This window comes from Cervus canadensis, chromosome 9 (assembly GCF_019320065.1).
Source record: "Cervus canadensis isolate Bull #8, Minnesota chromosome 9, ASM1932006v1, whole genome shotgun sequence".
NCBI classification, from domain to species: domain Eukaryota; kingdom Metazoa; phylum Chordata; class Mammalia; order Artiodactyla; family Cervidae; genus Cervus; species Cervus canadensis.
Window position 1 is genome coordinate 34,110,255 of NC_057394.1, and position 72,089 is coordinate 34,182,343.

General features: G+C 38.8%; 1 long non-coding RNA gene across 1 annotated transcript; it reads right to left on the bottom strand.

Annotated features, from left to right (window-relative positions):
• Window positions 1-14,962: 14,962 nt before the first annotated feature.
• On the bottom strand, window positions 14,963-34,878 carry LOC122447548. Its single transcript, XR_006271273.1, has 3 exons — window positions 34,865-34,878; window positions 20,248-20,258; window positions 14,963-15,108 (listed from the first exon to the last, which is right to left on the bottom strand). It is a non-coding gene; the product is annotated as an uncharacterized LOC122447548 (long non-coding RNA).
• Between the last annotated feature and the right edge of the window lie 37,211 nt (window positions 34,879-72,089).

The following is a 72,089-nucleotide window of genomic DNA, read 5'->3' on the forward strand; positions in this document are numbered from 1 at the left end:
TCAAAATTATCTTCTAAAATATGAATCTAGTTTTACTCTTTCCTTGCTTAAAAAATCCTTCAATGTCCCTCTATCATTAAGAGATGAACAAATCCCACAGCAGACAGACACCCTCATAATTGATTGGTGTCTTCTTTTTAAGCCTCATCTCTACTGTTCTCTACTATTAATAATTACATATTCAGGCCACACAGAACTACAATTCTTATACTTCATCAATCCCTACTACTTTTATACATACTACTCTTGTCATTTGGAATACCATCTCCCCACTCTTCCTTTTCTACATGGCAAACCCAGGTTTAAACATTTAGCTCAAAATGTTGAATATGTTTTCCTGCTCTATTCAGTAGCCTTTTCTCATATATCCTATATGACATATACACATCATATGATACATAGGTGGAAATTTAGATACAAGTTTTCTTACATTTGCTTTTCTGTTTTGAGTACTAAACAAGCAAACTTTTTGTAATAATAACTAAGTATAAACGTCCAAATAGTATACTTGAAGTCTGTGCATTAGAAAATATTTACATCTACAGAAACTAGATACCTGCAGCCAAGAATTAAGATTCTGTCAAATCTTCTCATTTACTCATCACTAGATTACTATTGCAGCCTATACAAATGTTGATGTACATTTAAGGCAGTACCACTCTTACTCCCAGGCAACCCTTGCCTGTGCTGCAGGCAGCCAGGTAGGAGGAAGCTGTCTTCCAGGAAAACATCTAAACCTCCTGCTGGGGCCTGGGAATTACCTATGCAGAAACACCAAGGGTCTCACGCCAGTTCTTACCTATTAGAAAGTCATACTCCAACTCTTTTTTTTTTTTCCATTTATTTTATTAGTTGGAGACTAATTACTTTACAATATTGTAGTGGTTTTTGTCATACATTGACATGAATCAGCCATGGATTTATATGTATTCCCCATCCCGATCCCCCCTCCCACCTCCCTCTCCACCCGATTCCTCTGGGTCTTCCCAGTGCACCAGGCCCGAGCACTTGTCTCATGCACCCAACCTGGGCTGGTGATCTGTTTTCACCCTAGATAATATACATGTTGATGCGTTCTCTCGAAACATCCCACCCTCGCCTTCTCCCACAGTTCCAAAAGTCTGTTCTGTACATCTGTGTCTCTTTTTCTGTTTTGCATATAGGGTTATCATTACCATCTTTCTAAATTCCATATATATGCATTAGTATGCTGTAATGTTCTTTATCTTTCTGGCTTACTTCACTCTGTATAATGGGCTCCAGTTTCATCCATTTCATTAGAACTGATTCAAATGAATTCCTTTTAATGGCTGAGTAATATTCCATGGTGTATATGTACCACAGCTTCCTTATCCATTCGTCTGCTGATGGGCATCTAGGTTGCTTCCATGTCCTGGCTATTATAAACAGTGCTGCGATGAACATTGGGGTGCACGTGTCTCTTTCAGATCTGGTTTCCTCAGTGTGTATGCCCAGAAGTGGGATTGCTGGGTCATATGGCAGTTCTATTTCCAGTTTTTTAAGGAATCTCCACACTGTTCTCCATAGCGGCTGTACTAGTTTGCATTCCCACCAACAGTGTAAGAGGGTTCCCTTTTCTCCACACCCTCTCCAGCATTTATTGCTTGTAGACTTTTTGGATAGCAGCCATCCTGACTGGTGTGTAATGGTACCTCATTGTGGTTTTGATTAGCATTTCTCTGATAATGAGTGATGTTGAGCATCTTTTCATGTGTTTGTTAGCCATCTGTATGTCTTCTTTGGAGAAATGTCTGTTTAGTTCTTTGGCCCATTTTTTATCAGTTTGGCAGATAGCAATCCAGATGTTAGGAGGAGTCCCAGTGGGGTCATTCAGAGACCCAGTGTTCTGGTCAGATTCCAGGAGGACGACCTAGCTAGGGGATTCTTTTTCTGACCAGTGTGGTATTTCCTTCAAGTTATTTATTGGGTTTGAGCCACCAGAATGATGCTGACATGCTCGTCTGGGGTCACTCAAAAATTGTCTGTAGAGAGACCCCCACCTTCCTACACACAATCACACACTTTCGGCCTCTACATTTAAAGATTGAATAAATTCATACATGCGGCTTCTCTGGTGGCTCAGATAGTAAAAGAATCTGTCTGTAAAGCAGGAGACCTGGGTTCCATCCCTGGGCAGGGAAGATCCCCTGGCGAAGGGAATGGCTACCCACTCCAATATTCTTGCCTGGAGAATTCCATGAACAGAGGAACCTGACGGGCTACAATCCATGGGTGTTGCAGAGTCAGACATACTCATATTACTGACCAGTCCCCTGGAAGATCCTAAAGCCCCAGTGCACACTCTCCTGCTTGCTGCCTGGGGTCCCAGTTGGACCACTCTGGGAAGATGAGGAGTCACGTGATATCCAGCTCACCAATAAGAAGCGAAGATGCAACCAGGGTCCGCCCACCTTCCTACCTCCCCTCACCTTGGCTCCATCTAAGAAGGCCTTTGCATCCGAGGGCCTCTGTTTCTAAGAACTTGGTGATATGATCACCTAGTCAGGCTAGGAGGAGAGAAGGAACAGCAGTCTGAATTCATGTGCGGGGAGGCAGCCAGCAGGACTAAGAACAAGGTTTCCCCTGCTGCTATGGATACCAGCAGTGTTAGCACCCCCTGGGCTTGGGTTCAGACTGCTGCCCAGAGGACCCTAGTCTTCCGGGACCACTGAGCTCCTCACAGCTTGAACGCTTCCTCTAGAACGTCCCTGGTGGTCCAGTGAGTAAGACTCCACCGCTCCCAATGCAGAGGGCCCGCCAATGCAAGGGGCCTTGGTCAGGGAACTAGATTCCAAATCATGACTAAGAGTTCAACTAGAGATCCCCTGTGTAGCAAGTAACTAAGACCCAAGATAAATAGATAAATTTACCCAAATAGATAAATTAACCCAAATAGGTAAATTAACTAATTAGATTAAATATTAGAAAAATAAAGCTTCCTCCATCGCAGCCTTCATTTTCATCATCTTTGGGGACCCTGACCTGCCCTCTGTAAACTGGGCAGGTTCTGACCCCGGAGAGAGAGGGAGTTCCTGCTGAGACCTCAGAGGATAGTGGTCCCTGAGGCCCAGAACTGATACTGTGCTCCCAGGAACAAGGCCACAAAGGGAAAACTCACAGGGGACCCTGGTCAGTAGACAAACTCAGACTGTGGTTCAGCGGAAAACGTGCCAACAAGCAGACCACCAGGAGGAGCCTGGCCAGACACAGAATCTTCCAGCGTCCCATCTGTTTCCTGGAGCTTCCAGGACTCAGGGGTCTGAGCTTTTGCTGATGTTTACTCCAGAGAGTGAGCCCAGCAGCAGACACCATGCTGAGACATCCCTCTGAACTGCAACATCCTGGCCAGGCTCTGCTTTTCACAGCCACGACCCCACACGGTGCCCAATCCTCCCCAGCAGCCACACAGGTAAGAAGGGTACTTCACTGCCGTCCTTTTTCATCCCTGGCTGCGGGCTGGCCTGAGTCGTGCTTCTCCCACTAGCCTGACCGTAGGAGGTCTTGTCTTGTGCTCTGCCCTGCCTTCCAGCCTGGTGGTAATGCCATCTTCCTTAGCGCCTCCTTATCTTTGTCTCTTGGCGCATTTTCCTTTCTGTGCAGTATGTTGAGAGCAACTCCTTTGTCACCTCTCTCGGCCTGAGCCTCTCACCTCTTCCACTGGGCTTTCTGTTCCAAGGGTCTCCCTCCTACCATGAGGATGATTATTTATTTTGCCATAATGTATATCTGCTAATCCCATCTCCTAATTTATTCCTCCCACCTTTCTCCATAAGTTTGTTTTCCATGATTGTGAGAATTTGTGAAAGAATATGTAATATAATAATATATATGAATTACTTCGCTGAACACCAGAAACTACCATGGGCACTGCAAATCAACTAGACTTCAATAAAATATAAAAAAATAATTTAAAAAATTTTAAATATAGCTCAATTTATTATATCCCTTTTCATTGAGGCGCTTTCCCCTGAATAGGGGTTCCCCCACCTCACTACCACCCCCCACTTTGTCTCATCCCCCCTAGCTCCCCATCTTTTTCCTCTCTTTGGTCCCCACGGATCTTTGCACATATCACTAATCATGACATTTATTTAATTTGATGTTGACTGTAGACTTCTCTGATCCTCTTCACTGTCATCACCACCATCAGTGGGTGACCTTCTGGCCCTTGAAGACTGTTTCTCATCTCTGCATTCTCATTGTCTAGTAGAGAGTCAAGCATATACAACAGTCCTGATTATTGTCGGTTGAATGAATTTAGGCTTCAAACATGCCTTTTTTTTTTTTTTTTGAAGAGAAGTTTCTCCTACAAACTGCTATTAAAACTCAGAGCAATTTTAAAGGTGTGTTAAGTTTAACTAACCACTGTGATGCCTATGATGATAGAAGCAACAAAACAATAACAGCAAACGTACTTATTCTAAGAACCTTGACAAATAATGGGCAGGTTCTATATAGGCCTGTTTTTAAATAATGACCATTTCTCAAACAAAAGTTTGTCAAAAAAATTCTTAAACCATGTTATGGCTTTGAAAAACAAAATATAAATTGAATGATAATAATATGCATAAGCTCCAGGAGTTGATGATGGACAGGGAAGCCTGGTGTGCTGCAGTCCATGGGGTCACAAAGAGTTGGACATGACTGAGTAACTGAACTGAACTGACTATGGATAATTAAATATCATAGCCACAATTGCTATTTTTATTGTGGTATAACTAATATGTAACACTTTAGTTTCAAGTGCTCAACATAATGATTTGATATTCATCTATTGTGACTAAATTTTTCTGTTAGTTTCAGCAGTTACTTAGACTTTAAAGAACAAGCTTGATATACTATTCTTATATAGCATCAACTTGTAGTCTCAAAAAAAAATCAAAACAAAAAGTTAATATCAGAATCGATTCTTTTTTCTGCAGAATAGTGAAATTCAGGAGCAGTCTTTTTAAAGACTGAAAGAGCTTATGAAGAAAATAAATTCAATTTTAACTGTTTGGCTGGTCATTTATAAAGTTTCATGAAAGCATATTTATTTGAAGTAACAATTCCTTAAATTTTTCAATACACTGCCTTGGTCTAGTCACATCAAAATTTGAGGCACATGATGCCTGAAATTTTTAGATGCTATACCTGGACAAAGGCTGAATTATATAGAGTTCAGAGGTGAAATACGCTCTAGTGTTTATTATGTGTCGCAAGTATTTTTATAGTGTCTTTACTGCACAGAAGACAAGATAACAGGACTCTTTTCCTCATAGATTTCCTAAAGCATAGAAACCCATCCTGCTGTGAGTGCAATCGTGTGGAACATCATATGGAAGCTCTTTGCCCCCATGGCCTGCCTGAGAGTACATTTACCCAGCCAAGGCTGCGGTCAGCAGTGAGATTTCTCTTCTTCCGAGTGCAGCTGTGGGAGTGATGGGCTCTTGATGTGGGAGCCAACTCCCGGCTCTGGCAGCATCCTTCGGCTTCCTTAAATCTCAGGAAAAGTGAAGTGAGGTCCATCAGCATTGACCTCAATCTTAACCTCACCTCTCAAACTTCTCTGCATCTGCGATGCACAAAATATTGTGTAGAATGAGGCAGTGGGGAACTGTATTCAGTTAAAAGGAATTATACCTTCTAGGCTATCATAATGAATGTGTCCTATTTGTGAAATGGGAAGTCTCACTATAGAGATGCTGTCCTGGTAGGTGACATACAAACAGGAAACCACAGGAATGCACGTTCGTATAACAAATGTAAATTAATCCCTTAGTTAATCCCCGTTCCTCATCTGAGATATGACAATATATTGTGCCTATGTGGACACTGCTGTTCTCTAGTCAGTGATTTATGTACTGGCCTTAAATCAAGTTAATTTTAGCCCAATTAAAGATTTTAACTATACATATGTATATATAGATATTCTCCTGGGAGAAAAAGAGATATTTCATGTTTTTCATGATGATATTGATATTAAAGAAAATATTTTTTCATGCAAAGTTAGTCATTTATTTTATTAACATTTTCTACATTGATTAAAATAGCTGCCTTGAGTCAAAGAAAATGCTTGAATTTCACAGACAGTTCAATTTCATAATCTTACAATGAGTGCATGCATGCTGTCCTTCAGTCATGTCTGACTTTCTGCCATCTATGAACTGTAGCCCACCAGGCTCCTCTGAACTTGGGATTCCGCAGGCAAAAAATACTGGAGTGAGTTGCTATGCCCTCCTCTTAACAGTGAGTCCCAGGACCCTATTAAAGTTCTCTTCGAGCAATCAAAATACAAATAACAGACATGGAGCTTGCTGTGGGTTGGGACTATGCGTTAAGTGCTTCTCTGACAGAACCGTCTTCTCTTTTAGTGTTTATTTAGGTAAGTGTTCTAGAAAATGTCTTTATTGAATGGGAACACAACCACTATCTACGTACACATAAATGTCTGCTTTGTACACAATTTACAAAATAAAATCTATTCATAGTCCTCAGATAAACAAGGTCTCTTCGTAAACAATTTTGTCAGCATTTCTTGGGACTCACAGTCTGTCAGCATCACAGTCCTCTATCTGTTCTGTGTCTCTTCCCTGTGTTTCCCTTCACCTTCCTGCTCTGATGGAGCCCTGGCTTTTCCCGAAAACCCTCTGCCCCTCATCCCTCTCCAGGGGAGTTTTTTTCTCCACAGCCTTCTTGTCTTCGGCTCTGGAGATAATTCTGTGTGCACCTTACTTCTCGTTGGCACCGCCAGATGCTTGCCCTTCCTGACTTCTTGTAAAAGCTTCATTTTTGAAGCTGCTGTCATCATATTAGAAAATTAGTCACTGTGCTTTTGTTAAACATATCTACAAATCCCTGAGCTATTCCTATAACTCCTTAAAAGCTGTGTGTGCATGCTTTAAAGCAGATCTCTGTCATTCTACTTTATACAATTGTCATCATTTCAAATGATTTCAACATCTATCATTTTAAGGAGCTGCCCATATGATTTCCAATACAGATGTGTTCCAATTTCTCCACATCCCTACAAATACTTCATATGGTCAATTTTTTTAGATTTTAGTCATTCTTATAGATGTGTAGTGGTATGTCATTGTGATTTTATTGCATTTTCTTAATGGTTACTGTTGAGCATCTTTGCATGTGTCTTTCTATCATTGGTGCATCTTTTTTTTGTGGAGTGGCTATTTGAATACTTTCCCCATTTTTTTTAAATGGGTAGTTTGGTTTTTTATTGAATTTTAGGAGTTCTATTGATATATTCTGTATGTAAGTCCATTATCAGATACATGAGTTGCAAATATTTTCTCCCAGTTTGTGGCTTGGCTTTTCATTATCTTAATGGTGTCTTTTAAAGAGTAAAAGGCCTTTAGTACTGATTAAGTCCAATTTATTCTTTTATAGATTGTGCTTTATAGTTTGTAGCTAAGAATTTTTTGCTTAACTAACAAAAGTTTTTCTTCTGTTTTCCTCTAATAGATTTATAGTTTTGTGCTTTATATTTAGTTTATGACTCATTTTGAGTTTTGTATTTGCCGTGAGGTATGAATCAAAGTTCTTCCTTTTCTTTTCTCCTTCATTCCCTCCTCCCTCCCTTACTTTCTATCTTAATTGCACATGGATATCCAGTTGTTATTGCACCACTTCCTAAGTATTGAAAAGACTGTTCTCTATCCACCAAGTTGCCTTTGCACCTGCATCAAAATCCATTTGCCATATATGTGTGCGTCTATTTCTGGACTCTGTATCATGTTTGATTGGCCTGTTTTTCTATCATGATACAATGCTGTCCTGATCTGAGTAGACTTATAACTCTTGAAATCAAGTATTGTTAGTTCCTCTTTTAAAAAATTATTTAGGTTTTTCTAGAGTCTTTGCATTCCCATATTAAGTTTTAAATAATTTTGTCATCTTTTACAAAATAGCCTGTTAGGAATTCTATTTGGATTATATTAAATCTAGAGGTCAGTTTAGGAAGAATTAACATTAAGAGTATTCAGTTTTGGACTCATGTACACGAGGAGAGTTGGACTATAAAGAAAGCTGAGTGCCGAAGAATTGATGCTTTTGAACTGTGATGTTGGAGAAGACTCTTGAGAGTCCCTTGAACTGCAGGGAGATCCAACCAGTCCCTCCTAAAGGAGATCAGTCCTGGGTGTTCATTGGAAGGACTGATGTTGAAGCTGAAACTCCATTACTTTGGCCACCTCATGTGAAGAGCTGACTCATTTGAAAAGACCCTGATGCTGGGGAAGATTGAGGGCAGGAGGAGAAGGGGACAACAGAGGATGAGATGGTTGGATGGCATCACCGACTCAATGGACATGGGTTTGGGTGGACTCCGGGAGTTGGTGATGGACAGGGAGGCCCGGCGTGCTGCGGTTCTTGGGGTCGCAAAGAGTCGGACACGACTGAGAGACTGAACTGAACTGAACACGAGGCAGAGGCATTTATTTAGTGACTGTCAATATGGTTAGCCTCAAATCTTTCTTCTTCCTAAGTGTTTTCTCTTTGTTCTAATCTGTTCTTTGTTCTCTTTTCTTTTTTCTATCTTCTTTTAGATTAATTAAATATTTTAAAGTAATTTTATTTTTTCTTGGTTTTTGTTTTTTTAGTGTTTCTTTAGAGTTGGTATAACATACATTTTTTAGTCTCTGGTTTACTTGTAAGTAATATTATGCTACTGAACATATAAGAAACACACGATAGTATTTTTAATTTTTTTCCCCTTACTGACCTCTGTGCTTTTTACATATGATGCAAAGCTTATACAACATTGTCATCATCTTGTCTAATCTGTCAATTATCTTTTAAAGATATTTAAATAATAAGACAGATTTGGATTTATGTTTAACTTTGCAGTTCCCGTTTCCTGTAGTCTTCACTCCTGTGTGCAACTCTATAGATCCTTGTGGTATCATTTTCCTTTTGTCTTAAGAACTCTTCTTAATAGCTCTTATAGTGAGACTCTGTTGGCAGTGAGTTCTCTCAGCTTTTTATATTGGAAAAAAAATTTAATCTTCCTATTTGAAAGATATGTTGATTTGGTGTAGAAGTCTAGGGTGACAGGCTTTTTTTTTTCTTTAAGTATTTAAAATATTTCTCCACTGTCTTCTGATTTGCAATGTTTCTAACTACACTCTAGTTATCTTTGTTTCTCTACACGTAATATGTTTTTCTTTTTGCCTACTTAGCAGACTTTTCTTAATGGCTAATTTTGAGCACTTTTATTATGATGTGCATTGATGTAGTGTTTTTATATTTCTTACGCTGGGCTTTATTGTGGTCCTTGGATCTATAAATTTATAATAACCATCAAGTTTGGGAAACTTTTGGCTATTACTTCTGTAAATATTCTTTCTGTCTCCTGCGCTACACTCTTCTTAAGAGTTTCCAGTTATATGTATATTAAGTCATTTGAAGTTGTCCTACACCTAGTAAGGCTCTGTTTGTGGTTTTTTGTTTTGTTGTAATTCTTTCTTCTCCCTGGGTTTCATTTTGGATAGTTTATGTTGCTGTGTCTTCAAGTTTACTCATATTTTTTTACAGTGTCCAATAGCTATTAATTCTGTCTGATTTATTTTTTGTTTAACACTGTAAGTTTCATCTCTGGAAGTTTGATGTAGGTCCTTTTTATGCCTCTACTTTTTAAACATATGAAGCACAGTTATAATAATTGTTTTTAAGTTTTTTCTTTGCTAACTCAAATATCTGTGTCATTTCTGGGTTGGTTTCAAATGATTGATTTGTCTCCTCATTGTGAGTGGAATTTTCCTGCTTATTTGCATGCCTGGTAAATTTTTATTTGATTCAGGGCACTTTGACTTTTGCTTTATTTAATGTTGAGTAACTTGTGTTCCTGAAAATATTTATGAGTTCTCTCTGGGCTGTAATTAGGTTACTTGGAAACAGTTTGATCATTTTGGTCTCATTTTTAAAAATTGTTGGGTAAAACTGAAACACTGTCAGTCTCAGGCTCTTTATTCCACATTACTGAGGCAAGATTCTTGTCTATACTTTGCCAAATGTGCTTTAAATTTTGAGACTTTTCAGTTAGCTTAGTGAGACAGACACTATTCTCAGTCCTCTATAAGTATCAGGCACTGTTACTTATCCTTCTGAGTGATTCAAGAGCTCCAGACTCCAGGATTTTCCCCACATGCATAGGCAGAACTCTGCTAAATACCTGAGGGCCCCTCTTCAGAATTCCAGAGTTCTGTCTATGCATCTCTCTCCAGTGACTAGCCACCTTGGTCTCCCAGAACTATCAGTTCTACCTTCTGAACTCAAGGAGCCCGCCAGGTTCTGCCTGGGTTCCTCCACCTTGCACCATGGTTTGGAAACTCTCTCTAGATGGTAATCTCAGGAAATTGTAGGATTCACCTTACTTGTTTCTTATCGCATATATATCAATGTCCCCTGATATCTGGTACCTAGTGTCTTGAAAACCATTGTTTCTCATATTGTTTTTCATTTTTAAAAGTTAGTTCAGGTGGAATGTTATATATATATATATTCCCTGTTATTCCATCTTGGCTGAAAGTGGAAGTCTAATAGTCTCACTAAGTTTTTCATTCCAATTATGACTCTTTTTTCCCCCTTAAGTATCTACTGGCTAATTTTCAAATAGTCATGATTCTTTTCTTTCTTCAAATTTTCTTATTTCTTGATCATTTTAATATTTGCTCATTAAACATTTCAAACACTCTAATTTTATTTTCCAATAAATCACTTTTTTGATGTTACCAAAGTGCCATTTCTCTTTTAGCCATTCCAGTTGATAGTATGGTAGCTTCTTTCCTTATGTACATTGTGATTTTTCTAAAAAATTAATTAACTTTATTTTTTAGAAAAGTTTTAGACTTATAAAAAAAATAAGTACAGTGAAGTCCCGTATCCCTCCTCCCCCCACATATACACAGAGTTTTCTCTGTTGTTCACATTTTACATCAGTGTGGTGCTTTTGCTATAATTGATTAAAAAAACAATGTAGATACATTGTTGTTCAGTCACCAAGTCGTGTCCAACTCTTTGCCACCCCATGAACTGCATTACGCCTGGCTCCCCTCACCATCTCTCAGAGTTTGCCCAAGTTCATGTCAATTGAATTGGTAATGCCACCCAACCATCTCATCCTCTGTTGCCCTCTTCTCTTTCTGCCTTCAATCTTTCCCAGCATTAGAGTCTTTTCCAATGAGTCAGCTGTTTGCATCAGGTGACCAAAGTATTGGAATTTCAGCTTCAGCACCAGTCCTTCCAAAGAGTATTCAGGGTTGATTTCCATTAAGATTGACTGGTTTGACCTCCTTGCTTTCCAAGGGACTGTCACGAGTCTTCTCCAGCACCACAGTCCAAAAGCATCGATTCTCCAGAGCTCTGCCTTCTTTATTGTCCAGCTCTCACATCCATATATGACTACTGAAAAGACCATAGCCTTGACTATTTGGACCTTTGTTGGCAAAGTAATGTCTTTGCTTTTTAACACAACTGTCTAGGTTTGTCATAGCTTTCCTGCCAAGAAGCAATCAATCGTCCTCTAACTTCACGGCTGCAGTCACTATCTGCAGTGATTTTAGAGCCCAAGAAGAGGAAATCTGTCACTGCTTCCACCTTTTTGCCTTCTCTTTGCCATGAAGTGATGGGACCAGATGTCATGATCTTAGTTTTTTCAATATTGAGTTTTAAATAGGTTTTTCCACTCTCCTCCTTCACCCTCATTAACAAGCTCTTTAGTTCCTCCTCATTTCCAGTATACTAGCTGTGAGAACCCATTAACTGTATAAAAACACTATTCATATGTCTGAGTGTAAATATACCCTTAAAACAAGGTTTATTTCTAAGCTGAGAGGTTGAGTTTTTTTGTAGTAATTAAAAGTGCAGCCTTCCAATACATTTGATCATTTCTATTTGGGGAAGAGCTTGTGAGGCTGAGGAACAATGTTATATATTAATTCTCTGGGAAGGCTCAGTATACAACTACTATACAGGTGTTTCCTGTTGAGATTCCAAGTTCCCATACAAGAACTCAGAGGCCAGCTGAGAACAAAACTTAGCCCACTTAATTATATTTGCCCAGTATGCTGCATAAAAAGTCATTGACCAAAAATAACATGTTTAAGTAATGTTCAAGTTGAGATACAAACCAGCAGCCGTCCGGAAATTCAAAATTAAATCTGATCTCCACCCTTCACTTGTCTCATTGTGCCCGGGCAGCGCCAAGGTCAGAAATAAATTGGAGACACAACAAAACACACAGCCTGCAATATTTCAGCTGAGGTCATGAGAAAAACTTAGTTAAGGCCTTATTAGAGGAGTTTACAGGACCACATGACTGTGAATATGAAATTAGAATCTTGCCGTGATGGATGTATCACTTACTCACAGTAATTTGTTGGGAATATTTTAAAAATGTAAGTGATCATAATTAAGCTTCTGTTTTATGAGAGTCTGGTCATTTGTCTCCAGGTGCACTTGTCTCTGTAGATTTGACACTGCAAATGCCCAGAATATAATGAGACACATTTCAGTCACTCAGTTTTAAGTTCCTATTTGGACATTTGTAAATTAAAACAGGCCCTTAGAATTGACAGAACAGATGCAATTAACATTTTTATCCATACTTTTTCTTCTGCAGAACTTTAGATATAAGATAAAATTTCAAGGATAGTATCACCATGAAAATTAGTTGCATACTGCATGTTCCATATTCTATCCTGCAGTGAAACCCTTGGACACCACACACCCCGCCCCCGCAAAAGAAGCCAGACTCAGCTAGGATAATAAATGCCTACTTGATTGCTAAAAATAAGTGGAGGGAAGTATTTTCTTGATTTTAGACTATTCTTTGTTGTTTTGTTGCTAAGTCACATCCAACTCTTTTGCAACCCCATGGACTATAGCCCACCTGGCTCCTCTGTCCATGGGATTCTCCAGGCAAGAATGCTGAAATAGGTAGCCATTTCCTTCCCCAGGGGGAGCTTCCCTACCCAGGGATTGAACCCATGTCTCTGACATTGGCAGGTAGATTCTTTACCACTGAGCCACCAGGGAAGCCTAGACTTTTCTGGAGGTGTTTGTATTTGCACTCTTTAGTTCCAGGACAAGCTCATTAATTTCTTACAGTTTTATTAGAGACACTGCTGCTTAATGTTAATTAAGCTATTTTCTTTAAATAAAAATATTTCATCATTTTAAAAGAGCTATTAAGGAAAACAGTAGAATAGAAATAGCTATAGAAAATCAGGTAGTACCAGGAATTTAAGTTTTCTTCATTTAATGCTTAGCCATCTATGGTGTTCTAATTGAAGAATATAATTTAATTTATACTAAAGATTCAAATCATATGTGCCAAGATTGGAGCCAAATGTAAGTATGTCATTAACTCAGGTTAATTACTATTTTCCCTACTGATTTGTTTTTTTATTATATAATTTACAGAAAATTATTTTGAATTTGGGCTATATTTATTTACATTTAATTACTATACCCCCACATTGTTCCAAAAATAGATTTATGGAACTTTTTAAAAAGTCATATTGACAGAGTTACAATGTCTCTTTCAAAGTGACATTAAACATTTCCATCCTATTCTGCTCTGATTTGCAACTATTCAAGGGTATTGTAGCTGCCTATATTTCTTGGTATAGAAGAGATAAAATAACCAGAAAAAAGTACAATAAGCCAAATGTTACACTAAGACTGACATGATGTAAAAAAAAATATGTTTTATCACTCCACAAAATTTAAAAACTAAACCTTAACATCCGTTAGCATCTGTAAATTTACTTTTTACACTGCATGTATGGGTTTCAATTTCTGGGTCACTGTGTTTGTTCTTTTCTCAAGAGATCTGGAAGAAGGACGCATTGTGAGGCTGCGCTGCGTTGCCAGGCACACGGGTTCAGTATTCAGACATTCCAGTTCAGTTCTCTGACTTTTCTATTTAATTTTTGTCAATTGCCTTCTAAGCATCCAAACAGCAGACAAGAACATAATGATAAACTCTGTGGAAATGGCTGGTTCCCTCACTACCAGGGAGTTGCCTAAGAACAATTCCGTATTCATCCTTTTCAGGCACAAAAGAAGAAAGAAACCCACCCGAAACGTGACCTGCTGCACAAAATACCTTTTGTTATCAATGTCAGTGCTCTTCTAAATCCTCAAACCACCCATTGATAGATATTTTTTCCCACATACATAATTTATGTCACCTAATTAATTTTTCATAAGTTAAACAACTGTTAATATTAGTTCCCAGCCATCATCAATGGCAAAAATTAACTTTTTTTTCCAAATCCACTTGAGAAGCATTCTTTCCTTTCTTCAATACTGTACAGAGCAGAGACTTAAAAAATATCTATCGCCTTCAGTGGAGGAGCAGTCGCCAGCGTCCTTGTTCAGACAAAAGCTTCCACACTGTGAGCAAGTCTTAGCCGAAGATTGCTTAAGGGGAAATCCTATACCACATGATATATCACTGACCTTTCTCCTCTGTCCTGTTGCATGGAGAACAGAACCCCTCCTCTGTCTCCATTTATAAAGTATCTGACAATGACTGATAGTTTTATTTTTTCATAGCTGTCATTGCTTGAAAATGTGGTTGCTGTTACAAGGAGTAATGGAGACTACAGAGTGAGTCTGAAAGGAGCGGGGAAAAAAATTTGCACAAATCCTCCATCTGTTAGGATACACTAAGATCTACTCTCTCCAATTATGAGCAACTTTTAAACTCCTAATACCTAACAAGAATGAAGGACAGTTATCCACTGGAACAGATAGATTTTTGAAACTCAAACTTGGACTGCTCTGGCGCCCAGATGGAAGGGGAAGGTTAAATGTAGGACAGCACCCAGAGGCTTGGGTGATTTTTCTCTTTACTTTTATGTAGCTCAGAGATGGGCTTCCCAGGTGGCACTAGTGGTAAAGAACCTGTCAGCCAATGCAGGAGACACCAGAGACGCAATTTTGATCCCTGGGTCAAGAAGATCCCCTGGAGGAGGGCATGGCGACCCACTCCAGTATTCTCGCCTGGAAAATCCCATGGACAGAGGAGCCTGGTGGGCTACAGCCCTTAGGATCACAAACAATCAGACACACCTGAAGCTTCTTAGCGTGCACTCCTGCACAGGTCAGAGATAGGACTAGAATTCCCAATTTGGGATTACGTAAGGGACTAGCCAGAGAAGGTAATGGCAACCCACTCCAGTACTCTTGCCTGGAAAATCCCATGGGCAGAGGAGCCTGGTAGGCTGCAGTCCATGGGGTCGCGAAGAGTCGGACATGACTGAGCGACTTAACTTTCACTTTTCACTTTCATGCATTGGAGAAGGGAATGGCAACCCACTCCAGTGTTCTTGCCTGCAGAATCCCAGGGATGACGTAGCCTGGTGGGCTGCCAGCTATGGGGTCACACAGAGTCGGACACGACTGAAGCGACTTAGCAGCAGCAGCAGCAAGGGACTAACATTAAAAATAAGGGCCTGATCTCAAGTGACATAGAAACCCACTCAGTCTTGAAATACGTGATTATAAAGTACAAAAAGACCTCCACTCCCACCTCTTTTTCTAAAGTCAAAAAATCCGATTGATACCGTTTATAAGTCTCTAGAACTTGTTCACTTCTTCCATATCCACAGCCGGTACCCTAGTTTCACCATCCTTATCTCTTCCTAGCTTCCTCCCACCACTTGTAATCAGACAGCCGACCTCCACTTTCCGTACTTCATCCTATCACACAGACAAAATGTGTTGCTTTCCTGCTTAAAATCCTTTCTTAGCTCCCCCATTATTCCTGGGCTGAAGTCTAAAGTTCTTAACAAGGCGTGTGAGGTCCACGGCTTATAAGGTCCTGTCTTCCTGCTTCCATCTCCAGCTCTGACGCCCTGCATTATACCTGGGACTTCTGCTGTACTCTCCTCTGGGAAACTTCCTGAACTCTGGCCAGCTCTTCATCAGTGCTTGGAGTTCCAACATAGGTTTTTGGGGATGTGTTCTCACCTCCTCTGTCTGACCTGACTGCCTCTGACATTTGTGTTTCCTTAGCATCCTTTTTGCTCTCTATCTTAGGGTGCAGCGTCCTGCATTATAATTGTCACTTTATTGCTACTTGTCTGTTTTATTCAGCAGACCTAATTAATGTTCTTTGTGGTCAGGGATCATGTTCACATTACAATGTCTGAGCTTCTAACAGTGCCTGACCCATAATGGATGCTCATTGAATATGGACAGAGGGGACGATATTATGAAGGAGGGAGTGTTTGGCAGGGCAGCCTAGAGAAATCAAAGTGAAATCTTGTTAAGGAGATACATATACTTTCAGAGAAGACTCAAATGAATCAGGAAATAAAACCCAAAGGAAAATCAAATAATAGTATAACATTATTATTATCAATCTTATCATTAACATACTTATCTAATAAAGTACATTTGAATTTATCAAACATCAAGCTTCACTTTTCCTAGCTCCTAATTCCTCTAACAATAAAAATATTATGCTATATTCAATATCCTGTAATAAATCATAGGGGAAACAAACATGAAAAAGAATGTATATATATTTATTCTTTATCTCTCTCTCTATATATATATATATTTGACTATAGCGTTTATGACTATACAGTGGAAGTGAGAAATAGATTTAAGGGACTAGATCTGATAGACAGAGTGCCTGATGAACTATGGACGGAGGTTCGTGACATTTTACAGGAGACAGGAATCAAGACCATCCCCAAGAAAAAGAAATGCAAAAAAAGCAAAATGGCTGTTTAAGGAGACCTTACAAATAGCTGTGAAAAAAAGGGAAGTGAAAAGCAAAGGAGAAAGGGAAAGATATACCCATTTGAATACACAGTTCCAAAGAACAGCAAGGAGAGATAAGAAAGCCTTCCTCAGCGATCAATGCAAAAAAATAGAGGAAAACAATGGAATGGGAAAGACTAGAGATCTCTTCAAGAAAATTAGACATACTGAAGGAGGAAACAGACAGAGCTGGACTCCATCTTAGGCCAGGCTGCGAACATTAGGCTACATGCATGGTCACCCTCCCAGTGGACTCTGAACTTTGTGCCTGGTGTCTATAGAAATGGCATACCGATGGGAAACCAGACCCCCGGATAAAAGAGCCTCAGGACTTGGACTTGGACTCTCCGTTGCCTAAAAGAATATGCTAATTATCTCTGTAACAGAACAAAGTTGTAAATTCCATTATGTTTATCGGGATATGACCACAGTCCTATTGATTTTCCACTGCTTATCTAGTCTTGTGACACATGAATCATGAGTTAACTTTGATCTTATCTCTCTTTTACCTTGTCCAGACTAGTTTCAAGGAATTTGGGGAGGTGGGTTTGAGCAAGTGCACTTAGGGTATATAAGGTTTTCACAAAAATAGGTCGGGGTCCTTGGCTAAGAGGAGACTCTGCCTTGGGCCCGCTGGTGTAATAAACTGCACTCCACTATCTGCACTGTCCTTCTGAGTGAGTTTGTTTCCCAGAACATGTGACTACAACAATACCAAGGGAACATTTCATGCAAAGATGGGTTCAATAAAGGACAGAAATGGTAGGGACCTAACAGAAGCAGAAGATATTAAGAAAAGCTGGCAAGAAAACACAGAAGAACTGTACAAAAAAGATCTTCATGACCCAGATAATCATGATGGTGTGATCACTCACCTAGAGGCAGACATCCTGGAATGTGAAGTCAAATGGGCCTTAGGAAGCATCACTACAAACAAAGCTAGTGGAGGTGATGGAATTCCAGTTGAGCTCTTTTAAATCCTGAAATATGATGCTGTGAAAGTGCTGCACTCAATATGCCAGCAAGTTTGGAAAACTCAGCAGTGGCCACAGGACTGGAAAAGGTCAGTTTTCATTCCCCTAAGGAAAGGCAATGCCAAAGAATGCTCAAACTACTGCACAACTGCATTCATCTCACACGCTAATAAAGTAATGCTCAAAATTCTCCAAGTCAAGCTTCAGCAATACGTGAACCGTGAACTTCCAAATGTTCAAGCTGGTTTTAGAAAAGGCAGAGGAAAAGAAAAAAAAGAAAAGACAGAGGAACCAGAGATCAAATTGCCAATATCTCCTGGATCAACGAAAAAGCAAGAGAGTTCCAGAAAAACATCTGTTTCTACTTTATTGACTATGCCAAAGCCTTCGACTGTGTGGATCACAATAAACTGGAAAATTCTGAAAGAGATGGGAATACCAGACCACCTGACCTGCCTCTTGAGAAACCTTTATGCAGGTCAGGAAGCAACAGCTAGAACTGGACATGGAACAACAGACTGGTTCCAAATCGGGAAGGGAGTATGTCAAGGCTGTATATTGTCACCCTGCTTATTTAACTTATATGCAAAGTATATCATGTGAAATGCTGGGCTGGAGGAAGCACAAGCTGGAATCAAGATTGCTGGGAGAAATATCAATAACCTCAGATATGCAAATGACACCACCCTAATGGCAGAAAGTGAAGAAGAACTAAAGATCCTCTTGATAAAAGTGAAAAAGGAGAGTGAAAAAGTTGGCTTAAAGCTCAACATTTAGAAAACTAAGATCGTGGCATCCGGTCCCATCACTTCATGGCAAATAGATGGGGAAACAGTGGCTGACTTTATTTTTCTGGGGTCCAAAATCACTGAAGATGGTGATTGCAGCCATGAAATTAAAAGACACTTACTCCTTGGAAGAAAAGTTATGACCAACCTAGACAGCATATTGAAAAGCAGAGACATTACATTGCCAACAAAGGTCTGTCTAGTTAAGGCTATGGTTTTTCCAGTGGTCAGGTATGGATGTGTGCGTTAGACTATAAAGAAAGCTAAGAGCCAAAGAATTGATGCTTTTGAACTATGGTGTTGGAAAAGACTCTAGAGAGTCCCTTGGACTGCAAGGAGATCCAACCAATCAATCCTAAAGGAAATCAGTCCTGAATTTTCATTGCAAGAACTGATGCTGAAGCTGAAACTCCGGTACTTTGGCCACCTGATGCGGAGAGCTGACTCATTTGAAAATACCCTGATGCTGGTAGAGATTGAGGGCAAGAGGAGGAAGAGATGACAGAGGATGAGATGGTTGGACGGCATCATCAACTCAATGGACATGGGTTTGGTTGGACTCCGGGAGTTGGTGATGGACAGGGAGACCTGGCGTGCTGTGGTTCATGGGGTTGCAAAGAGTCAGACATGACTGAGCGACTGAATTGAACTGATAACATTTATATGTTATATTGATGCTTTCTAACTGTAGTTTGAAACTTTTGAACTGTGGTTATATATTGATGCCTTCCAACTGAGATTTGAAAAATTAATGCTTTTGAGTGTGATGCTTGAGAAGATTCTTGAGAGTCCCTTGGACAACAAGAAGATGAAATTAGTCAGCCCTAAAGGAAATCAACCCTGAATACTCATTGGAAGGACTGATGCTGAAGCTCCAATACTTTGGCTGCCTGATGTGAATAGCCAACTCATTGGAAAATACCCTGATGCTGAGAAAAATTGAGGGCAGAAGAAGAAGAAGGCATAAGAAGATAAGATGGTTGGATGGCATCACTAATTTAATGGACATGAACTTGGGCAAACTCCAAGAGATGGTGAGGGACAGGGAAGCCTGGCAGGCTGCAGTTCATAGGGTAGCAAAGGGTTAGACATGATTTGGCAATGGAACATAACATTTATATATAAACATATTTGACATATTTGAATATATAATATTTATGTAATGTATAATTATATATCTACATATATATTTAAATATAGTAAATGCATTTATATATCTGAATGACTGTGCTATATATCTGAAACTAGGACAACATTGTAAATCAACTATACTTCAATAAAATAAATCTTAAAAACATATGTATATAATCTTGTGAATTCTCCTAAAAGTTTGTGTCCTTCAGTATTGTGCAAAATATGGGGAAGAGGTGGCATTTAGTAAGAAAATGTGTTTCATTTTAGGTTAATTTACTATTAAAGATTTATTTCAGGGTTTATTTTTAGCCTTTAATAGTATCCATTACTCTATAACTAAAGAAAATTATTTTTTACATTTAAGCAATGCTTGCTATTGATTTACTTTAAATTAATTATGCAAAGAGAAAATACTACCTGTTAACTACAGATTTTGTTTATACTTGCTACATCATATTTGTTTGGGGGGACCAAATACTTATTAAAGTAGATGGAAATTTAGCTGTTATGTGGTCAATATAAACAGCAGCAGCAGCATTCTTTACACATACACACTCACACACTCACAAACACACTTCTTCACTGTTGGCTCAGTGGTAAAGAATCTGCCCGCAAAGAGGAGACACAGGAGACATGGATTCGATTCCTGGGTCATGAAGATCCCCTGGAGAAGGAAGTGGCAACACACTCCGGCATTCTTGCCTGAGAAATCCCATGGACAGAGGAACCCGACGGGCAACAGTCCATGGGGTTACAAAGAGTCGGAAACTACTGAGCAGCTAAACAGCAGCAACAACATTCTTTACGCACACACACTAACACGCACACTTCTTAGTCTAACACAGTGAAATTTACCTGACACTTAATAGTCCACCGCAGGTGTCCTCATCAGCCTGCTACCTTCCATGTAGTGATACAGGGGCTCAGGTTGTTTCCACCTTGTGGCCCCACCATCTATTCATGTTCGTATTTGTACACAGAGAAGAGAATGCCAAAATACTATACCTGGATGATAGTGTACTTATTTTGTGCTTATAGTAGACTTTGAACTTTTTTAATAACAATTTTAAGCAAAGGTTAATATTGTTCATCTTACAACATTCCAGATTGAGTCAGTGATTCTGTATCAGTATAACAAAGTTTAAGTGCTGTATGTCAGTTCATTGTGTAACTTTCAAGTGTGTATTGTTTGAGTGTAGGGATGAGACGAAGAAGGAACAGGAGTTTGTGGTGTCTTGTTTTCACACAGAAGAGAAGATCTGGTTGAACTTTCAAGACACGATCTAGTTCCATCTCCTCTCTTTCCATATATAAATGACTGGACCATCCTAGGCCTGCACCCTAAAAGCATGGTTTATGCACAGTTTTAGCAGTCTATCACAGTGCCCAGCATAGCATAGGCATACTAGAGAGACTCTTGATGAGAGAGAAACAGGAGAGTGAAAAAAATGGTTTAAAAATGCAACATTCAATAAATGAAGATTATGGCATCCAGTTCCATCACTTCAGGGCGAATAGATGGGGCAAAAGAGGAGACAGTGACAGATTTTATTTTCTTTGGCTCCAAAATCACTGTGGATGGTAACTGCAGCCACAAATTAAAAGATGCTTGCTCCTTGGGAGAAAAGCTATGACCAATCTAGGCAGCATATTAAAAAGCAGAGACATTACTTTGCCAACAAAGGTCCATCTAGCCAAGGCTATGGTTTTTCTAGTAGTTATGTATGGATGTGAGAGTTGGACTATAAAGAAAGCTGAGCACCAAAGAATTGATGCTTTTGAACTGTGTCATTGGAGAAGACTCTTGATAGTCTCTTGAACAGCAAGGAGATCCAACCATTCCATCCTAAAAGAAATTAACCCTGAATATTCATTGGCAGGGCTGATGCTAAAGCTAAAGCTCCAATACTTTGGCCACCTGACGGGAAGAGCCAACTCATTGGAAAAGACCCTGATATTGGGAAGGATTGAGGGCAGGAGAAGAAGCGGGTGGCAGAGGATGAGATGGTTGGACAGCATCACTGACTCAATGGACATGAATTTGAGCAAACTCTGGGAGATAGTGAAGGACAGAGAAGCCTGATGTGCTGCAGTCCATGGGACTGCAGAAAGTCAGACACGACTTAGCATTTGAACAACAACACTGAGTAACAAATTACCACAAGTTTGGTGATTTGCAGCACTGTCCATCATCCACTCTACCTCACAGTTACAGAGGTCAGAAAGCCAGGTAGGCTCAACTGGATTCTATCCTTAGAGAAGCAAAAAAGCAAAATCAAGGTATCAACCCTGTTATCTGAAGGCTCTAGGGAACACACTTCCAGCCTCATTCAGACTCTTGGCAGAATTCAGTCTCTGTGATTGTCAAGTAGAGGTTTCTATTTCCTTGGGGGCTCATATTCCTTGCCATGTGGCCCCTTCCACCTTCAAGTCAGCAATACTTTCTCAAATCCTTCTCACGCTTAGAATCTCTCTCAGTTCTTTTCTGCCAGCAGGAGAAAACTCTCTGCTTTTAAAGGGTTCCTGTGATTAGGTTAGTCTCGCTCAGTAATCGCTCCACTGTAAGGTGAACAAGATTAGGAACCTAAATTATGTCTGCTGCTTGCCTTTCACCACATAGCATAATCACAGGTGTAATGTCAAGTGCAAAGGCCAGGGTGTCCATGTTAGAATTCTGCTTAGCACAATAGGATTGTGGTTTATAACTCCTCTCACTATAGTCCTTTCCAGTGGCTATTGCCTTGTGGACAAATAGATTCTTCTTGATGTCAAGTCTTAGGTGTATGCCACAAGGGCTTGTTCTGCCTTTTGTGGGTTAGTGCTCCCAAGTAAGCCTAAACTAGCATGCTTCCCCTCTGGGGCAAAGGGGACATCCTTTTATGCAGTTTATACAAGTGAACATGGAGAGACCTTCTGAGAGAGGTTGACTTTTCTCTTCAACTCTCAACATGGTTCTACTTAGGGATTAATTGCTCAGCATTTCTTAAGTCTTCAAAATTTTTTTTCTTCTTCTTCTATGTGCTTCCCCCATAGGTAATCATAATAGTCTTTAAGCAGCAGTGTAAAGTAAAACTATGCTATACAGTTCTGATCAGTTTTCTAAGCTCCAGACTGCCTTCCTTACACATACACTTCAATTTTCTTAAGGTATGGAATCCTTCACTTTTCATTCTTTCATACTCCAAACTTCTTCTCTCCACCTTCCCCAAGTCAGTAATTGGCAATACTGCCAAGCTAACTTTTCAAGCCAAAAGTCTATGGGTCATCCCCAATCCCTCTCTTCCTCTCCTTGTTATCAAAATTCCATCAAAAATCTTGTCCACATTATCTTCAATTTTTAAAACAATCTACTTCTGAATAATAAAATTATATTATCACCGTTTTGCACCACCTTAACTAAGGTGTCTGAACAAAGATTATCAGCAATTGCTAGCATCAAGAGACAAGCAGATATTATTTGCCTCCTGATGGAAATATAACTGCCTAAGAAAAGAAATCAAACTTTAATCCAGTTATCAAAATTCTCTGTATGCCAATTTTCAGAAGATCCAGGGGATAGAGGAACATGTTAATATAAAATGACACCATTATAATGCCGTTAGGAAAATCCAAACTGATGGATACTCTTCAGGAAGTGACTCAACAAATAAATTACAGGGAAAAGAAAAGATATTAGGTCTAGCCACCCTGAGGCTCTTTTTGTCCCTCAAATATGTCATGATTGTCCCCGTCTCATGGTCTTTGTCTCAGCAATTCTCTATGCATGAGAGGCTCTTTCTCTTGCCCTCTTTCAGACTGGCTTCATATTCTGGTTTTAAGAAGGGTTTCTCACTGTATGCTCAATCACTTCAGTTGTGTCTGACTCTGTCCTTGGGATTCTCCAGGTAAGAACAGTGGAGTGAGCTTCCATGCCCTCTTCCAGGGGTCCTCCTGACCCAGAGATGGAACCTGCTTATTCTGCACTGCAGGCAGATTCTTGACCTCTGAGCCACCAGGGAAGCCCCAGCCTTTCTCACTACCACTGAACAAAAGGAGCCATTCCACCCTTGCTTATTACAAGACCTTGTTTTTATCAGTGATATCTAGGTAGCTAGTTTGCTAATCTACTACCATTTTCATCCACTAAAAAGCTTTACTAGAAGAGGTTTCAATATTGTATCCCCTGTATCTAGAACAGTCATGCAAATTTTATTTGAATGAATGAATTAATTTACATGGGATCTAAGCTTCCACTCCAGTTCTACATTCCTATGAATCTTGTTTCAATGAGTTATGTGACCAGAAAGATTCAACATGAAAGAGTTAATCTCTCACACTGTAAGTGTGCAGCTTTGGAAATTAACATCTCCAAGCCTCTGTCTGCTCCTCTGTAAAATGAGGATCCTACTAGGTTGTGAGCATGGTGTGAATTATTATTCCCTGTCTTTCTCATGATGAGCCAAGCCACTGACCCCTTAACTAGTTTGTATATTTGTTCCAACCCATCCTTCACACTGGAGCCAGGGTTATCTCAAGAAAAATTAGATCATGTTCTATCAGTACTTGAAAGCCTTCAACAGCTTCCTGTTGCTTTTTAGCATACACTCTAGGCCCTGTGTGACCTGGCCTCGTTCCACATCCCCAGTCATCTTTGTGGAATTCTTCCAGATACCTCCCTGGCTCTCATATCCTCCAAACACCATTCTCTGTCCAGAGTTCCCATTCTCTTGTCTTTCTCCAGCTCTTTCTGCTCATCCTTCACATTGCAGCACCTTCTCAGAGCAGGTCAGGACACCAGATCTGCTAGTGTCCTTTTCTATTGTTAATAGTTCTTATCACATCTTTTAATTGTATGTATATTTATATTTGGACTTCCCAGGTGGCTCAGTGGTAGAGAATCTGTTTGCAGTGCACGAGACACAGGTTCAATCCCTGGGTCATTGGGAAGATCCCCAGAGAAGGAAATGGCAACTCACTCCAATATTCTTGCCTGGGAAATCCCATGGACAGAGAAGCCCGGTGGGCTACAGTTCATGGGGTTGCAAAGAGTCAGATAGGACTTAGTGACCAAACAACAATAACAACAGTTATATTTATTTAGGTTATATAGCATATGATTAATATCTGTCTTATCCTTGTTATGAGATCAAAGATCATGTGGTTTTATTCACAACTACATCCTAATACTATCACAATACCAGGCACATTCTAGGCTCAATATATATCTATAGAATAAAGGAATGAATGAACAAATGAATCCCTACCCTATGTCCCACCACATAGTAAGTCCCCAATAAAGGAAACTTTATTGTAAAGATAGAAATATGTAATGGTGGTAGTTCTCTTAACATTAACCAGAAGGGTCAGGTGAAGGAGGTCATACGACCAGATCTTTGGAATTATCTATGTCTCATACACCCCTGTTGCAGGCAGAGAACTGGACGGGGGTTTCCCACACACTCACTGTGAACCTGGTGCTCACACCTCTGGTTTGACAGCCTGATTCTTCATTTCCTCTCTGACCCTGCCATGGCCATCTAACTCAGCTTGCCTTAGGTTTCTTACTGGTCTCACTTCCTGTTTGCTTACTCAGTATTATACCACATCCTGATTTCTATGTTTGCACCTCAGCCTGGTAAACCTAAAAAAGACTTCTCTGGTGACCTCCTGGCTTTCTAGGGTTTAAAATTCTGCTCTAACCTCTGTCTAAATGAGAGTACCACAGCTCCCTGACGTGAAAAATGAGATGAAATCATAGAAATGAAATACAACATTCTCTTTTTGTAAAACAGAAATAGTAGGAACGCTTCCTGATGTCTAACACATTTACTAAATCATGATATCACATCAGCATATTTCATAAAAGTATTTTATTCATAAACTCTTATTTAACAAAATTTCTTGGGTTATTTCCCACCCCCTATCATATTTGTGTTTAAACTTTATTGTCTCCCATCCTCCTGAATGTCTTCCTTTGTAGATTAAACAGTTTCTCAAGGTCATCTTATATTGTATTCTGACTTCTGAAACAATAACTTAGTAATAATTGTTGCTTAGTTTAGTCTTACCTGAAAACATGATCAGGAAATTCTTGACTATACTTTCTATCAGATTTATTCATTGAAATCACCACAAGTCCAATCATTATATCTGTTTAAAGTTTTTAAAATATCAATTATGTGAAATATTTAAAATAGGATTGGAGAGTCTTCAGTAATATTAAAACATTCTTTCTCTAGAAGTATATTTGAATCTGCATTCCCCTCAGAGACAAATCTCCACTAGATAAAACATAAGAAATCCTGTTTAAGGATTATTCTTTTATCACCTATAAGATTAGGTAAACTGACATGTGATGTGCTTTTTTTTCTTACATTGTGATTTATTGATCCTTTATTTACAGAATCTTTAGGATTTTCAGTCTGAATACAATTCATTTTTTTGCATCCAAGTTATTTTCCTATTTGATACATAGCAGTTTCTGTCCTAATGTCGCCTCTTGATTTAACATTCTTTTTAAATATCATTTTAAAATCTTCAGTGTATGAAGGAAAATAGATGTCATATTTTAATGGTGGCTAGCTACAGCTTCCACTTGAAACTTATATGGAAAGCATAAGAAAAGAGCTCCTTTCACATCAGAATGGTCATGTCTTTCATAAGAAAACAAGAAATCAGACGGCATCTTGGGATGTTGTGTCTTGAAAACAGTCCACATTTTCATGCCAAGAGTCATTTGCAGAGACACAGAGGCAGCTGCAGACCCGTCCCACAGCTGAGAAGAGACTTCCCAAGAATCCTGATGAGGCTGCTGCCTGCAGTCCGTGGGGTCATGGCTGACCTCTGACCCCGCCTGACAGCCAGCACTCTCGTCATCCTGCTGGGCAACAAGTCAAATGAGGCTCTAATTACGCTGCAGACAACAGGCTGCAATTATACATTCAAGTCCAGGAGTCTGGAAGGAGGGTGATGACTGTGGCTGGAAAGGGATGAGGAGAAGTCAAAAAGTCACAAGACAAGCCGCTTTTTGATACTTTACTCTAAAAAAGCATGACTGTGATGTGTGCTCCCTGAAGAGGAGGATCAAACCGCAGCGCAGAGCAACTGTTCTCTGATTTAAAATGCCACAAAAACATGACTTTTTGCAGATGGAGACACACCAAAGGCCATGTGACTGTCTAATGAATCAAAGGAACAACCATGGTTCCCAGAAGTTCCTGTGCAAATGGTGCTTACTGATTCTAATTCATTTTAATGAAACAAACAAAAATAGATTAAGAGGAAGAATGGAGCAGAACAGGACTGGGAGACATGCGGCATACGACCATAGTTTCCTGTACTTTAAAGTTGTTTTAAAATTAAAGTATAGTTCATTTACAATGCTTTGTTAGTCACAAGTACACAGAAAAGTGATTCAGAGATAGTCTCTTTCAGATTCCTTTCCATTATAGGTTATTATAAGGTATTGAGTATAGTTCCCTGTGCAGTACTGTGTGTGTGTACGTGTGTGCTCAGCTGTGTCTCTTTGTGATCCCATGGACTGTAGCCTATCAGGCTCCTCTGCCCATGGAATTTTCCAGTCAAGAATACTAGAGCAGATTGACATTTCCTGCTCCAGAGAATCTTCCTGACCCAGGAATCAAACCCATGTCTCTTGTGTCTCCTGCACTGGGGGCAGGATTCTTTATCACTGCATCACTTGGGAAGCCCTGTGCTGTAGAGTAAGTCCTTGTTATTTATATATTTTGTATGTAATAGTGTTTGTATGTTAATCCCAAACCACCCCCATCCCCTTTGGTAACAAGTTTGTTTTCTATGTCTATTAGTCGGATCCATTTTGTAGATATGTATTTTAGATTCCACATGTCATATGATGTTACATATCATGTAAGTGATATATGATATATGGCACACGTATAGATTGACTAGTTTGTTTTTTCTATTACATTTCTAAAAATTCTTTCATGTCTGACTCTTTGCAACACCATGGACTATAGCCTGCCAGACTCCTCTGTCCATGGAATTCTCCAGGCAAGAATACTGGAGTGGGTTGCCATTTCCTCCTCCAGGGGATCTTCCCAACCCAGGAATTATATTTGGGTGTCCTATATTGCAGGCAGATTCTTTACCATCTGAACCACCAGAGAAGCCACTATAAAGTCTAGGAACTCTCTATTAGCACAAGCCACAGTTATTCTGGACAAATATTTCTAATGACCTATTTTTAAATATTTTGCACCAGAAAATTAAGTAGGTTGAACAGCATAGATATACCAATAGAAATAGGTCTGTCCTGGCTGCCTTTGAGACTATCTAAAACATTATTTGACATCTTCAATCCTTTGTATTCGAAGTTATAGATTTACCACATAATTTAGAGTTTTCTCAGGGAGGAGGTAATTTGTGTTTGTTGATCAGTTTTCTGATATTTGCTGTTCTGTGTGTGCTTGAATGTAGAGCTAAATATCTACCTCCTAATGGAAGCAGGCCCTGCCATTCTGAAATGGCATTATCAAAAATGTCTTCCTCCTGTTAAAACAAAAAGCTCTTATTTAATTATCATCCACAGGCCCACCCTTTCCTTTGTATACCAGTCTCTGGCCACATTCCACTTGGAAAATCTCTGAATATTTAAAGATAGCTATAATTCTATTCTCTCCCACCAAAATATTCATTTTCTCTTTGACAGGATTTCAACCCTTTTAGCAATTCATGTGGACATACATGGGCTTCCCAGGTGGTACTAGTGGTAAAGAACCCACCTGCCAATGCAGGAGATGCAGGTTCAATCCCTGGGTTGCGAAGATCCCCTGGAGGAGGGCATGGCAACCCACTACAGTATTCTTGTCTGGAGAATCCTATGGACAGAGGGGCCAGGCGGGCTACAGTCCATAGGGTCATAAAGAGTTGGACATGACTGAGTGACTTAGCACACATGCACACACGGACTTACATATCCATATGCTCCATAGCACCTAGAATTTAAAATTCCAAAGGCATTCAATGCAGTCAATGGAAAACACTGCATTAACCCCCTTCATTGTTCTAGTAATACTCTTATGATCACAGAAGTTCTCTGAGCTCCCACATCAAAGGGGTGCCTCTCTTGCAGCTGACTATAAACCAAATTCCCAAAGTTTTTTCACACATGCTCCAGTGTGTGTGTGTGTGTGTGTGTGTGTGTTCCCCCACACCATTAAGCCCTGAGCTCTGATCAAGTAATTAATTCTGACACTATCTACCTGGAAATAGCTTCGGATCCCACAAAGTACAGATTCAGTCCCACAAGACTGTCCCCACTTCAGGCACCAAAAGCAAGTCCAGTTTGTCACCTGTGCTTCTGATTGGCTGTAAATCAGAGGTTCCCATAACCCCCCTCTTCAGGTTGAATAATTGCTAAAGCGATTCACAGAGCTCAGAAAAAAAACGCTAGATAATCAGCTTATTATAAAAGGATATCAGAGAATAGCCAGATGGAAAAGATGCACAGAGAGTACTGTATGTAAGAAGGGGCGCTGTGTTTCCATACCCTCTCCCAGCAGGACACTCACCCAGAATCTCTTCATATTCGCCCATTGGAAGCTTTATGGACTTGTCCTTTTGTGGTTTTATGAGGGTATTATTACAGAGGAGTGGGTAGCCATTCCCTTCTCCAGAGGATCTTTTGCACTCTGGAATTGAACCTGTGTCTCCTGCATTGCAGGCAGATTCTTTACCATCTGAACCACAAAGGAAGCCCAATTACATAGCCATGATTGATTAAATCTCTGGCCCCTGGCAACTGATACAATCTCCAACCTCTCTCCCCTCCCTGGAATTCAGGGGAATAGGACTGAAAGTTCCAACCCTCTAATCACTTCCTTGATTCCCCTGGCAACCATCTCCCTACTTGTAGGTTACCTAGAAACTCACCAAAAGTTACCTTGTTAACATAACAAAAGACATGTTGATTACTTTCACTGCTTCAGAAATTCCAAGGGTTTTAGGAGCTCTGTGCCAGGGACAAAAGCCAAATATATGTATTTTTATTATAAATCACAATTTCAGGTATGCTAAGCCACATACATTGTTTCTCTTGGGTATACTTACTTTGCTTTCTTGAGCCCAAGAGCCAGTTCTTACATTTATGTTTGTTAAATTGTATCTTGTTCATTTCCACCTCATAGTACCAATTTTCAGTATCATTCTAGATACTATTATTTAAACATAAGTGCCCAATCAAATGTTATTAGTGGAATAAATTAAGCAAAGATACCAAAAATACAAATATATGATTTATAGTTTAATATCAATACACTAAAAATGATATGACATAATAATTACATCATTGGGGTATGCCTTCCATAGTTCATTCAAGGAGGATTATTTAAATGAACTGAACTAGGCTCTTCCACTAATATTATGTTAATCTAGTAGTAGGGAGTTCTTTGTTTTTCAGGACCTTTATACATGTCTGGACTCAAAATTAAATGAGAACACAAGCTCCCCCTTATGTGTGATTTAATGACATCGACACTTTAAAGTTAGGCTGGCACAAGTCAGTTGTACAGACTACAAATGAAAAGAAACAAGTACAAAAATATGAAAACAAACCATTGATATAAAAAATAATTGGGTAAATCACAAAATGGGTGGTTCAGCTATACCAAATTTTCATGTGATTACCCCTGTTCATTTAATTAAGCTCAACTAGGGGGAGTGCTTCCTCTATATTACATACTGTGCTATCATCTGTGAATAATTGAAAGATAAGGGCCCTGACCTTAGAAGCATACAGTCAAAGAGCTTAGTGTCTCCTACGGAATACCCCGTGCAAAATTGGCATTTACACGTTATTACAAATTAGAAAAAGTCTATGACGTAGGCAAAGATTTTTTGGTGACATGAAGCAGAAATTGACACAATAAGATATGTAGAAAGGACTATAAAAACTCAGTGGACTTCTGAGACCAGAAGCAGGAACACAGCCAGGACGGCCCAAGAACTAGAGTTTGAACTGGGAAGCTTTTGGGAACAAAGGCTGGTCTCCAGAATTGAAAATACAGCTATCTTTCTCCTGTTGTCTCTAGTTATCCTGCTGGGTGCCGAGGACCAGGTCTCTGAGCTATCTTTCAGAGTGTGTTGTCCCAAAGTCATTGCCCAAAGGCTGCCTCAGCCCCAGAACACTAAATTTGCATGTCCTTCAATATCTAGCATGCACATTTGGCCCACATTGCTGTGTTCCAACTCCAAAATCAGTAGGAAAGAATATAATTGGCCCAGCTGACACTTGTTTCCCTATGAGCCAGTCATCCATAGTTAGTGATCAAGTCACACAGTTTTTAAATGCAGCTTTAGAGACGCACCCATGTGCATGACAGTTTTCCTGCAAGAAATAAGAACTGGACAGACACCAGAAATTGTCTGAATATCATGTCCAATCTACAACTTCTAGCAGATATCTTCTTATATGCAATTCAAGGTAGGCTACAAAGAATAAATAGAAGGTATAAATCATTGAAACAAAGTATATTTTATTTCCTCAGCACATACTTCCAGGCTGCTCTCCAAACTTGAAGTCATCTAAAGATGAAATCATGTATGTTATAAATTACTAATGGAAACAGACTTATCTTGAAACATTAGATTAGATTTAGGAATAAGATTAACAACTAATGAAGAAGATTAAAGTGTTTATGCCTGTTTCAAACTCAAACTATGTTCATAGGTTCTGTGATAAAGAGATTTTTTTTTTTTTCTATTCTTGAACACCTTAATGACATATGCTGGCATAGTTTGTATCCCTGTGTTGACCTATTGAATACCTAAGTGAAACCCGCTTGGCTGGGGTTTCAAAACTCCAATGCTACTGAGATAATTCTATTACAATGTGACCAAGGTTACTAGAAGACAACTTGAGACCCTCCCCATGCACATGTGTTGGGCTGGAAAATCTCCTTGACCACAAAAACAAGGGGGTTGCAGTGGGTTGCTTTGTCTTTCACCCAGTCAGAGCCCATCATCCCAACAGTAGTTTATCTCAAATGGTCAGCATGAAACTGGATGCAGCAGGTCAACCCAACGCATATCAATCTCCTGGGCTTCCCTGATGGCTCAGTGGTAAAGAATTCACCTGCGAAGCAGGAGATGCAGGAGACATGGGTTTGATCCCTGGGTCGGGAAGATCCCCTGGAGGAGGAAATGGCAACCTACTCCAGTATTCTTGCCTGGAAAATCCCATGGACAGAGGAGCCTGGTGGGCTACAGTCCATGGGGTTGCAAAGCATCAGACACGACTGAGCAGAGCACTGCACATATCCATCTCCTACCTCAAAGCACATGCTCCTTGGTTTCCAGGGTCAGAGTTTCTTGCTCAGATGCTACAAAGTCTCTGTCTTAGATCCCAACCCTCCCTGCACATGGCCTCATTAAGAGCAAAAGGAAAAAGAGGCTTTGTCTTCTGCCTACTGCCTATGCAGCAGGAGGCTATCCTTGGGCCCAGCCATGTCTTTCCTGCCTCAGAGGTATTTCTTCCCTGTTTTACTTATTACACCTTAAAATTATGATTCAAATAATCAGCCTTTTCAGATATTTGAACTGTATTTAAACCCATTCTGGGTTACAGTTAGGCACTGAACAAGTTGAAAGTATAGGCAAGAACAACAAAAATGGGGAATGGAGACTCTATATTTGAAAACTGATTTAAAAACATCAAAATTAGATTTTTAAGTTTTAATCAGATTCCAAGTTAAAATTATTGCTAACAAATAAAAATAGCTTTACTTTTGATATTTTACTCTTCAATATATCACACCAGGGCTTCCCAGGAAACTCAGTGGGTAAAGAATCCACCTGGGATGCAGAAGATGTGTGTTCGATCCCTGAATTGGGAAGATCCCCTGGAGGAGGTGTGGCAACCCACTCCAGTATTCTTGCCTGGAGAATCCTATGGACAGAGGAGCCAGGCGGGTTACAGTCCATAGGATCATCAAAAGTAGGACACGACTGAAACAAATTCACACGCACACATGCATATCACACCAACTATAAAATCTTAGCAATAAAAATAAATCATTTGAGAAATAGGTTTTTTGCATGGGTATCTGAGTGAAAGACTCAACTGTAAGTTAATAACCCACCAGTTAATAATAAGAGGCTAGTTCCCACTTTCAACAACAGTAACTTCTTCTCTAAGGAGACAGGCAGTTTTCTTTTCTGAACTAATCTGTTCTAAATTTAAAAACTGGAAGTGGAAACTAGGAAGAGGAATATCAAGTTAATCACTGAATTTTTTAATTTTGTCATATAGTGAAAGGGGAATCCCTTGTGGCTCAGATGGTAAAGTGTCTGCCTACAGTGCGGGAGACCCAGGTTCAATCCCTGGGTCAGGAAGATCCCCTGGAGAAGGAAATGGCAACCCACTCCAGTACTCTTGCCTGGAAAATCCCATGGACAGAGAAACCTGGTAGGCTACAGTCCGTAGGGTTGCAAAGAGTCAGACACAACTGAACAACTTGTCAAAATAGTGAAAGATACATTTTGTATTTTAAATACTATTTACAATTTAATTATGTAGATTTTGGGGGAAAGCAAAGAATATATAAATAACTAGAATGGCATTTTATTTTGTTCCATTATTTTACAAGAAGAACACAAATTAAATTAAGCTGACATCAGGATCATGTTAAGAAAAGGACACATAAGAGAAGTAATGTTATTCCTCTCTCTTCTGTCAGCAAAGGACTATATAATGACAAGTGTTATTCAAAGGGCATAGAAAACCCCAAAGTGCCTTTTAAATAAAAGACATTAAATTAAAATTAGTAGAGTTTTTTTTCCAATATGTGGATCCATTCTGAAAATATGGAAATAATACAAGAAACATGGCTGAAAATGTATACTTTAGTCTTACTGTGTGTGTGTGTGTGTTATTCACTCAGTTGTTTCCCACTCTTTGTGACCCCATGGACTGTAGCCCACCAAGTTCCTCTGTCCTTAAAATTCTCCAGGCAAGCATACTGGAGGGGGTTGCCATTCCCTTTTCCAGGTTAGTCTTACTACTTCTTGATAATTATAGTTAATTCTTTTCAATCTGCTTTCTCTAGCTATTCTTAAAAATAAAAAAAAAAAAACTAATTTTACGGATCTTACATAAAGTATTTTGTGTTCTGACTTCAGTGTGCTCCCCTTTTCTCACTTAACATTATATCATGTGTTTTTCATTCTACTCAAAAACATTTTTAATTTGTTTAAGTGTAAAGACAAAAGATTTCTTAATTCTGCCTCTACATTTTGACTTACAGTTTGTTTCCTGTAACAAAATAACTGTTATTATAAGTAATATGTGATAAATATCTTTAGACACAATTTTTTTTTAATTTCCTAATGATGCATTCTCAAAAGTGAAATTTTTGGGTCACAGAGATGTTTTAAAGTGTTTATGTATTAAAAGTAACTTAGCATAGTAAGATGAATATACATCTTAATCAGAATACAGAGACGTGAGCTCTAATCCCAACATTTTTTCTAAATTAGTTGGTAACATTGGTCAAATGGGATAACTTTTCTGGTCCTCAGTTTCCTTACTTGTAGTATAGAGATGGCTGAACTAAGTTATTTTAGTGTTTTAGGGTTCATACTGTGGTTATCTATGCAAATAAATTATCTCAAAATCTAGTGCCCTGAAACAACAGTCACTCTACTGTTTCTCTTGATTCTGTGGGTTGACTGGTTCTCAGCTGTATGGTTCTTCTGGTCTTGCTTGTATTTCCTTAGGTGACTTCAATTAGACGGCGGCTCCATATTCCGTGTCAAAGATGGAATGTCCAGAATGGCTTCAACCAATGTGCCTGGCAGAGACAGCTGGGCTTAGCTGGGATGCTGGGGCAGCTGGATGTTTTTCTTTCCCTCTCTCTCTCTCTATCATTTTTATCTCTATCTCTATTTCTCTATTTCCATACAGACTCAGTTAGTCTCCTCTTCATATACGCTTTCTATGTAGTATCTTCATGTGGTCTCTCCTTCAGAGAAATATGACCTGTTACATGATCACTCAGACTCTCAGAAGTGCAAACACTTCTTCACTTCCACTGCATTCTATTGAAAAAGCAAGTCATAGTATCAGCCCAGCCTCAATATGAAGGGGACAGTATCAGGTCATAAACATTGGGAAGCATAGTTCATTAGAGGCCATCTTTGGTGAGTGGATACCACACAGAATATGATGGGAACAGTGTCCTCAGAGCTCTCAGATATTAATTGTATGAAAATTTGTAATCCATAGATAGCAAATACTACGACAATCTATGGATAGCATTAGAGACAGTGTGGTGGTCTGTATTGCCAGGGATGCTCATTTCACCAGAACACTCAATTCTCAACCCTTCTGGGGGTGGGGGGAGTGCACTCTGTAATTTTCTCCAAATAATCGCACTATATTCTTTGTGCAGACAGCTCACATGTCAGTCCTCAGATGCACAGGAGATATAAATAGACCGAAGTTCCCCATACCCTCCCCCAAGGAGAGTACCTGGGAGGAGATTCAGCCTGTCTGAGAGTAACTGTTTCCTCATGTGGAGTTTACAGGAAGGTAAATCTGACTGGATTTTACTGATACTCCACATGATTGGGGAAATCAGAAAGAGATTAACCAAAAATGAGTCCGCAGAGTAATGGAAAATAAAGCAGCTTTGCTTGGCCTCTCCTAATAAAAGATAATAATCCTTTCAATAGATTGATTTTGTTACTTGATAGCTGACTATGTACACTCAGTTCAATAGAATTAAGACCACCAGGCTGTGATAAAACCAAATAACCATTGTTGCAAACAGAGAGCAGAGCCAAACTCAATAGTATTTTATTAATCCTTGATGCCAAATTACACATGCTTGAGGAGAATACTCTTTTTTCTCCCGTGCTATGGAAAATGGCAGCTATTTATTAAGTCTATCTCTTTAAACTTAAACATTTCCTCTTTCTCCGCCCCCCCCCCCACCACTGCCTAACAGTGAGCGCTAAAGCTTCTGGAGCATTTTATTTATTTACATGGCATTTGTCTTGACGTTTCCCCAGTAATAATACATAGTAACAGAGACAGATGAGAGTTCTGTATCATCCTTTCCCTCAGGGCAAACCAGGCACAAATAGACCTCTAAAGAAAAAAATCCACTGAGCAGGACAATAAATAATGGGGCGTAAAGTGGGGGAGTTTCCAAGTACAATCTTTAAAAAATACAGAAGAGAATACTATTCTACCCAAAGAGAAGTGAAGCCTCTTCAACTTTCACATTCTACAGTAGGTTTTAGCTTTATTACTAGATCCTTTCCCACTCACCATGTTCTAAATCTTTTTTTTTTTTTAAGTTTCATGAAATTGCAATGACTTCTATGGTACTTGATTAATAAAATGGTACTTGTTCCTAAGTAGTAGCTGAATTATACAGAGATTTTTAAACAAAATATAAATTTGATTGTTCAAGCCATGCTTATTTCCTAACAAGAAATTAAGCATTTATTCAACAAACATCTTAGTAATGCCAGCTCTATGCCAGACACCACGCTAGGTCATAGGGTTACATGAGGGAGCAAGATACTGTTTCTTCCTTGAGGAAGCTTCACTGTAGTGGAGGCAATAGACCACTAAGCTTGCTAGAGTTCAAATAAGTGGTATCTAGTTCCTCTAAGGGCTTCCCAGGTGGCCCTAGGGGTAAAAAACCAGCCTGCCAATGCAGGAGCTGCAGGAGACATAGGTTCAATCCCTGGATTGGGAAGATCCCCGGGGAGGAGGTCCTGGCAACCCACTCCAGCATTCTTGCCTGGAGAATCCCATGGACAGAGGAGCCTGGCAGGGTACAGTCCACAGGTTCATTAAGAGTAGAACATGACTGAAGCGACTTAGCATGCACACACGCAGTCCATCTAAAGATTCAGGGAAGGATATTCAGAGATAAAATTTAGGCTGAGATAGGAAAGATGCAGAGAAGTTGGTCAAGGAAAGAGCAGGGGTTGTATAACAGGATTCTACAGAAAAAGAACATTATATTGAGTGGGCCAAAAATTTCATTTGGTTCTTCCCTAAGATGACTCTAGTAGTGTTTAGTTGTCTTTAACTTCATCCAAAATAATTTTGTTAGATTGTATTAGGATAGCTGTCATATCAGCATGTGTTAAAAAACTTGTCAAAATTGGTTCATTTTTGTGTAGACATTTTCATATTGAAAAAAGCAACATTTTTGGCATATTACACTTTATTTATTATTTCAACAAAGATAAAACCACAGCTGAAACACACAAAAAAGATTTGTGCAGTGTATGGAGAAGGAGCTGTGACTGATTAAAGTGTCAAAAGTGGCTTATGAAGTTTTGTGCTGGAAATTTCTTGCTGGACAATGCTCCCAGGTCAGATATACCAGTTGAAGTTGATAAAATTCAAATGAAGACATTAACTGAAAATAATCAATGTTATACCATGCAGGAGATAATTTGTTTTGCAGTCATAGATAACCATACAAACACACATCTTAGTGTATATAGAGAGATTTACTATAAGGAACTAACTCATATGATTTTAGAGGTAGACAAATCCCAAAATCTGAAGTTGATGGTTGGAGACCCAAGGACCAATAACGTAGTTCCAGTCCCTGTCTGGGGGCCTGAGAACCAGGAGAGTCAGTCTACATTCCAGTTAGGAAGCTAGCAGGCTCTAGACCCAAGAAGAATGGATATTTCAGTTTGAGTCTAGAAGTAGGAAAGGACTAGTGTCTCATCTCAACAAATTAGGCAAGATGAGTGGCCTCTTCCTTGAAACAGAGCCATTTTGTGGGTTCAGACCTTCAACTGACTGGATGAGGCCCACCCACATTAGGGAAAATAATCTGCTTTACTCACAAACTCAAAGGTTAATCTCATCTAAAAACACCCTCCCAGACACGTGCAGAATAGTATTTGACCAAATATCTGGGCACCTCATGACCCAGTCAAATTGACACATAAAATGAACCATCAGAGAGGTATTATGGTAGAGCAAAACAAGGAGGCTGGGTCAGGGGGTAGGGCTCGTCTTCAGAGAGGAGGTTTTTAAGAAAAGGAGCAGTAAGTGTAAATGCCTTAAGGGCCAAAGGTGGTCCTAGAAAGCTTCTAGACTTTGGCATGCAGAAGCTAACACTTAGAGGTTTATAAATACTTCAGAATATTCAATTCTATGCTAAGACTGAGAAAAGAAATCACACAGGCTGCAAAAGCCCTAAACATCTTACTCATGTGTGCATGTCTTTCAGCTCTTGTATCCTGTATGTGTAACTTGTGTTTCACCAGCTTGTCCCCTACCTGCTCCTGAAGGGCCTTTAGTTTTCCATAAAGTCCACCCAGTATAGTTATTTCCGAAAACCCTTAGAGAAGATTAAAACTGTCTATATAGATTGGTGTTCCTAACCAGGGATGATTTTATTCCCCAGGGGACATTAGGCTACCTAGCTAATAAGACATATTCAGTTTTCCCTCTTGGAGGAGGTGCTACTCACATCTCTCGGATAGAAGCCAGGGATGCTGCTAAATTCTCTTCAATATATAGGATGCCCCAATCCCAGAGAACTGTCTAATCCTCAAGATTCAATATACAAGTGCTACTGGTCATCACTAGTACTTCTGGGTGATCAGCCAAGTCTAGACCTGGATCCTCTTCTTACCTAATACCCCACCTATAAGATTGTTTGGACCTGCTCCACAAGTGCTCAGGACTACAGGTCCTCATGTGCTTTTGAGGTGACTTTAACAGAAGAGTTGCAGAAGCATTCATCACTGAGACTTTTATGCCATTGTACTCTTCTTGCCTTGACTTCTTCCAACAGAGTCCATAGCCTTTGCCGCAGCGGAGGTGCTTGGCCTGAGCACCTGCAGCCCCCACCAGTAGTGTCTCCCAGTGTACACCAAGATGTACAATAATAATTAGCCCTTCAAGGACATCCTTAGAAGATTCTGTTCTAAATACTTTATAGACATTATTTCATTTATTCCTAAAGCAAAACAGTAAGTTTTCAAATAAAGCTACTAACACTGAGAAAAGTCAAGAAAACTTTCCCAACTTGTACTGCCAACTAAAAAAAAAAATAAAAATAAATCTGGAATTTTAATTAGAACCAGTTCTATCTGACTCCTAAACTGTGTTCTCATAAATGAACTAAACTGCATGAAAATCAGACAGGTGACCAACCTGCACACTTGACTGTGATTTGCCCTGTGTCCATAATGAGACCCTTCTCACATTCTCTGTCTTCTCACCCTAAAAGAGATCCAGCTTAACGAAACATGAGCAAATAGTGTAACTTTTGGAGAAAACAGGGAAATTTTTTCAGTGTAAAATTTTTAAAATTGTATTTAATCTACATTTATTCTTTTCTCAAGGTCCCTTTCCAATCCACTCTCAGTTTGGAAATCCCAACAAATTACAAAAAAAAAAAAGAAAGGAAAGGAAAGGAAATCAGAAGTTAGCTGTTCTCTTCCACCTTAAAAGTCATGTTATCTATTGTTTCTTAAGACTGCCTCTTGAGAGTTTCTATCTCAGAACTTGTATCAAAACCATCATTCAAAAAAAAAAAAAAAAATTCCCAGCCTAGATTTGAGGGAATAGGATTCTATTGCTAAGAAAATAAAAATTCTCTGTCATTAAAACACCCATAATTTAACCTTGAATTAGCCTTTGAATTAGCCTTTAAGATTCCCTCTACTTGAATAAAAGAGCCTTAAGTAATAATGGTAGTCATATGAACTAGTCCTCAGATGTGTCAAGCATTAAGGTAATGCATTCATTTAATTAAGTGGTCAACAAAGTACAGTCCAGCAGCCAAATCTGGCCCACTGCATGTATGGCCCACAAGCCATATATATAAGAATGGCTTTTAAATGTTTAAATATTTTAATTTTAAATAGTTAAATAAATATTGTCATTTAAATAGTTATGCCATTATCCACATAACATCCTCAATTCTGCCTCTTGGCCAGTACCTAACATAAGTCAACCATTGTGTGAAGTACAAACTGTCACTATTCCCATTTTGTAGATAAGAATACTAAGGCTTGGGGTGATTTATTAAGTGGAGGTTAAGTGACTTATCTGTGGTCACATATGTGGAAAGTGGCAAATCCAGGATTCCAATGTACATCTTTTCATTCCAAAGCCACCACTTCTAACCACCATACTAATCCAATGTCCCGGAGCCAAGAGCCTGTCTATTTCAGTAAAGTGAAACAAAATTTGCAGCAAGAGGTGGTCCTTGCTGAAGCTCTGATTGGGCAGCCCGCCGTCATCCCAGGGCAGCACCACCATTGTGATCATCTGTAGGTGCCTGCAACAGCACGTGCCAGACTCATCATCCCGTCACATGGGGCTCTGCACCCAGCGGAGAGAACCTCGTTCCCAGAAAGCAAGAACCAAAGAAGCATTCCTCATGGTCTTGTCTCACAAACCTCCTACTGAAGCAGCCCCACCTCCCTTGTTGAGTGTGGACTTGGCTGCATGAGCACCTGAGTCAGGAGATAAAAGGATGAAGCCAGATCACCTGCTGAATTTGGAATTGTCCCTCTCTGCTGAAAGCCAAAGTTGTTTTTTTTTTTAAACTAAGTATCTTGTCCGCCTGTGAGGAGTCCTTTCTCAGGAAGTTCTCCAGCCCCTCCACCAGGCCCAGACACAAAACACAAAACACAGGGCTGGGTTGAAGGAGCCAAGCTTGGATCCCACTATATATATATATATATATATATAAATTATTTATTAATAATAATTAAATTATAAATTTATTATAAATTTTATATAAAATTCCTCATCAATAAATTAATTAATAATTATTAATTAAAATTAATAATTATTTGTTATAAATTTAATATATATTTATGTAAGAACTAAGGAAACATCAGGGAAGTGTGACAAATCAGCATGTGTATTGGAGACTATAATGATAGACTCCAGCCCATTATTTTTGTTTTTCACCTTTCCTGGTAGAGTTAAATAGAAAAACACATTTCTGTTCACTTCAGAGGAAGCTGTTTATGAAATAAGACTCATCCTCAAATAGTCCTTTCTCCATGTGCACAAGGTTGTCCCAAAGACGTGACATAAAATACTGCTTCTGACCATGATTCTGTACTGCTTGAAAGTTCAAACCCTAGTTCTGTGGTTGTGGAGCAATTCAACCCTTCTGTCTCCTTTTGTGTAAAATGGAACAGTAACAATGCCTGCCTTACTGGTCATTGTGATGATTATAAATGTAAAACACTCAGAATCAGAAATATAGGGCACTAACTATGCCAAAAAATGCATCTCACCCATCAAATATACCATACAGCTTCCACATTTCAGGACAAAAATGAGACTTTCCGACACTTTTCACTTAGTGTTCAATTTCCATTATATTCAATTATGTTTTTCTGACACAGAGAAGTATACTAGGGTCTGTAAAATATATAATAATGCTCAGTATGAGTTCTGAAAGGACATTAAAGAAAAAGTGCTTAAAAAGAAGTCTTTAGAAAGCATATTTTGAAAAGAATCAGCTATTATAATGATATAAAGCTATGTGAGGTGCACTGTAATTTTCCATCTTTAGAAATTTCAAAGCACATTAAATTTTGACACAAGCTTGGTAAAGCTCCCTCTCCCCTCCCATGCTTTTTCCTGAGTAATTATGGACTCTGACTTCTTTTCTATTAGTATAATTTAAAATATCAAGCTATAAAACAAAAATAATAGGATTGAGTTTCTTTGTATCCTCTGAACTTTTTTTATTAAAGATGGATAATAAAACAAAAGAATGACAAAGATTGAAAATCCCTAACTGAGAAAAGCCTGGATGTGCTGGAGTGATTCGGTGGTCGCTCAGTGGCTAAAGAAACTGCCTGCAGCGCAGGAGACCCGAGTTTGACCTGGGTTGGGAAGATCCCCTGGAGAAGGGAATGGCTACCTACTTCAAATATTCTTGCCTGGAAAATTCCATGGGCAGAGGAGCCTCTCGGGCTACAGTTCATGGAATCGCAAAGTCGAACATAGCTGAGCGACTAAGCACAAAGGATCACTACTCAGACCAGGCTGAAAGGAGCAAGGAAGGAAAGAAAGAGGTGCTTTTGTCCTTCTGAGACCCTTGCTGTCTGCATGTTCTCTCTGAAGCCCTTCTTAGTGGAACAGTATCTAGACCTTTGGTTTTTAATTGAAGTATAGTTGATTTGCAATGTTGTATTAGTTTCTGGTGTAGAGCAAAATGATATATATGTGTGTGTGCATCTGAATCACTTTTCAGGTTTTTTTCTGTTATAGTCTATTACAAGATATTGAACATAGTTCCCTGTGCTACACAGCAGGACAATGTTGTTGTTGTTGTTTTCAATATATAGTAGTCTGTATCTGCTAATCCCAAGCTCCTCCTTTATCCCTCTGGCTGCTTTCCCCTTTGGTAACCATGAGCTTCTTTTCTATGTCTGTATGTCTGTTTCTGTTTTGTACATAGGTTCATTTGTATCATCTGGGTCTTCTTTTCCTTTATGTTTCAGCTCTATTGCTTAGCCAACTCCGTCTTACATTTTAGGACCTCAAGGTACTAGAGATAAAAAAATGTAATACAATTATTTTAGCTTATTCTTGGAAATAGAGAGTTTTACATATGCCCCTCTCAATTAATCTCCAGTGGTAAGACTGTGATGCGTGGCAGGCACTGGGAAAGCTGTTTTAGGGAAGGGACACTCCTCAGATCACTGGATGACCTTCCTGGTAACCTATTCTGGTGACCACAACACCGGGCTGGATACAGCACCTGGGCCCTGAGACAGTGAGGCAATAGGAGAGAAAAGAAAATAAGAGAGGAAGAGAACTTTGCTTTTTGCTTACCACACATAAAATGTTTCTCTCTCCTCTAATGGGAGGTTTGAGAAGAGGGTGTGCCTCATCCATGCAATGACTAGGGATGAGCCAGAGTGGAGAGGGGGAGTTGATTACCATCTAGCATGTTTTTAGGTTCACTTTATTATGAAGAACTTTGCCTCTACTACATTAAAAAATGAAAGAGAAATGCATGTATTTTCTCTCCAGTTGTTGTAGCTGATAATAATCACATAATTTTTACCTTAAATTTTCATTTTTGATTTGTTCTTCTATTTATCATAGCCAGATTTTTCAAAACAAAACTATAACCCATCAAGTGCCCTTTCAAGGATTCTACTTAACGAAGAATACAAACTTTAATGTATTTTAAAAACTTTAATATACATCAAAATATAGATTTTTAAAATATATATATATAAAGCTGACAGTGTGTCTATGGCTAAGAATGTTTTAGGGGAAGCAAACTTATTTCAAAGTCACTGAACATTAGGTTAGTAAAAGAAGGGGTTGACAGAGGATGAGATGGTTGGATGGCATCACCAACTCAATAGATATGAATTTGAGCAAGTTTTGGGAATTGGTGATGGACAGGGAAGCCTGGTATGCTACAGTCCATGGGGTTACAAAGAGCTGGACACGACTGAGCAACTAAACTGACTGAACTGAACATTAGATATTTTATTCTTACAAATTCTTGAGGCACTCAACTTTCCCTCTTAACAAGAGATGGGTAAAATAAAGTGACATACTTTAAATACTGTGACATTATGCATCAAGACATTCAAAGCCATAGTTAGACAAATAGCTCACAACTTTGAATCTATTGAGCAAGGTAAAACTTTCAAAACATTTTTATCTAGCGTCATGTTAATTGCATTTCCCTAAAATACAAAGCCAAAGCCTTTGACTGTGTAGATCACAATAAACTGTGGAAAATTCTGAAAGAGATGGGAATACCAGACCACCTGACCCAACTCCTGAGAAACCTATATGCAGGTCAGGAAGCAACAGTTAGAACTGGACATGGGACAACAGACTGGTTCCAAATAGGAAAAGGAGTACGTCAAGGCTATATATTGTCACCCTGCTTATTTAACTTATATGCAGAATACATCTTGAGAAACACTGGGCTGGAAGAAGCACAAGCTGGAATCAAGATTGCTGGGAGAAATATCAATAACCTCAGATATGCAGATGACACCATTCTTATGGCAGAAAGTGAAGAAGAACTGAAGAGCCTCTTGATGAAAGTGAAAGAGGAGAGTGAAAAAGTTGGCTTAAAACTCAACATTCAGAAAACTAAGGTCATGGCATCTGGTCCCATCACCTCATGGCAAATAGATGGGGAAACAGTGGAAACAATGACAGACTTTATTTGTTTGGGCTCCAAAATCACTGCAGATGGTGACTGCGGCCATGAAATTAAAAGATGCTTACTCCTTGGAAGGAAAGTTATGACCAACCTGGATAGCATATTAAAAAGCAGAGACATTACTTTGACAACAAAGGTCTGTCTAGTCAAGGCTATGGTTTTTCCAGTGGTCATGTATGGATGTGAGAGTTGGACTGTGAAGAAAGCTGAGCGCTGAAAAATTGATTCTTTTGAACTGTGGTGTTGGACAAGATTCTTGAGAGTCCCTTGGACTGCAAGGAGATCCAACCAGTCCATCCTAAAGGAGATCAGTTCTGGGTATTCATTGGAAGGACTGATGCTGAAGCTGAAACTCCAATACTTTGGCCACCTCATGTGAAGAGTTGACTCATTGGAAAAGACCCTGATGCTGGGAGGGATTGAGGGCAGGAGGAGAAGGGGACGACAGAGGATGAGATGGCTGGATGGCATCACCGACTCAATGGACATGAGTTTGAGTAAACTCCAGGAGTTGGTGATGGACAGGGAGGCCTTGCGTGCTGCGATTGATGGGGTGGCAAAGATTCGGACATGACTGAGTGACTGAACTGAACTGAACTGAAAATACAAAAGTATATGTGGTGCTGGAGAACAAGATGGTGGAGGAGTAGGTGGATGTGAAGTACATCTCTCCATGGATACATCAGTAATACACCTTCAGACACAGAAGTACATGCAGAACACCAGCTGAGTGGACAGGAGTGCCTGACCAGCAAAAAAGAATATATGGACCCACACAAAACTCAGTAGGGTGAAGGAACTAGTGGGAAAAACAAGAGTGTTAGTAGGACTGGATCTCCCTCAGCAGGTGGGGGAACTGAAGCAGGAGTCCGATCCCCACATCGGGGCAATTGTCTACTCAGATCTGTGAGTAGAAAGATCTATGCCACATATCTAAACAGTTGATCTGTGGCAGCCTAAATGGAATGAGAATCAGACAGTTCTTGCTGCAGCCATACATGCCCAAGATGGTGCAGTGGCTGGGAGCTGGAGTTTAGGAATTGTGAAGCAATCCCCAGGTGAGGGCTGCTGTTGACTGCAGAGAGACTGATCGAGGGGATGTGAGGGAGGAGATTGTGGTGAGAAATCACTGTGGAGGAAAGACGAGCTGCCACAGAAGCAAGCCGATACTGCTGAGTCACCCTTAGAGGGTGGAGCCATCACTATAGTCTCTCTCCTGCCACACACCAGCATCAACAGCCGAACAATAGAGAAGTTGGCGCATCAAAAGCCTGAGGCACCGAACTACAGAGTAGGACCCCACCCAGGGCGCCCCTTTAAGTGCCTGACACGCAGATCCACAGAATAGGAATGGGGGCGGGGCTCTATGTGCCTGACGTGCTGACAACAGAGAAGGACCCCAGGCAAGGGAGCCGTCTAAATGCCTGACCAGGCAGAGCTGTGGAGAAAGACTTGCCAAAGAGGCCTTCTGATGGCCAGCTACAAGAGGCTCAAAAAAAAGACTCTGATAAGGCTGTAACTCCTGTGGCAGAGGCAGTCCGTGTCCCTGCACCCTTGGCCAGACCAGGGTCCCTGCAAGCCAAGAAGCTGGGCCACCTTCACGCTCAACTCTCACTGGGGCAGAGCTGCCACAGGCAAAAAAGTCTTGCACCTGTGCGTGAAGGGTCATTTCGGTAGTGTCTGACTCTTTGTGACCCTGTAGACTGTGGCCTACCAGGCTTTTCTCTCAGGGAGGGGTGTTCTCCAGGCAAGGATACTGGAGCCTGTTGGCCAGTACTGATTGCCATACCCTTCTAGAGCGCTATATTTCCTGCTTCCCTAGCCGCCAACTCCCCTGAGTACCTGGTGCTGCCAGAACCCCTGCGACCCAAGCAGCTGCACCACCTCCACACCTGGCCCTCACTGGGGCAAACCCAGATCCTCCAGGGCAGCCTCAGGAGCAAACCTCAGTGGACGACCCACATGCAGCAGTGGAAATAAAACCACAATTGAAATCCAGGGGCAGTGTGACTAAGGAAGAAGACCCAAAACCCTCCCACCAGCTGTACAAACTGCAGATTAAATCCACATGATCAACTAGGCAGAGTCTGTGTCTATGGAATATATAAAAGGTCACTGAGAGCTCCTCCCACTACACACACACAAAAACACTAGTTCTGATAGCTGTGGACATTAGAGGCAAGAATACAGAGGAGTAGGACCAGATTAGAATCTGAGCTGACCCCCACAGCAGGTCCAGAGATCTGCACAGTGTTAGAGGGCATCCTAGAGAGGTGAGGTGGACTGTGACTCCCAGCCAGGGAAAGGACTCTGACAGCAGTGACTCAAGAAAAACATTTATTATTCTTAAGTTTTGACTTGTCCTGTAGATTCTTTTGGATTTTTCTCTTTTTTTTTTGTTTCATTTTTTACCCCCTCTGTTGTAGGTGTAGATTTTATTGGCACTATGATATCTAATTGAGCTCTTGAGCTTTTTTTTTTTTCTTTTTTTTCCTCACTCACATTTTTTATTGTTGTTATAAATCTCTGCCTCTATGTTGGACTTTTGCAGTTCTGGGGAGTTTTGTTTGTTTGTTTGCTTGTTTTTCTTTTCCCTTTTTTTAATTTTAATTTTTAATTTTTTAAACCAATTATTGTTTTTTCCATACTTATTCCTTTGTTTGATTTTCCTGCTTGCAGTTAATCTTTAATGTATGTAAATCTTCTTTATCTACCTCTCTTTAACTTTGCATGTCTATTCTTTCTTTCTCTCCTTTCTTTCCTTTCCTATCAACATATTTGTTAGTTTTATTTTCATTGCTTTATTTCCCAACTGTCACTTTGCTTTACTTTTGCTTTCCAGTTGGTGCTTTAGTTAGTTTTGTTTTGGTAGTCATAATTTTTGGTTCACTTTGTTCACTGGGTCAATCTAGTGTACTTACTTTATTTTTGTTGGACTGTTTTGATTTTGCTTATGGTGGTATATGTATATGTGTATATTCAGTCACACTTTTTATTGTTGTTATAAACTTCTGCCTCTATGTTGGGACTTTGCAGTTCTCTGTAGTTTTTTTTTTTCCCCCCTCATTTTGTCTATCTTCTTCCATTTTTTCTCTTTTCTCTTTCTTATAATTTTAACTTTTAATTTTTTTAACCTATTATATTTTTTGTACATTTATTCTTTGTTTGCTTTCCTACTGCTTTTTTCCACTTGCAGTTAATCTCTAATGTATGTAAATATTCATCTACCTCTATTTAACTTTGCATATCTAGTCTTTATTTCTTTTCTTTCTTTTCTTTCCTCTCAACATATTTGTTAGTTTTGTTTTCATTGCTTTATTCCCCACTTGGCACCTTGCTTTAGTTTTCTTTTCCAGTTTGTGCTTAGTTAGTTTTGTTCTTAACTGGTAAATATAATTTTTTATTTCCTTTGTTTGCTGGGTCAATCTATTGTGCTTTATTTTTGTTGGACTGTTTTGACTTTGCTCATGGGTGTATATATTTATGTGTATATTCCATTATTTTAATTATTATTTACCTGATTTTATTTCCATTTGTATGGGATTCATCTTTAGTTTCTCATTTTTGGATATTTGCTTTAATCTTACTTAATGCCATAACAAACCACTTGTGGAATGTTCATTCCTGACCAGAGATCAAGCCCTGAGCCTTTGGAGTGGGAGCACTGACTCCAAGACCTAGACTACCAGAGAACTAATCCTATGTGGTATCAAATAGTGAGAACTCACACAAAAGAAACCACTGGAATACAAGACCCAGTGTCACCCAACCACCAATTGTACCCTGTGTAGGATGCCTCATCTAAACAACAAACAAAACAAAAATACAAAGCCCATCACCAGCAGGCAGGATTACCACCTTATTCAGCCTTGCCTATTAGAGGAAGTGAAGTGAAGTCACTCAGTCATGTCTGACTCTTTGCGACCCCATGGACTGTAGTCCACCAGGCTCCTCAGTCCATGGGATTGTCCAGGCATGAATACTGGAGTGGGTTGCCATTTCCTTCCCCAGGGTATCTTCCCAACCCAGGGATCGAACGCAGGTCTCCCGCGTTGCAGGCAGACCCTGTACCTTCTGAGCTACCAGGGAAGCCCATCAGAGGAAAAACAAGCAAACAAACAAACAAAAACTCAGCACAAATCTCACCTTTTAAGAAGTTTACACAAACCACTGGACCAACCTTAGGAGGACAGAAACCAGAAGGAAGAGAGAATTCAACCTTGAAGCCTGGGAAATGGAGACCTCAAACACAATAAGTTTAAAAAAATAATAATAATGAAAAGGCAGAGAAATACTACACAAATGAATGAACAAACTAGAAACACAGAAGTCCAAATAAATGAAGAGGAAATTGGTAAACTACCTGAAAAAGAATTCAGAATAAGGATAGTAAAGATGATCAAAACCTTGAAAGCAAAATGGAGAAAATGCAAAAATCAATTAACAAAGACCTAGAAGAATTAAAGAATAAACATACAGAGACAAACAAGACAATTACTGAAATTAAAACTACTCTAGAAGGAATCAACAGAAGAATATCTGAAGCAGAACTCATCAGTGAGTTGGAAGATAAAATGGTGGAAATAATTTCTGAAGAGCAGAATAAAGTAAAAGAATGAAAAGAACTGAGGATAGTCTCAGAGACCTCTGGGACAATGTCAAATGCAACAACATTTGAATTATAGGGGTCCCAGAGGAAGGAGAGAAAAAGAAAGGATATGAGAAAAATTTTGAAGAGATTATAGTTGAAAATCTCCCCAACATGGAAAAGGAAATAGTCAATCAAGTCCAAGAGGCATAAAGAGTCCTATACAGGATAAACCCAAGGAGAAACATGCCAAGACACAAACTAATCAAACTAACAAAGACTAAACACAGAGAAAGAATATTAAAAGCAGCAAGGGAGAAGCAACAAGTAACATACAAGGGAAACCCCATATACTTAACAGCTGATCTTTCAGCAGAAACTCTGCAGGCCAGAAGGAAATGGCAGGATATATTTAAAGTACTGAAAGGGAAAAATCTACAACCATGATTACTGTACCTGGCAAGGATCTCATTCAAAATTGGTGGAGAAATAAAAAGCTTTTCAGATAAGCAAAAGTTAAGAGAATTTAGTACCACCAAACCAGCTTTACAACAAATGTTAAAGGGACTTACATAGTCAAGAAATACAAGATAAGAAAAAAGATCTACAAAATCAACCCCAAACAATTAAGAAAATGGCAACAGGAACATATATATCAATAATTACTTTAAATGTAAGTGGATTAAATGCTCCAACCAAAGGACACAGAATGGCTGAATGGATACAAAAACAAGACCCATGTATATGTTGTCTACAGGAAACCCACTTGAGACCTAAAGACACATATAGGCTGAAAGTGAGAGGATTAAAAAATTATATTCCATGAAAATGGGAAGCAAAAGAAAGCTGGAGTAGCAATCCTCATATCAGACAGAATAGACCTTAAAGATAAGAAGATTACAAGAGATAAGGAAGGACACTACACAATGCTCAGGGGATCAACCCAAGAGGAAGACATAACAATTGTAAATATCTATGCACAACATTGAAAGATTGAGGGTGGGACGAGATGAGGACGACAGAGATGAGATGGTTGGATGACATCACTGACTCAATGGACATGAGTTTGGGTAAACTCTGGGAGTTGGTGATGGGCAGGGAGACCTGGCATGCTGCAGTCCATGGGGTTGCAAAGAGTTGGACACGACTGAGTGACTGAACTGAACTGAACTGATGCAAAACATCGGTGCACCTCAATATATAAGACAAACATTAACAGACATAAAAGGAGAAATGACAGTAACACAATAATAGAAGACTTTAACACTCCACTCACACCAATGGATAGATCATCAAAACAGAAAATTAATAAGGAAGCACAAGTCTTAAATGATATAGTAGATAAGATGGATCGCATTGATATCTTCAAGACATTCCATCCAAATGTGGAAGAATACACCTCCTTCTCAAGTGCACATGGAACATTCTCCAGGATAGACCACATCCTCGGTCACAAATCAAACCTCAGTAAATTTAAGAAAATTGAAATCACATCAAGCATCTTCTCCAACCAGAATGCTATGAGACTAGATATCAATTACAAGAAAAAAACTGTAAGAAACACAAACAAATGGAGATTAAATAACATGTTTCTAAATAACCAATAGGTTACTGAAGAAATGAAAAGGGAAATCAAAAAATTTCTAGAAACAAATGACAATGAAAACATGACAACTCAAAACCTATGGGATGCAGAAAAAGCAATTCTGAGAGGGAAGTTTATAGCAATACAATCCTGCCTCAAGAAACAAGAAAAACATTGAATAGACAACCTAACTTTACACCTAAAACAACTGGAAAAAGAAGAACAAAAAGAACCCCAAAATTAGTAGAAGGAAAGAAATCATAAAGGTCCAAGCAGAGATAAATGAAAAAGAAATGAAAGAAACAATAGCAAAGATTAATAAAACTAAATGCTGGTTCTTTGAGAAGATAAACAAAATCTTTGTCTTTGAGAAGACAAACCTTGGGCCAGACTCAGGGAAAAGAATCAAGTCAGCAAAATTAGAAATAAAAAGGGAGAGGTTACGACAGACAATGAAAAAATACAAAGGATCATAAGAGACTATTATGAACAACTATATGGCAATAAAATGGATAACCTGGAAGAAATAGACAGATTCTTAGAAAAGTTCAAACTTCCAAGACTGAACCAGGAAGAAATAGAAATTATGAGCAACCCAATTACAAGCACTGAAATTGAAGCTGTGATCAAAAATCTCCCCAAAAAATAAAAGCCCAGGACCAAATGACTTCACTGGAGAATTCCATCAAACATTTATAGAAGAGCTATTGCCTATCCTTCTAAAACTCTTTCAAAAAATTGCAGAGGAAGGAACACTTCCAAACTCATTCTATGAGGCCACCATCTCCCTGATACCAAAACCAGACAAAGACAACACAAAAAAAGAAAACTACAGGCCAATATCAATAATGGACATAGGTGCAAAAATCCTCAACAAAATTTTAGCAAACAGAATTCAGCAACACATCAAAAAGCTCATATACCATGATCAAGTTGGGTTTATTCCAGGATGCAAGAATTCTTCAGTATATGAAAATCAATCAATGTGATATGGCATATTAACAAATTGAAAGATAAAAACCATATGATAATCTCAACAGATGCAGAAAAGACCTTTGACAAAATTCAGCACCCATTTTTGATGAAAACTCTTCAAAAAATGAGCATAGAAGGAACCTACCTCAACATAGTAAAGGCCATATATGATAAGCCTACAGCAAACATTATTCTCAGTGGTGAAAAACTGAAAGCATTCCCCCTAAGATCAGGAACAAGACAAGGGTGTCCACTTTCACCACTGTTATTCAGCATAGTTCTGGAAGTCCTAGCTATAGCAATCAGAGAAGAAAAAGAAATAAAAAGAATCCAGATCCAAAAAGAAGAAGTAAAACTCTGTTTGCAAATGACATGATACTGTACATAGAAAACCCTAAAGATAGTATCAGAAAATTACTAGAGCCAATCAGTGAATTTAGCAAGGTTGCAGGATACAAAATCAATACACAGAAATCACTTGCATTTCTATATACCAACAATGAAAAATCAGAAAGAGAAAATAAGGAGTCAACCCCATTCACCATTGCAACAAAAAGAATAAATATCTAGGAATAAACTTACCTAAGGTGATAAAGGAACTGTTCCCAGAAAATTGGAAGACACTGATGAAAGAAATCAAAGATGACATAAACAAATGGAGAGATATTCCATGTTCCTGGGTAGAAAGAATCAATATTGTGAAAATGACTATTCTACCAAATTCAATCTACAGATTCAATGTGATCCCTATCAAATTACCAATGGCATTTTTCAGAGAACTAGAACAAAAAATTTCACAATTCATATGGAAACACAAAAGACCCCAAATAGCCAAAGTAGTCTTGAGAAAGAAGAATGGAGCTGGAGGAATCAACCTTCCTGACTTCAGATTATACTACAAAGCTACAGTCATCAAGACAGTATGGTACTGGCACAAAGACGGAAATATAGATCAATGGAACAAAACAGAAAGCCCAGGGGTGAATCCATTCACCTCTGGACACCTTATCTTTAATAAAGGAGGCAAAAATAATAAATGGAGAAAAGACAATCTCTTCAACAAGTGGTGCTGGGAAAACTGGTCAACCACCTGTAAAAGAATGAAGCTATAACACTTTCTAACACCATACACAAAGATAAACTCAAGATGGATTAAAGACCTAAATGTAAGACCAGAAACTACAAAACTCTTAGAGGAAAATATAGGCAGAACACTTGATGACAGAAATCAAAGCAAGATCCTCTATGACCCACCTCCTAGAGTAATGGAAATAAAAACAAAAGTAAACAAGTGGAACCTGATTAAACTTAAAAGCTTTTGCATGGCAAAGGAAGCTATAAACAAGTTGAAAAAATAATGCTCAGAATGGGAGAAAACAATAGCAAACGAAACAACTGACAAAGGACTAATTTCCAAAATATACAATCAGCTCATACAACTCAGTTCTAGAAAAACAAACAACCCAATCAAAAAGTGGAAAAAAAGACCTAAACAGACATTTCTCCAAAGAAGACATATAGATGGCTAACAAACACATGAAAAGATCCTCAACATTGATCATTATTAGAGAAATGCAAAGCAAAGCCACAATGAGATATCACCTCACACCAGACAGAATGGCCATCATCAAAAAGTCTACAAACAATAAATGCTGGAGAGGATGTGGAGAAAAGGGAATGCTCTTGCACTGTTGGTGGGAATGTAAACTGATACAGCCATTATGGAAGATGGTATGGAGAGTCCTTAAAAAATAAAACCACCATATGACCCAGCAATCCACTCCTAGGCATAAACCCTGAGGAAACCAAAATTGAAAAAGACACATGTATCCCATTTTCACTGAAGCATTATTTACAACAGCTAGAACATGGAAGCAACCTAGATGTCCATTGACAGATGAATGGATAAAGAAGCTGTTGTACATATACACAATGGAATGTTACTCAGCCATAAAAAGGAACACATTTGAGTCAGTTCTGATGAGGTGGATGAACCTAGAACCTATTACACAGAGTGAAGTGAGTCAGAAAGAGAAAGATAAATATCATATTCTATCACACATATATGGAATATAGAAAAATGGCACTGAAGAATTTATTTACAGGTCAGCAACAGAGAAACAGACATAGAGAACAGAAATATGGAAATGGGGAGAGGGGAGGAGAGGGTTAGATGTATGGAGAGAGTAACATGGAAGCTTACATTACCACATGTGAAATAGATAGCAAACGGGAATTTGCTGTATGGCTCAGAAAACTCAAACAGGGGCTCTGTGTCAATCTAGAGGGGTGGAATGGGGAGGCAGATGGGAGGGAGGTTCAAAAGGGAGGGGATATATGTATACCTATGACTGATTCATGTTGAGATTTGACAGAAAACAAGAAAATTCTGTAAAGAAATTACCCTTCAATAAAAAAAAATAAATTAAGAAAGTATATGTGATGTATAAAATACATTATAATGCTCCATATGAGCTCTGGAAAGATATTCCTTTAAATCAATCGGACAATCCAGAGTGTATCTGCAGGACTAGCATTACCTGGCCTGTACTCAAGTTTCCCATTCTCCCTAAGCCAATGCCTAGGGAGCTAGGAGGGCGGTCATCAGACAGAGGGAGGTCTCTCAGAAGAAGGGACCCAGCCTGTGTGTTGGGATTTGGGGATGAGCCTTTAGGACCCTTTTAGGTAGGAGTGAGTTTGGCAACAGCAAGGAGTGACCCTACAGGTAGACAGAAGTATTAGGACTCTGAATATTAGTAACAAGATTTTAACCTAATTTACATTAGTGGAAATTATGGTTCCCAGAAGGAGACCACAACCTCATTTCCAATACTGAGTCACAAAGTAATTTTGGATGACAATAAGAATGACCTTGGCACTCAGACCCTCAACAAATTTAAGGTAAGTTTTAGAAATGTAAATGGAGTTGGACTGCAAGTAACAACTAGTGGCCTCAGTTATAGGAAGAGGCAGGGGTCATGTTGAATACTCGTTAAAGTCTAAGAGTGAAAACTTAGGTGAAAGTGGAATTCTGATTCTCACTGGGGAATGGGAAAGATGGTGTTGAGTGGGGAGTTTTTCATGAAAGGAATTGAAATAAGAAAGGAAGAGCGGGAAAAGGCATTCCAGGTGGAATGATGAATAAGTTGAGTTGCTGTTGAGGAAGAACAAGTTGTATTATTTGGTTTATAATAAAGGGTGAAAAGAGAAATGAGTAGAAAGAACATGGGCCCAAATATTGATAAGCATAGAGTACCACTTTGAGGAACTTGAAAAAGTTGTATTTGAGGAATGATGAGTAAGTAAAGAACTGAGGAGAAATTTGTGGATTCAGAATAGGCCCAAATATGACATGTTTTGGATACCACTTTGAGAAACTTAAACTTTATTCTTTAGGCAATGGTTGGCATTAAATACTCAAGAGGGGATTAACTGGACTTGACTTTTCTTTTTTTTTTTTGGAAGGTAACTTTGGAGATGGTGTGAGGAGTTTGCATTCTAGTATAGCCAAGAAGTAATAAGCTCTCAATCTAAAGGTGTAGTAGCATAAATTATTTGAAGAAACACAGCTTTCAGAAAATATGCATCATTTGGTGAAGGTTTGAATATGGAGATAAATCAGAACAGTGAAAATTCAGGAAGAAAAACATCTGTTCCTGAATTCTGCCCCAGAACTTCCCAGATTTCAGATGTACTACCGATTGAGATTAGTATCTCCTGGGAGGGGCTTGAGCATTTCCATGTTGAACAGTGGTTTAGGAACAATAAGTCCATACATCTTCCAGGGTCTGACAAATCACATAGATAGAAAAGGCACAGGGAGCCATTTCTTGACCTAGATAGAGGTTACATTGCTGTGTTCTACTTGTGTTAATTATTGAAACTTTTACTTACTATTTATACACTTTTCTATATGTATTTTGTTTCAAGGAAGTTTAAGAAAATATAAAATGGAGTTTTAAAAGCAAAATGAGTTTAAATTAACATTTAATTTAATACAAAAATGTTAACTTATTTGATTCTATTAATAAAAGGAAAGCTATTGCTATGGATTATATCTTACAAAGATTTAGAATTCTTTTCCTTTTCTAGTTTCATTTGAGCATTTTCAAACATTAATTTTATATAAGGCCACAATGAAACTATCGATAATCCTTCCAAACAAGAAAATATGAAAAACATATTCTTTCACTGTAATACAAAATGAAATGAGAAATTAATAACAAAAGTAAACATATAATTATGAATGGTTTTGTTTTTTAAAATGAAACATTACGACTTAAGTATTCAATGCAGTAAGTTGCAAAAAGAAAAAAAAAGAGTAAGCAAAGGGTTGAGAGGAGAAATTTGCGGAATGAGAATGGGCCTAAAGAATGACATATTTTGGATGCCATTTTGAGAAACTTAAAGAGAAGATAGTTATCAGTAAATTTGGAAACAGAAAAAAAAAACAGGAAGAAAGGTCTAAGTAAATGAAATAGTGCTTTTGTAGTTATCTGTTTCTGCATTAACAAAAATGTCTTGACAGAGTTTCATCAAATTAGAAAGCATATAGGCTCCTAAGAATGTACAACACCAAGAATGAACCCTATGATAAGGTGTAGACTTTGGGTGGTCATGAGGCATAAATGTAGGTTCATCACTTGTGGAAAATGTATAAAAGTTTTAAAATATGTAATTTACATGGCACTCACAGAATTAAATATCTGGGTGCCACATTAAGCACTTCACTGAGTCAGGCATTCACTCCCCAGAACACTTGTAAATGCAGGTGCAAGAGGCCCATGTACCTACAGGTTGGAAAAGAAATGCTTTAACTGTTTCATGGAAAGACATAGGAAATAGTGGTGCAGAGGGGCACAAGGGCACTTTGGGGTGGTGATAAAAATGTTCTGTATCCTGATTGTGCTGGTAGTCACACAACTGCATACATTTGTCAAAACTCCTCAAATGTGCACTTAAAATAGGTAAATCTCATTCAATACAAACTGTTCCCCAATAAAACTAATTTTTATATGCTACTTAAAATGAGAGCTTCTATAACAGTGGATTTCTCCTATATGCCAAATAGCTAAATAAATTATATCCTTTTGTCACTGAAACTTAATCAGCCCAAACTGAGAGAGTTTTTTGAGAATTTTAGTTGGAAAGGTTAAAAAACAAAATAGTGCCTATATAACATGATCCCGATTTTTAAGGAAAAAAATCAAACACATATATGTGTGTGTGTGTGTCCAAGTGTATGTATGTATATACACATACACACATATATATTTGAAGGAAGAAAGAACAAAAGTGGCATTAATGGTTCTTGCCCAGTGTGACAGTATAAATATTATAATTTTTTCATTTGATTTTCTGTCTTTCCAACTTTATATAATGTACTTGTAGAATTATTTTAAGGGGAAATAAAGGGACACAATTATTAAAAAGTAGAGAACAAATGTACAGACACATTCTGTACAGACGGGGAAATTGGGATTGACATATATACACTACAATGTATAAAAGAGATAGCTAATGAGAACCTACTGTGTAACACATGGGATTCTCCTCTGTGGTGGCAAGAAGTGGATATATGACATACAGCTGATTCACTTTGCTATATAGAAGAAACTAACACAACCATACTGCAATAAGAATTTTTTAAAATTTAAAAAAGCTTTTAGAGAACCTCTAGCTTATAAAATGAAAGCAAAATTCTTTAGAATGCCATATAAGTCCCTCCACCCACCAGTCCTAGCCGTTGGTCTCCATCTCACTCCCGCAGAGATTGTGACCCTTCTCTATAGACTGGACTCTTTCTCAGACTCCCAAGCCTTCGTGTGTGCTCTTTGTTCTGTGGAGGCAACGCTTGTTTTCACACCTTATCCATGTCAGGCTTTCTTTTCCCCTTTAAGAACCACCTCAAATGTTCCCTCTGTGCTTCTTAGTTTTCTACTTCCAACTATTAGCTATACTGTTGCACTACACCATAGAGGACTACATAAACCTTTTTCTGTATTAGTTAGAGTAGAACAGGCTGTATCTGATAATTACAAAAAAAAAACCTCTCAAATCTCATTAGTTCAACACAGCAAAAATCTTGCTTCTCCTACATTTCATGTCCCATACAAATTTTCAGGAAGCTCTTTTACACAGTCTCTCAGGAACTCAGACCGGAAGTCTACCATCTTGTAGTTGTACCCAATGGCACAAGTTACCCACAAGTTACCACAATCCAGAAGTGACACATTTCACCACTGCCCGCATTTCCTGACGTATACAGTGACTGGAAACCTTGAGAAAATAACACAGTGAACTTTACTGTCTCTACCACAATCCCCCATCCTCTGTAAGTTCTCAAAAGATAGGGACTATTCTATGTTCAACTCTGTATTTCCTACACAGAATTCAAGGCCTGGCTTTTGGTAGATTAGTAGATGCTTGATAACCCCCTGAGGAATGAATTTATGAACAAAGGAGTGTAGAATTTGGACAAAAGGCAAAAGGAAAATTTGGGGGAGGGAATAATTGAATAGGTAAAGAGAAAAAGGTAACAATGATCATAGTAAACCTATGTTTCATCAGGAAATGACATGCCAAATAATGACACGTCCCTCCTCAGACAAAGATGTCCACTTCCTAATTCCCAGAACCCGCAAATGTGTGTTCTAGAGACTCCCTATTAAAATGGAGAGCAGCTATTCAGCTAATAGAGGTTTAACAAATATAAGCCAACACCTCAGAAAAGCATTACATCCTGCTAGAATCATCGACTTAACAGTGTTAGGATAGAGAAAGAAGCTTCTGAGAAATTAGGATGTGAATTGTGAAAGAAACCCAAAAAGGAAATGGGAAGGTGAAGAAAACAAACCAAAGTAATTTCTTAATTCTGCCTAGGATAAATCGTGCTCTTAAGTATAATAATACCAAGTAATCTTTTCAGAATTTCTATGCTAACTACTACTCTGGTTTATTTTATTCAATATTTACTTCTGCTCGGAGTGTGGACTATATCGTTCAAAAGGAATGACTTCTTGAGGTCTTTAAGATGTGCAGAGAAGGACTTCCCTGGTGGTCTAGTGGCTAAGACCCTACCTACTCATTGCAGGGGGCCTGGGTTCCATCCTTGGTCAGGGAACTAGATCCTACATGCCACAACTGAGAGTTTGCATGCTGCAACTAAAGATCCTGCATGCAGCAACTAAGAGATGGTGAAGCCAAATACGTGAGTAAATCAGATATATTTTAAAAAATAAAATAAAAAGATGTACAGAGAATTTGAGTTCCTTCCATCTTGGAAGTGGATTCGGGGTTCAGCCATGCTTGCTGCTTGAAAATAAGAGAAGTCACCATGTGTGTCTCAGCCCCTTTGTGTACCTTGTATATATCACTATAACTCTTGTTACACTCTGCCATACATGCATACAGAACCAGGCTCATTTATGGAAGCTAAGATTCTGACCACACAACTGGTAGGTATGAAGTCTGGACACAGTTTTTGAATTTCGTAGCCCCAGAAATACTTTCCCTCAGGGTGTGATGTTTTATTTTTGTAATTAGATGAGGTCTAGCTATAGAGAAAAAAATGAGAAATAAAAGACTAGATTACATTTCTAAGCCCACCAGCATCTGCTGTCTGGTGTAGCACATTATAGGCACCTATTTCTTTGTTGACCTGAACAGGTAAACTCCTGGTCAGCTTGAAGCCCTTCCTTCTTAATTCTGCTATAATAAGAAACATGTCAACAAAAATAGTTTGGTTAATGAAATCTTGAGCACAAATCCTCCTTCTGACAAAATCCAGAGATTTATCCCTTCATAGTCTCTTTTGAATTATGGTATAAGAACACCTTGCTCTACAGATTGTCACAAGAAGAAGGCCCATACCGCCTCAGTGGACTTTGAGGATATGGTTATTATTCTTATTATCTGTAGAGTTCAGAAAATATGTATGTATTTAGTGGGAACAAAATATTTGCTCTTAGCTATAAGTAGTTTACAGCCTAAACTAGGAAAACAAAATATATCAAGCCCGAGATACAATACTACAGGAGTGGCTAAATGTCAGAGGTACAGGTCTAGTTATTATTTATTTATTTTTCTGGCTCTGCTGTGGGAAACTTGGGTCTTGAGTCCTCTGAGTCTCAGAATCACAATCTTCAGGAAGGGATTCCAGCCACACCTCTCGTCCTAATCCCTAACTTAGCTCAGGAAACTAATAAGCTACAAAGGAACAGGCCAGGATGTTTTTCTAACCCTCAGCAGGGACTCAGAGGCAAGTGTGTCCCTCTTGACATCCTCCTTGGGATTAACACATCTGACAAAGCGTCAGTATATCCCCAGGAGAGGTCCATTCTTGTGGGGAATCAAATATGTTCCTTTTAATATGAAAATGGTAATACTGTATGTCTGAATCAAAACAGAGATGTTTGATACTCACAGATGCTGGGGTAGAATTGGGAAGGATATTGTCAACAAAAGAGACGAAACATGTTTTAAGGAGTCATAACAATTGAAAAGTGATTTTGTCTTAGGTAACATTTCTGTCAGAAAAAAAAAAGTTTAATTCCTGTGAAGAATTCAAGAAAGAACCCTAAAAGAACACCTAAAAGTCTTCCTAGCAATGATACTGAAGCCATAAAATAGAATTTGTGTCCCCAGGACTCTAGGAAAAGAATAGAATTTTTACTTCCTTATTAGTCATTTGAATAAGATTCTCTTTTTACAGTAATTAACCACTGACATTTGAATGTTGGCACAATGTGATAAAAATGTACCCTGAATATCTGAGAAAAAAAGATGGTTGACCAAGTTACACCTTCCCCTTAATGTAAAACATGTGTGCTTTTAAAATAAACTTGTATTTTAATTTTTTAAATTTACTTCTACTTTGTCTAGATTTTGTTTTATGAATCATTGCACTTTTGCAATATTTTGAAACTCTTCTTTTTAAAAACCAGGTGGTCAACTGTTTTAGAATGAGAAACATGCAACTGAAAATTTCCAACTTTAAACCTCAAATCTATAGATTTTAGTAGACTTTTTGGCAACTCAGTGGGTGTAGCATTATATGATATTCACCCTTCAAATTCCTAATTTTACAAAAGTGTCTTAGTTGCACCAGATAATTGGATGGGGAAAACTGGAAATGGGTATAGATAAATAATAATGGGTCATGGGTTCAGTCAGTTCAGTTCAGTTCAGTCTCTCAGTCGTTTCCAACTCTCTGCGACCCCATGGACTGCAACACGCCAGGCCTCCCTGTCCATCACCAACTCCCAGAGGCTACTCAAACTCATGTCCATTGAGTCGGTGATGCCATCCAACCGTCTCATCTCCTGTCAACCACTTCTCCTCCTTTCCTTCAGTCTTTCCCAGCATCAGGGTCTTTTCCAATGAGTCAGTTCCTCGCATCAGGTGGCCAAAGTATTGGAGTTTCAGCCTCAGCATTAGTCCTTCCAATGAATATTCAGGACTGATTTCTTTTAGGGTGGACTGGTTGGATCTCCCTGCAGTCCAAGGGACTCTCAAGAGTCTTCTCCAACACCACAGTTCAAAAGCATCAGTTCTTCAGTGCTCAGCTTTCTTTATAGTCCAACTCTCACATCCATACATGACTACTGTAAAAACCATAGCTTTGACTAGGTGGACCTTTGTTGGTAAAGTAATGTCTCTGCTTTTTAATATGCTGTCTATGTTGGTCATAGCTTTTCTTCCAAGGAGCAAGTGCCTTTTAATTTCATGGCTTTGGAGCCCAAGAAAATGAAGTCTGTCACTGTTTCCATTGTTTCCCCATCTATTTGTCATGAGACCAGATGCCACAATCTGAGTTTTCTGAATGTTGAGTTCTAAGCCAACTTTTTCACTCTCCTCTTTCACTTTCATCAAGAGACTCTTTAGTTCTTCTTCACCTTTCTGCCTTCCGGTGGTGTCATCTGCATATCTGAGGTTATTGATATTCCTCCCAATAATCTTGATTCCAGCTTGTGCTTCATCCAGCCCAGCGTTTCTCATGATGTACTCTGCATATAAGTTAAATAAGCAGGGTGACAATAGACATCCTTGACGTATTCCTTTTCCTATTTGGAACCAGTCTGTTGTTCCATGTCCAGTTCTAACTGTTGCTTCTTGACCTGCATACAGATTTCTCGGGAGGGAAGTTCATGGGTTAATAAGTAGTAGTAAATAACTAAGGAGAATATGATGAGTTATTTTACTACTTTTTCTGTTTTGTATGTGTTTAAAATTTTCCATGGGCTTCCCTGGTAGCTCAGCTGGTAAAGAATCCTGCAATGCGGGAGAAAATGAAGTGAAAGTGGTTCAGTTGTGTCAGACTCTTTGTGACTCCATGGACTATACGGTTCATGGAATTCTCCAGAGCAGAATACTGGAGTGGGTAGCCAGTTCCCTTCTCCAGGGGATCTGCCCAAACCAGGGGTTGAACCCAGGTCTCCCACATTACAGGCAGATGCTTTACCAGCTGAGTCACCAGGGAAGCCCAGGAATACTGGAGTGGGTAGCGATCCCTTCTCCAGTGGATCTTCCCAACCCAGGAATTGAACCAGGGTCTCCTGCATTGCAGGCAGATTCTTTACCAACTGAGCTATCAAGGAAGCCCAGGAGATCCCAGTTCAACTCCTGGGTTGGGAGGATCCCCCAGAGAAAGGATGGGATACCCACTCCAGTATTCTTGGGCTTCCTTGGTGGCTCAGACAGTAAAAAATCTGCCTGCAATGAGGGAGACCTAGGGTTTGATCCCTGGTTTGGCCCCTGGAGGAGAGCAGGGCATGGCAACCCACTCCAGTATTCTTGCCTGGAGAATCCCCACAGAGGAGCTTGGCAGGCTACAGTTCATGGGGTCGCAAAAGACTCAGACTCAACTGAGCAATTCAACACAGCAGCACAAACCATAATATAATGTTTTTAAATGAATCAAAATGCTGAATATCATGGTAATATGATACCTCCAGTTATCCATTAGCAAAACAAACAAAATAAAAATTGACTTGCAAAAGAAAAAAAGAACGGTGTTTTATTATGTGATCCTATATGGTATCTCATACACACACACACACACACACACACACATACACACACAAGCATACATAAGCCTGCACCTCTCCAACATTTATTCTATTCTATTCAATTCAATCCTATTCTATATATACGTTCAACTACTCTTACCTATAATCTAGATTTTCTTTCTGACAAATAACTTTAATAAAATCTTAGAAACTATGTAAAATAAGAGGGATATTGAGCTGTGATAAAAGTTGTTTTAGTCAAAGGGAGATTATCCAGAATTGTTTCTTTCCATCTATATTATTAACCTGTAAATTTGCTATATGTCTGTACATGAGCAAGAAATCTAGTTTTGGTCAAATGATTAACTATTATTAAGTCAAATTGTGTATTTGGGAAGGGGGAGAAATATTAAAAATAATATTCAAGAACAATGATTATTATATAATCTTTCTAATGTATGGGCAATCAGATTATATTTTGGCCAAAGTTTTGCTTAATATATTTTATAAAATATTTCTTTCTTTACTTGTTTTTGTGTTCTATTTAAGAGAGAGAGGGCATATTGTTTTTATCCAAGATCTCATTGTATAAAGAAGTCAACAACTAACTGTTAGTCAAGAAATCAAGGCAGCAAAGTAAACACAAACTTCTATTTTTAGTCACTAGGAACTCATCCAAAATGTAGACAGAAATAAACATGTAATTTAAACATACTGATGTTACAGTCACAAAACAAATTAAATATTCTGGAAGGGATTATCCATCTCTCTCAATGTGTGTGATCATTTTTAGTAGAGGTACAAATACTGCTCTGTATTGGCTGCAGAAAGAGAAACATGTGTTAGTAAAATAATAACAGCTTTTCATTTCTCCCTGTGAGAGAAGACTCTTAAGTGACTTCTCCCTGTTACTTTGGGTAATAAATGAACCCTGGAATGCTAGCAGGGAGAATATAGCACAACATGTTAAGGAAATATGGATGGGCACTGATGTTCCATCAGATGCACTAAAAATAGCTCCATGCTGGGAATTCCTTTTTTATCAGACAACACGGGGGCCAGTTTCTCATCCTATGAACACCGGTGGACTCTGTGGGAAACAGCCTGCCCTTTTTTATTTTTAAAGCCAATATTGTGCCTTATCTGGAAATCTGAACAAAAAGTCCTGCTAAGTGATTGGCAGCCTCTTCTCTACTTGAAATAGAGAATATGGCTGTGATAATTATGATCTAACATATTTTGAAGAAAACCAAACAGTCAAACAGGAAAAGTTTATTTATACTCTCCTGGAGGAAAGAGGAAATAATTTCAAAACTTAAATATTTTGCGTGAGAAACTAGTCACAAATCTTACCACAGGTGATCTAGTGAGAATCTTCCCTCTTTCATGCACAGAGAGATTATAATCATGACATAGGTTAAAAGAAAACCAGTTTTTTGTCATAAACTAAGATGAAATCTTATAAAACCTGATTTTATCTGACAAAATGTCTAGGGCAGGAAACTGGCTGCTTTATCAATCCTAAATGATAGAATAATGGTTCTCAAGTTGTAGACCATAAAAATTAAGCAAAAATATTTTGCATGTAAGATTCCTAGACTTAGTCACAATGCAGGCCTGTTGTGACTCAGATTTATCAGTGATGAAATTAGATACACTAGAATTTCTTCCCACTGGTAACATTTGCAGTCATCGAGAATGGACTTTCTGAGCGCAACATTTCCACCTCCTGGTGCAATAGCATCCTCTTTTCAAATGATAGTACAAAACACAGAAACGTGTATCCTCCCTTGTGGGGAAGGGTTTTAATCCTGAAATATAGCTTATAATAATAGTCTAAAAGAGTTACTAAATTTGGTTTCCAAATTGAAAAAGAAATTTATCATTCATTATTATTTAATGAAACATTCAGAAACTAGTAATACAATTATTCTTCATTGTGGGTCAATATTTATTTTAAAAATAATAGAAACTGAAGAATAATAACAATGACATATAAGCCCATCATATACTACTATTTATTATGTATTATATTCTGGATTTTTCCTAGAATTCTAGAATTTTTCCTATTAGATTTTCCCTAGGATATCCTATAATATTACATATTATATTCTAGGATTTTTCCTCAGTATTTCCTGTTATTAACTCAGCAAACCATGGCAAACTAGGTACAACGAGTATTGTCATTTGACAGATAAGGAAACTATGGCGACCTGTCCAAGATTATGGGAAGGGTTCTGTAGCAAAGTTAAGCTTTGGAACCAGAAACTTTGACTCTAGCATCCATGTGCCTGACAATTGTGCTGGTTTGACTATGACTTTTTAAAAAGATAATGAACTCTTCATTTTTATAGCTTGCTGATGAGATCGAAATATTTGCTGTGAAGCGATAGTTGTCAGTAGGGCTTCCCTAGTAGCTTAGCTCATAAAGAATCTGCCTGCAATGTTGGGAGACCTGTGTTCAATTCCTGAGTTGGAAAGACCCCCTGAAGAAGGGAACGGCTAGCCACTCCAGTGTTCTGGCCTGGAGAATTCCGCGGACTATACAGTCCTTGGGGGTCACAGAGTGGACAGGACTGAGAGACTTTCACTTTCAACAACTGTCAACTGTCTTTTTCAAAATATTTCAGTTGAGTGCATATCCTGTGTTCCTATTCTTTTATCTTATGACTATTGGTGTTTTTTAATTGGACATGATTTTAAAAATTGTATTTTCTTTTTTTTTTTTAGCCACACAGCCTGGCTTGTGGTATCTTATATCCCTGACCCAGGATCAAACCTGGGGCACTGGCACAGAGAGTGCCAAGCCCTAACCACTGGATTGCCAAAGAATTCCCTAAAACTTGTATTTTTCAATCCAAAGAAAAAAAGGTTATAGAATGAACCCTTGGGATCACAAATTAATATTTGCATTATTTTCAACTTTTTGTAAAATGGTTATCTTTCATGATAGAATTTTAAAAGTTGTAAACCCAGAATTTTGTGCTAAAGAATGAGAAGAAAACTCAATTCCTTTCCATTTTCAGTTTCCACCAGTCTACTTTTTATACTACTTACGCCTGTGCTAATCAGAATTTTTAAAGGAGTTTTGATTGATTACTTACAATTTGCAAAGGGAACTCCTGAATTTTTCCTATTCCCTTAAAGGATTTCTGGGTGGGAACAAACAGGAAAAAATACAGTCTGTGGAAACTTGCCTAGGCTTGCTGATGAGGAAAGAGAATTCCTACTAAAACTAGTAACTGTGGTTTCTCCAAAAATGTAAGAACCTCCTGTCAACAATCACAGTGGGCAAGTATCTAGTTAGACCACCATGGAAGATAGATGTGGGGGGAAAACTTAAAGATTTGACTTTAGCAGTATTTTGGGTACTTTGTAATCATTAAATTGTGGACAATTCAGTCATCTAAATTAGAGCATAATCCAGCAAAAATTATACATGTTATTGTTGCTTTTTCTGCTTCATATTTGTGTGAGAGAGAGGAGAAGAGAGAGAGGAATATGTTTGTGTTACATTATGAATGTAAAAGTGCTGCAAACAGATAAAATAGTTAAAATAGTTTACCTGTTGAAAAGTTTCCTATTATTTTTTGGTGTTTGTTATTTAAATTCAGCAGACAAGAGCTTTAGTAAGTATATGAATAGACAATGTCCCTTAGAGCCTAATAGTAATGTGCTCAGTAGAGGATCTTTCTCTCTGAAGCTAATTTTCAGCAACTGCAAAAATCAAATTTTCATGCATTCAATCCATTTGATAAATTTTTCCCTTATTCACCCATGATTGTCCCAAACTGTTGATATCAATTTTATTAGCATGTCATGTGAAACAACCTCTTAGGGAGAAAAAATAACAAGATCTTTAAATGTACCTGTTTTGTCAGGGTCATGTGCACCCATCACTGGGATGTTCTGCATATTTGCTACTGAGTCTACTACTAGAAGTTTGGATCATGTAGCAAAATGACGGAAGAGCATGCACTGTCCACTGTGGCCTTGAACAGACCCATTCTATTCCTTGTAGTCGAGTATTCTCTAGGCTTCAGAGGTGGCAATTGTGGTGGCAATAGTGGTAAAGAATCCACCTGCCAAAAGATGTGACTTTGATCCCTGGCTCGGGAAGATCCCCTGAAGGAGGAAGTAGCAACCTACTCCAGTATTCTTGCCTGGAAAATTCCATGGGCAGAGGAACCTGGCAGGCCAAAGTCCCTGGGGTTGCAGAGTCGGACACGACTGAGTGCACACTGTTATTAGAGCATTCTCACTCACGCCCGAAGGGATGGACTGGAATCCAGTCGCCATCCATCTCTTCCTGTCCTGCCTTGTCAGGGTTTGCAGTACACTAGTGGTTGCAGCTGAGGATTGCTAATTTCATTCTCGGGGATACCTGTCTCAGGCATACCATGGGAGTTTGATGGCTTTTGGAAATTCCAAAATGTACCACAGTTGCTACTAAGGGAGGAGAGGACTCTTCATCAACTTAGCAAAAATTTGATGAAAGGGTGAAAATAGGCATGTACAGTTATGGTAGCTTCTTTGGGGCATCCAGAGGCAAACCATAAAAATGAAGAAAGATAAGCCCTGTGGGGGAAGTACATGGGAAACTTACTTTGGGATATTTCACATAGATTTTAAGGGTTCTGACTTTTAAGTTTACTTTTCCAAGGCTATCATTCCCAAGCTCAAAACTAACACTGAAAAGCAGAATTTGGGGATATTTCTTCGGGAAATGTGTATTAAGCTCTTCAATGTGATAGGCATTGGAGTAAGGAAGATAGACACTCCTGTCTAGGAAAGTACAGTTTAGTGACTTGCCAGAAAATTAAACTGACTTAAGGAAGGCAAATCAAGTTTCTTGATTAACAGTTGTGACAGTAATATATGACCGAATGTAATCATCAATAAGTGATATAATTTTAACAATTTTTCAAACACAGCTAGAAGTACACTGGTTAGTACACTAACCCAGGATTGAAATGAAGCCAAAGGCTAAGTAAAGAATCACTAACAAAAAAAAAAAAAGAATCACTAACTTTTATTTTCTAATAAGCTAATATTTCAGGATTATAACTTTTTGATATGACTAAACATTAATCCTTAAAAGCACACTTTATCTGGGAGTTAGTACTAGGCATGAATGAAAGGATGTTTATAAAGGGAAAGATGAGAAATCAAAATGCATGTTATGATACATAATCATGTTCAGTTCAGTTCAGTTCAGTCGCTCAGTCATGTCCGACTCTTTGCAACCCCATGAACTGCAACACGCCAGGCCTCCCTGTCCATCACCAACTTCCAGAGTTTATTCAAACTTATGTTCACTGAGTCAGTGATGCCATCCAACCATCTCATCCTCTGTCCTCCCCTTCTCCTCTTGCCTTCAATCTTTCCCAGCAGCAGGGTCTTTTCAAATGAGTCAGCTCTTTGCATCAGATGGCCAAAGTATTGGAGTTCCAGCTTCAACATCAGTCCTTCCAGTGACTATTCAGGACTGATTTTCTTTAGGATGGATTGGTTGGATCTCCTTGCTGTCCAAGGGACTCTCAACAGTCTTCTCCAACACCACTGTTCGAAAGCATCAATTCTTCAGCAGTCAGTTTTCCTTATAATCCAACTCCCACATCCATACATGACTACTGGAAAAAACCATAGCCTTGACTAGGTGAACCTTTGTTGGCAAAGTAATGTCTCTGCTTTTTAATATGCTGTCTAGATTGGTCATAACTTTTCTTCCCAGAAGTAAGCATCTTTTAATTTCATGGCTGCAGTCACCATCAGCAGTGATTTTGGAGCCCCAAAAAAATAAAGTCTGCCACAGTTTCCACAGTTTCCACTGTTTCTCTATCTATTTACCATGAAGTGATGGGAGTGGATATATAATCATATACATAAACACAATTCACAGATTATATATATTAATGTATATGAGCAATCATGAAGATGTTAATGTAAGTGTCTAACAAGATAATAGTAGACAGATTCTTAGTTAATATGATTACACTGAATCCTCCAACAGCTTGTGGCAATACTATCTTTTATTTCAAAAGCATTATTTATGAATACATAGTTTCTGGTGTTCAATTTAAAATTACTTAAAAAAAAAACCATGTTTTTCAATAAGACAGGCTTATCTACACAGGATTGAAATTCCACCCACATTCATAAAGTACCACAAGCCTGACTTCTGAAGTGGGTCAGTGTTTGGGAAGAAGTCTCCTCATTGTTACACTGTCTGCATGTGAACATGGGGTATGTGGGGAGAAGAGCGAGGCTGCCCAAAGTACAGGTCACGCACACTCATTTCTGGGCCCAGCCACAGCTGACTTATTTGGGACACTCAGATCCAGTGAGGCAGCACTCGGCCCAGTCAGCCTGCTGCCTCTCTCATTGCTGCCCTGCCTCCCCACCTGAATAGCAAGTGCCCCTCAGGTGCTGGTAAAGCACTTCTGGAAGTGGGCTGAGCCGGAGTCTGCCCAGCAACAGCTGTCAGCAGGGTGGTAGTATACCTGATTGGGATTTATGTAGATCATACTGGAACTTCCCATGAGCATCCGCAGCCAAGGGTTGGTTTGTGCCCTGCAGCATGCTAGAAGTCCCCCGGGAATGACCCCCCAATGTGTGGTGGTGTGTCAGCTGTCTCCATGTTGTCTCCAAGTGGTTTGTGGTCTGGTTTGCACATAGCACATGGAGACTGAAGATTTGGAGGCTAGAAACAGCTTAGGATCACAAGTCAAGACCAGGGCAAAGGCTGCCCATGATAAGATGTCTGCGTACATCCCTCAGTTAACATTCACCAGGATAAGAGACATCAGTCCCTCTCCTCAAACCACAGTTTCCATTGGCACCTGATGTGGTAACATTTGTCCCACACTTAGTATTTTACATCAAAATTGCTCAGCCCCATATAAAGGACTATTGAACAGAAAAAAATATTTCAAAATGATATAACTGATAAGGAGTTATATCCAATGTATGTGTAAACAGTTCATACAACTCAACAGCAAAACATATATAATCTGATTTAAAAATGGGCAGAAGACCTGAATAGACATTTTTTTCAAAGAAGACATTCAGCAGGCCAACAGGCAGGTGAAAAGATCCCCAACATTGTTAATCATCAGGGAAATCAAAACCACAATGAGATATCACCTCACACCTGTCATAATGGCTGCCGTCAAAAAGACCACAAATAGAGGCTTCCCTGGTGGCTCATTGGTAAAGAATTCACCTGACAATGTAGTAGACACGGGTTCAATCCCTGATCTGGGAAGATCCCACATGCCGTGGAGCAGTTAAGCCAGTATGCCACAGTTAATGAGCCTGTGCTCTAGAATCCAAGAACCACAATGACTGAGGCCCCCACAAGCCCTAGAGCCCATCATCTGCAACAAGAAAAGCCCCACACTGCAACTAGAGAGTAGCCCCTGCTTGCCACACCTGGAAAAATAGCCCTCGCAACAACAAAGACCCAGCATAGCCAAAATAAATAAACAAATAACTTTAAAAAAAAAAAAGACTACAAATCACAAATGTTAGTGAGGCTGCGGAGAAAAAAAGAACCCTTGTACACTCTTGGGAATGTAAATTGGTACAGCCACCGTGAAAAAAACAGTATGGGGTTTTTTCAAAACACTAAAAATAGAACTACCATATGACCCAGCAATTCCACTCTTGGGTATATAGCCAAAAAATAAAAACACTAGTTTGAAAAGATACATGCACCCCAGTGTTCACGGAAGCATTATTTACAATAGCCAAGATATGGAAGCAACCCAAGTGTTCATCAACAGATGAATGGATAAAGAAGATGTGGTATAAATATACGAAGGAATACTCCTCAGCCATAGAGAAGAATGAAATTTTGCCATTTGTAACAACATGGATAGACTTTGAGGGTTGGACAAAGAAAAACAAACATTGTATGATATCACTTGTAGCTAGAATCTAAAAATATAAAACAAAATGAATATACAGCAAAACAGAAACAGACTGATGGGTATGGAAAACAAACTAGTGATTACCAGTCAGGAGAGGGAAGTAAGGAGGGGCAGGCTAGGGGTATGGGATTAAAAGATGCAAACTACTATGTACAAAATAGATGAGCAACAAGCTTATATTGTACAATACAGGGAATTATAGACATTACTTTGTAATAACTTTTAATGGAGTATAACTTCTAAAAATATTGAATCACTGTGCTGTACACTTGAAACTAATATAAGGTTGTAAGTCAACTATACTTCAATAAAAAATAAATTTATAAAAAAGGATCCTTGATCGACAGGAAGATTCAGATATCATACTATGAGCTGAAGGAGAAAGCAGTCAGCCAGTCTCCTGAGGTTACACTGCAATATCTCAATCCTAGGACTCTTATGTGGCCCCAAATGAAACTGAAAGGTCTCTGAGAAAGCAAACTACTTCTGCAGATCCACTACAATAACATCTCTCATTTGATTAGCCTTTATCTTAGTGCTAATTAAGAACAACAACAATAATAATAGTAAACACTTATCTACTGTTTTTTAATGTGCCTGGCCCTTTCTAAGAGTTCTCATTTAATCCTCACAGAAACATAAGAAGGTATGGTTTCTTATGTACCCATTCTACAGATGAGAAAACTGAGACATTGAGAGGTCAACTAATTTGGCCATACGTGGTAAACGTTGTGCCAGGATAGGTTCTCTTAACCATATGATTTGCTGATTCTTATTTATATTATAATTTTTAGTGTGTGTGCTTATCTGCTTTATTTTCTCAATGCAGATTAGCTGAGGAACTAGGACAATAGTGTTGGGAGACAGATGGAGGTAGGTTTTCAGAGACAAGACGGAGAAGTCATACTGAAACAAAAGAGGCAGAAAAAAAGAAAAGCCAGAACTATATCACCACACGGTACCATATACATGCTTGTTTTCTAAAATGACGCCATATTTGCAAGGTAAGTTTGTTTTATACTAAGTGAAGTCAGCCTGTCAGAGAAAGACAAATATCATAAGATGTTGCTTATATGCATAATCAAAAAAAAAAAGATAATACAAAAGAACTTATATATAAAACAGACCCACAGACACAGAAAACAAATTTATTATTACCAGTGGGCAAATGGAGGGGGATAAATTAGGCATTTGGAATTAACATATACACACTACTATAATAGATAACCAACAAGGACCTACTATACACCATAGAGAACTGTACTTGAAATTTTGTAGTAACCTATAAGAGAAAAGATGAGATGGTTGGATGGCATCATGACTCAATGGACACGAGTTTGAGCTAATTCTGGGAGATGGTGAAAGACAGGGAAGCCTGGTGTGCTACAGTCTGTGGGGTCACAAAGAGTCAGACATGACTTGGTGACTGAACAATAGCAACAACAGAAGAGAAAAGAATCTGAAAAAAAAAAAAAGATTTTTATGTATGTATAATTGGATCACTTTGCCGTACACCTGAAACTAACTCTACATTGTAAATCAACTACACTTCAATTAAAAACAAAGAAAAGAAGGAAGAGAAAGAAAGAAGCAAGCTTGTTTTAGTGATACCATCTAGAAGGTAGAAGGCAGGGATTTGATTAAAATAGCTTAGATAAATTTTTATCCTAAGGGATAAAGATGAAGAAAAAAGATAACTGTTTGAACAGGTAAGAAATGTACTTCCTTATGAAAGCAGAATAAATACTTTGTAATCAGTATTATCTTTTTATATGTAAATTTCCCTAATAGAACAGCTTCAGGGGAGAAAAGCAGCCTTCTTATTAATCCTGAAGACCTTTTACTACTCCATCACTAAACTAGGAATAAAATAAACTCAGAAGCAAAGATTTTTCTTGTTTGTACTTGGTCCTGAGTGTTTCCACTGCCTCTCCATACTTCCCCCCACTTAGCAATTCAGAATCTTGCATACCTGGGTGAACAGAATGAATGAGAAAACTTTGTTTTCACAATGTTGTATTTGGAGATCAGCATTCTTTGAATATACATGCCAACAATGGAAAGTGTCTCTTGAACTGTCTAAGCAGTGTAACCTCCTTAAAACTTTTCAG